This window comes from Coregonus lavaretus (assembly GCF_964263955.1).
Source record: "Coregonus lavaretus genome assembly, chromosome: 34".
NCBI lineage: Eukaryota > Metazoa > Chordata > Actinopteri > Salmoniformes > Salmonidae > Coregonus > Coregonus lavaretus.
The window spans coordinates 15,923,813-15,995,901 of NC_140021.1; the positions used below are offsets into that span (position 1 = coordinate 15,923,813).

General features: G+C 42.6%; 1 protein-coding gene across 1 annotated transcript; it reads right to left on the reverse strand.

Annotated features, from left to right (window-relative positions):
* Window positions 1-805: 805 nt before the first annotated feature.
* Window positions 806-59,677, reverse strand: dok6 (docking protein 6; the record flags this gene model as incomplete). Its single annotated transcript, XM_084151715.1, has 7 exons — window positions 59,616-59,677; window positions 52,848-52,962; window positions 43,962-44,081; window positions 33,312-33,501; window positions 31,837-31,975; window positions 31,068-31,176; window positions 806-957 (listed from the first exon to the last, which is right to left on the reverse strand). The coding sequence occupies exons 2-7, from the start codon at window positions 52,924-52,926 to the stop codon at window positions 806-808; spliced, it is 789 nt and encodes a 262-aa protein (XP_084007841.1). The 5' UTR covers window positions 52,927-52,962; window positions 59,616-59,677.
* Between the last annotated feature and the right edge of the window lie 12,412 nt (window positions 59,678-72,089).

The following is a 72,089-nucleotide window of genomic DNA, read 5'->3' on the forward strand; positions in this document are numbered from 1 at the left end:
CCAGACAGAAGCCAAACAAACTGCTTGTTCACAAGGGTTGGCGTTAAATAGGCCATAGTCTATACTGTAGGTCCTAGTCAGGTTGGACTTAGATATAGCCTATAGGTGCTAGTCAGATGTGTTCATATTTTAATTGTATGGATTTGTTCATGCGTTTGGAAGTTGGGATGATTTGTATAGATTTTTAAATATGTTGCCTACAGTGTCTATCTCAGACCTGTACTCGTGAACAAGCAAACCATTTTGAATGGAGGGATGTGGTGCTTGTTGCAGGTAAACTGAAATGCCCACAAATATTTCAGAACGTTCGAGTTTTCCCTAATGAGTGGGACCCAGCAGGTGTCAGAACATCAAGGGATGAAAAACACATTCCAATTTTTTGGACCTTCAGTCACAGGACATTAACAACTTACAAACATAACCCTTTTCAGCATTGCTTTGCAATCTGCATAAACTTTTGACATTTCAGAATGTATGATATGCAGTTTGAAAAAATGATATTTAACCAACGAGGGACTTTACAGTGAAATGACCCAAAGTACTCGCAAACACTATGACACGTACAGTACATCTCCCTTTTGAAAACTACAAGACAAATATTTTTGGTGCAATTGTTTTAGCCTATGTTGTCTCACAACGGGTACAAAAAAGTCTAGAATAATATATATATATATATGTACCGCTCTACAATTAACACTATCGTCATAATTTATTAACATACAATGACATATTATACATGTTCCTATACATATTACTACAGCCTTCTAAAGTGTTGGAATGTCCAGATTTGTCCTGTAAGTGCTTGTCATTGGAGCATCCCCTGGTTGCAGTTTGAGCCGTAGCCACTGGAGGGGGAAAGTGCCTCTTCCTGGTGCCGAGAGGACTGCTCTTCTTCTGTCTGTTCAGAGAGGAAGCTGGGGAAGGTCTGTGCTCGGGGGATCATCGTCAGGCTAGTACCTGGAAACAACAGGAGAAGACAGTGGTGAGGAACAGGATAGTCGCTCTGGCTACAGTCCATACTAGGTCATACAGTGCCTTCAGAAATTATTCATACCCCTTGACTTATTCCACATTTTGTTGTGTTACAGCCTTAATTCAAAATTGATTAAATATGTTTTTATGTCTCACCCATCTACACATAATACCCCATAATGACAAAGTGAAAACATATTTGTAGAAATTTTACCACATTTATTGAAAATGAAATACAGAAATGTCTTATTTACGCAATTATTCACACCCATGAGTCAATACATGTTAGAATCACCTTTGGCAGCGATTACAGCTGTCTTTCTGAGTAAGTCTCTAAGAGCTTTGCACACCTGGGTTGTACAATATTTGCACATTATTCTTTAAAAAATTATTCAAACTCTGTCAAGTTGGTTATTGATCATCGCTAGACAGCCATTTAAGTCTTGCCATAGATTTACAAGCCGATTTAAGTCAAAACTGTAATTAGGTCACTCAGGAACATTCAATGTCATCTTGGTAAGCAACTCCAGTGTATATTTGGCCTTGTGTTTTAGGTTATTGTCCTGCTGAAAGGTGAATTCATCTCCCAGTGTCTGGTGGAAATCAGACGGAACCAGGTTTTCCTCTAGGATGTTGCCTTTGCTTAGCTCTATTCTGTTAATTTTTTTATCCTGAAAAACTCCCCAGTCCTTAACTATTACAAGCATACCCATTACATGATGCAGCCACCACTATGCTTGAAAATATGGAGAGAAGTACTCAGTAATGTGTTGTATTGTATTTTCCCCAAACATAACACTTTCTATTCAGGGCAAAAAGTGAATTGCTTTGCCACATTTTTTACAGTATTACTTTAGTGCCTTGTGGCACAGCGGTCTAAGGCACTGCATCTCAGTGCTAGAGGCGTCACTACAGACCCTGGTTCGATCCCGGGCTGTATCACAACTGGCCGTGATCGGGAGTCCCATAGGGCGGCACACAAGTGGCCCAGCGTCGTTAGGGGAGGCCGGGGTAGGCCATCATTGTAAACAAGAATTTGTTCATAACTTACTTGCCTGGTTAAATAAAAAAACCAGGATGCATGTTTTGGAATATTTTTATACTGTAAAGGCTTCCTTCTTTTCACTCTGTCAATTAGGTTAGTATTGTGGAGTACCTACAATGTTGTTGTTCCATCCTCAATGTTCTCCTTTCACACTCATTAAACTCTGTAACTGTTTTAAAGTCACCATTGGCACTCATGGTGAAATCCCTGAGCGGTTTCTTTCCTTTCCAGCAACTGAGTTAGGAAAGACGCCTGTATCCTTGTAGTGACTGGGTGTATTGATACACCATCCAAAGTGTATCAATGATCAATGATCAACAAAAGCTCGTATAGACTTACTTCTACAAAGTATTGACTAAGGGGTGTGAATCCTTATGTAAATTAGATATTTCTGTATTTCATTTTCAATAAATTTGCTAAAATGTCTAAAAGCATGTTTTCACTTTGTCATTATGGGGTCTGTAGATCAGTGAGAAAAAAATATATTTAATCGATTTTGAATTCAGGCTATAACACAACAAAATGTGGAATAGGTCAAGGGGTATGAATACTTTCTGAAGGCACTTAATTACATTTCATTTCAGTCATTTAGCAGACACTCTTATCCAGAGTGACTTACAGTTAGTGAGTGCATACATTTTCATACTGGCCCCCCGTGGGAAACGAACCCACAACCCTGGCGTTGCAAGCGCCATGCTCTTCCAACTGAGCTACAGGGGACTAATTCTACGTAGTATGCTGTGGGTATTGGAAGAGTCTGTCTTGTTTCACCCAACTTGAAACATAGAAGGTGTTGGTCTCATATCGCTTTGACAATCTGAGAGCATCTGTTGACAACATATGTTCACAACAACAATTCACAGTGTTTGCTTTGTTGTACTGCACAGAGCTAAACATTTAGCTTATTTCTCTGCAAAAAAACACCTCTCTTCCTTAATCCAAATTATTTATCCAATTTGCTTCCGACATCCTGTTATCAGATATATTTGGAAATGGGTGTAAATGGATACTTTGGGGGGTGTTTTTCAGTGAGACTGGTCATTAATAATGGATAGGAGTCTAGGAGATGTGTGGGGGTAAGATGAGGACACAGTACAGTGCAGAGGACTGCTGATTGGGTGTTGCTGACCAGGAAGGAAGTGGACATCAATCAATATTTCATGAGGTCCAGAAGAACCCTTTAGACTATATGCTGCAATTAACTGTACCTCCACCACCTCTGGCCGTTTATTAACTATATCCATACATCAATACACTGGGGAGGGGGGTACAGCTGATTGTAGCATATAGTCTAGAGATTAATTGAAACTGAAATCATCAGTTATGTTCTATGGTGCAGGTGTGTCCATTTTAATTTCAAAAACAGTAATTCCTTTCTTTCTTCTGTGCCAGGTGTGAACCCCCTCCAGTGTGCCTCTGTGTCTGTAAGCTGTAGCTGGATCCTATCTGGAGGGTGTTGGTGTGTGGTTACTGGTCTGTGCCACTCTCTGTGTCACCCTGCCTCTTCAGTGTGGTACCAGGCTAGCCGTGCCACCACACTGTGTGTCTGTCTGTCTGTCTGTCTGTCTGTCTGTCTGTCTGTCTGTCTGTCTGTCTGTCTGTCTGTCTGTCTGTCAATGACTCCTCCACATAAACCATGCTCCAGTCACCTTGGCAAGCGCTGCCAAACTGCAGATAACATGGCGTGGGAGCAGGGGCAGAGACAGAGAGGGAGAGAGAGGAGGATTGTTTGATTACATGTGTAAGCAAATGTGTATGAGAATGGAGAGAGCGAAAGAAAGAGAGATTAGAAATGTGTCCGAGAGGGAGCGAGCAACGCGGAAGGAGAAAGAAATAGTGAGAGAGACCAGTGTGAGTGGGTGATGTGAAGCCAATCACAACAGTGTGTCTCAGACAGAACATGTGAAGTGAGTCACATGTACTGCACTGGCGAAAATCTATTCTCCTGAAAACAGAAGTAGAATTATCTGATTCAGAATGTCCCTAGTACAGATCCTCCACCGTTCACTCACTCCACCACTTTGGAAAATCACTGAGACCGTAACGAGGAAAAAAGGAAACATTTCTCTTTTTGTCTCCTTATTACATTTGTGAAACAGCCGGGGTGCAGCCAACCACAGCCCTCTCATTTATCAAGACTGCCAAGACAATATTTTTCACTACCCACCACAATGTAGAGACAGAGAGAAAGCCACAGAGAGAGAGAAACACAGAGAGAGAAAGAGACAGAGAGAGAGAGCCACAGAGAGCGAGACAGAGAGAGAGAGACACAGAGAGAGAGAGAGAACCACATATTCCTATCCAAATCTGGTGCAAAATACTCAATAGTGTAATTTTATCAATTGCACTATATGGAAGCAAGGTTTGGGGTCCAACCTGTAATTACAATTATAAGCATTGGGAGAAAAATACAATAGAAAATCTACATACAGAATTCTGCAGAATGATCCTAAATATCCAAAAGAAAGTACCAAATAATGCATGCAGAGCGGAACTCGGACAATTCCCTTTAATTGTAAATATAAAGAAAAGGACACTAAAATGTGGACACCATTTGAAATGAAGCCCCAAAACATCCTAACAATTCAAAGCACTGGAAACCCAAGAGCTAAACCCTGAAAAGAGTCTCCTATGTCATCTGTTGAAAACACTAAACAACCCTATTATCCAAACAAACAGGGAAATCAATCAAATTGTTAAAGAAATGAAAGCCTCCAATTTGACAAATTGAGAAAATGAAACAGAAACACAGAATAAACTAAATTGCTATTTGGCCCTCAAAAGAGAATACAAATTGGCAGAATATCTCTACTCTGTCAGAGATACAAAACAGAGACAGATCCTTACCAAATACAGGCTCAGCGACCACCAATTGGCTATAGAAAAAGGGAGATACAAAAAGACATGGCTACCCAAAGAGGAGCGTCTATGTGGTCACTGCACGACAGGGGAGGTAGAGACAGAGAGGCACCTTTTCCTCTACTGTGAGAAAATATCTCAATTAATTCCATTTACTAATGACATAAAGCTGGGAATTATTCTGGGTGAGGGAGAACACAAATATTACTGCCATATATGTATATGATTGCCATAGCCTGAGGGACATCCCATTACCATGAATTCCTTTAAGTATATACATTATATATAACTTACAGGTAATACATAGTGTAACCATCATCCATGTACATTTTGTTGTTTATTTATTATGTCTTACTTTTCAATTATTAAATGTATCGACCGAAGAATACACAATATAACAGCAGTAGTGTTGTACCTGAATACATGATTATATGTACTGTTATTATTATTACTACTGGAATGAACTGGATTTCATTATCCTCATTGCATTGTACTGTATTTACGGAAATGTTGTACCACTATACTGCTTTGGCAATATCTACAAATTGCATTTCATGCCAATAAAGCAATCTGAGAGAGAGAACCAAAGACAGAGAGAGAGCCACAGAGAGAGAGAGAGAGAGCCACAGAGAGAGAGCGAGAGCCACAGAGAGAGACAGAGAGCCACAGAGAGAGAGAGAACCAGAGAGAGAGACCGAGAGAGAGAGAGAGTCACAGAGAGAGAGCCATTGATAGAGCGAGAGCCACAGAGAGAGCGAGCCACAAAGAGAGCGAGAGAGAAAAACACAGAGGGAGAGAGACAGAGAGAGAGCCAAAGAGAGAGAGACACAGACAGAGAGAGAGAGAGAGAAAGAGAGAGAGCCAAAGATAGAGAGATAGAGAGATCCACAGAGAGAGACAGAGAGAGAGAGAGAGAGCCACAGAGAGATAGAGCCAACAGCAACCTTAGGAAAATCCTCTGAATTATCGTTACAAGCAACAAAATAGGAAAAACACCAAGGGGGATGAATACATTTGCAAGGCACTGTATACACCTGTTCTGAAAGGCCACAGAGTCTGCAACACCATTAAGCAAGGGGCACCACCAAGCAAGCGGCACCATGAAGACAAAGGAGCTCTCCAAACAGGTCAGGGACAAAGGGTTGGGTTATAAAAAAATATCAGAAACTTCGAACATCCCACGGAGCACCATTAAATCCATTATTAAAAAATTGAAAGAATATGGCACCACAACAAACCTGCCAAAAGAGGGCCGCCCACCAAAACTCACGGACCAGGCAAGGAGGGCATTAATCAGAGAGGCAACAAAGAGACCAAAGTTAACACTGAAGGAGCTGCAAAGCTCCACAGCGGAGATTGGAGTATCTGTCCATAGGACCACTTTAAGCCGTACACTCCACAGAGCTGGGCTTTACAGATGAGTGGCCAGAAAAAAGCCATTGCTTAAAGAAAAAAATAAGCAAACATGTTTGGTGTTCGCCAAAAGCCATGTGGGAGACTCCCCAAACATATGGAAGAAGGTACTCTGGTCAGATGAGACTACAATTGAGCTTTTTGGCCATCAAGGAAAACGCTATGTCTGGCGCAAACCCAACACCTCTAGAGAACACCATCACCACAGTGCAGCATCATGCTGTGGGGATGTTTTTCATCAGCAGGGACTGGGAAACTGGTCAGAATTGAAGAAATGATGGATGGCGATAAATACAGGGAAATTCTTGAGGGAAACCTGTTTCAGTCTTCCAGAGATTTGAGACTGGGACGGATGTTCACCTTCCAGCAGGAGAATGACCCTAAGCATACTGCTAAAGCAACACTCGAGAGGTTTAAGGGGAAACATTTAAATGTCTTGGAATGGCCTAGTCAAAGCCCAGACCTCAATCCAATTGAGAATCTGTGGTATGCTGTACACCAGCGGAACCCATCCAACTTGAAGGAGCTGGAGCAGATTTGCCTTGAAGAATGGGCAAAAATCCCAGTGGCTAGATGTGCCAAGCTTATAGAGACATACCCCAAGAGACTTGCAGCTGTAATTGCTGCAAAAGGTGTCTCTACAAAGTATTGACTTTGGGGGGGGGGGGGTGAATAGTTATGCACGCTTATTTCTTGTTTGAATATGCAAGTTTTTTTTTTGTGAAACAAAATGGTAGGCATGTTGTGTAAATCAAATGATACAAACCCCCCAAAATCCATTTTAATTCCAGGTTGTAAGGCAACAAAATAGAAAAATGCCATGGAGGGTGAATACTTTCGCAAGCCACTGTATATACTGAGATCATGTGACACTTAGATTGAACACAGGTGGACTTTATTTAACTAATTATGTGACTTCTGAAGGTAATTGGTTAAACCAGATCTTATTTAGGGGCTTCATAGCAAAGGGGGTGAATACATATGCACGCACCACTTTTACGTTATTTATTTTTTAGAATGTTTTGAAACAAGTTATTTTTCTCATTTCACTTCAACAATTTGGACTATTTTGTGTATGTCCATTACATGAAATCCAAATAAAAATCCATTTAAATTACAGGTTGTAATGCAACAAAATAGGAAAACCGCCAAGGGGGATGAACACTTTTGCAAGGCACTGTATATCAACAAATTGTCAAGGGCACTAGAACAGTCTGCAGCACCCAGCCTCACCCTACTAGAATATGAAGTAAAATGTCTCATGTTTGCTGATGATCTGTTGCTTATGTCTCCAACCAAGGAGGGCATACAGCAGCACCTAGATCTTCTGCACAGATTCTGTCAGACCTGGGCCCTGACAGTAAATCCCAGTATGATCAAAAATAATGGTGTTCCAAAAAATGTCAAGTTGCCAGGACCACAAATACGAATTTCATCTAGAAACTGTTGAAATCCAAATAAAAATCAATTTAAATTACAGGTTGTAATGCAACAAAATAGGAAAACCGCCAAGGGGGATGAACACTTTTGCAAGGCACTGTATATCAACAAATTGTCAAGGGCACTAGAACAGTCTGCAGCACCCAGCCTCACCCTACTAGAATATGAAGTAAAATGTCTACTGTTTGCTGATGATCTGGTGCTTATGTCTCCAACCAAGGAGGGCATACAGCAGCACCTAGATCTTCTGCACAGATTCTGTCAGACCTGGGCCCTGACAGTAAATCCCAGTATGATCAAAAATAATGGTGTTCCAAAAAATGTCAAGTTGCCAGGACCACAAATACGAATTTCATCTAGAAACTGTTGCCCTAGAGCACACAAAAAACTATATACAGTTGAAGTCGGAAGTTTACATACACTTTGGTCGGAGTCATTAAAACTCGTTTTTCAACCACTCCTCAAAATTGTTGTTAGCAAACTATAGTTTTGGCAAGTCGGTTAGGACATCTACTTTGTGCATGACACAAGTAATTTTTCCAACAATTGTTTACAGACAGATTATTTCACTTATAATTCACTGTATCACAATTCCAGTGGGTCAGAAGTTTACATACACTAAGTTGACTGTGCCTTTAAACAGCTTGGAAAATTCCAGAAAATTATGTCATGGCTTTAGAAGCTTCTGATAGGCTCATTGACATAATTTGAGTCAATTGGAGGTGTACCTGAGGATGTATTTCAAGACCTACCTTCAAACTCAGTACCTCTTTGCTTGACATCATGGGAAAATCAAAAGAAATCAGCCAAGACCTCAGAAAAAAAATGGTAGACCTCCACAAGTCTGGTTCATCCTTGGTAGCAATTTCCAAACGCCTGAAGGTACCACGTTCATCTGTACAAACAATAGTACGGAAGTATAAACACCATGGGACCATGCAGCCATCATACCGCTCAGGAAGGAGACGCGTTCAGTCTCCTAGAGATGAACGTACTTTGGTGCGAAAATTGCAAATCAATCCCAGAACAACAGCAAAGGTACAACAAGTACAAAAGTATCTATATCCACAGTAAAACGAGTCCTATATCGACATAACCTGAAAGGCCGCTCAGCAAGGAAGAAGCCACTGCTCCAAAACCGCCATAAAAAAGCCAGACTACAGTTTGCAACTGCACATGGGGACAAAGACTTTTTGGAGAAATGTCCTCTGGTCTGATGAAACAAAAATAGAACTGTTTGGCCATAATGACCATCGTTATGTTTGGAGGGAAAAGGGCGAGGTTTGCAAGCTGAAGAACACCATCCCAACCGTGAAGCACGGGGGTGGCAGTATCATGCTGTCAATTATGTGGATATATTGAAGCAACATCTCAACACATCAGTCAGAAAGTTAAAGCTTGGTCGCAAATGGGTCTTCCAAATGGACAATGACCCCAAGCATACTTCCAAAGTTGTGGCAAAATGGCTTAAGAACAACAAAGTCAAGGTATTGGAGTGGCAATCACAAAGCCCTGACCTCAATTCTATAGAAAATGTGTTGGCAGAACTGAAAAAGCGTGTGCGAGCAAGGAGGCCTACAAACCTGACTCAGTTACACCAGCTCTGTCAGGAGGAATGGGCCAAAATTCACCCAATTTATTGTGGGAAGCTTGTGGAAGGCTACCCGAAACGTTTAACCCGAGTTAAACAATTTAAAGGCAATGCTACCAAATACTAATTGAGTGTATGTAAACTTTTGACCCACTAGGATTGTGATGAAATAAATAAAAGCTGAAATAAATCATTCTCTCTACTATTATTCTGACATTTCACATTCTTAAAATAAAGTGGTGATCCTAACTGACCTAAGACAGGGAAATTTTACTAGGACTAAATGTCAGGAATTGTGAAAAACTGAGTTTAAATGTATTTGGCTAAGGTGTATGTAAACTTCCGACTTCAACTGTATACACTACCGGTCAATAGTTTTAGAACACCTACTCATTCAAGGGTTTTTCTTTATTTTTACTATTTTCTACATTGTAGAATAATAGTGAAGATATCAAAACTATGAAATAACGCATATGGAATCATGTAGTAACCAAAAAAGTGTTAAACAAATCAAAATATATTTTTTATTTGAGATTCTTAAATTAGCCACCCTTTGCCTTGATGACAGCTTTGCACACTCTTGGCATTCTCTCAACCAGCTTCACCTGGAATGCTTTGCCAACAGTCTTGAAGAGTTCCCACATGCTGAGCACTTGTTGGCTGCTTTTCCTTCACTCTGCGGTCCGACTCATCCCAAACCATCTCAATTTGGTTGAGGTCAGGGGATTGTGGAGGCCAGGTCATCTGATGCAGCACTCCATCCCTCTCCTTCTTGGTAAAATAGGCCTTACACAGCCTGGAGGTGTGTTGGGTCATTGCCCTGTTGAAAAACAAATGATAGTCCCACTAAGCCCAAACCAGATGGGATGGCATATCGCTGCAGAATGCTGTGGTAGCCATGCTGGTTAAAGTGTGCCTTGAATACTAAATAAATCACAGACAGTGTCACCAGCAAAGCACCATCACACCTCCTCCTCCATGCTTTACGGTGGGAGATACACATGCGGAGATCATCCGATCACCCAAACCGCATCTCACAAAGACACAGCGGTTGGAACCAAAAATCTCAAATTTAGACTCCAGACCAAAGGACAAATTTCCACCGGTCTAATGTCCATTGCTCGTGTTTCTTGGCCCAAACAAGTCTCTTATTATTATTGGTGTCCTTTAGTAGTGGTAGTGGTTTCTTTGCAGCAATTCGCCAATGAAGGGCTGATTCACACATGTTGAGATGTGTCTGTTACTTGAACTATGTGAAGCATTTATTTGGGCTGCAATTTCTGAGGCTGGTAACTCTAATGAACTTATCCTCTGCATCAGAGGTAACTCTGGGTCTTCCATTCCTGTGGTGGTCCTCATGAGAGCCAGTTTCATCATAGCGCTTGATGGTTTTTGCGACTGCACTTGAAGAAACTTTCAAATTCTTGAAATGTTCCATATTGACTGACCTTCATGTCTTAAAGTAATGATGGACTGTCATTTCTCTTTGCTTATTTGAGCTGTTCTTGCCATAATATGGACTTGGTCTTTTACCAAATAGGGCCATCTTCTGTATACCTTGTCACAACACAACTGATTGGCTCAAACGCATTATGGAGGAAATAAATTCCCAAATTAACTTTTAAGAAGGCACACCTGTTAATTGAAATGGATTCCAGGTGACTACCTCATGAAGCTGGTTGAGAAAATGGCAAGTGTGTGCAAAGCTGTCATCAAGGCAAAGGGTGGCTATTTGAAAAATATATAAATATAAAATATATTTTGATTTGTTTAACACTTTTTTGGTTACTACATGATTCCATATGTGTTATTTCATAGTTCTGATGTCTTCACTATTTTTCTACAATGTAGAAAATAGTAAAAATAAAGAAAAACCCTTGAATGAGTAGGTGTTCTAAAACTTTTGACCGGTAGCGTACCTTGGCCTAAACATCAGCACCACAGGTAACTTCCACAAAACTGTGAACGATCTGAGAGACAAAGCAAGAAGGGCCTTCTACGCCATCAAAAGGAACATACAATTTGACATCCCAATTAGGATCTGGCTAAAAATACTTGAATCAGTTATAGAACCCATTGCCCTTTACGGTTGTAAGGTCTGGGGTCCGCTCACAAACCAAGAATTCCCAAAATGGGACAAACACCAAAGTGAGACTCTGCATGCAGAATTCTGCAAGAACATCCTCAGTGTACAACGTAAAACACAAAATAATGCATGCAGAGCAGAATTGGGACGATACCCACTAATTATCAAAATCCAGAAAATAGCATTTAAATTATACAACCACCTAAAAGGAAGCGATTCCCAAACCTTTCATAACAAAGCCATCACCTACAGAGAGATGAACCTGGAGAAGAGTCCCCTAAGCAAGCTGGTCCTGGGGCTCCGTCCACAAACACACCCCACATAGTTCCAAGACAGCAACACAATTAGACCCAACCAAACCATGAGAAAACAAAAAGATAATTAATTGACACATTGGAAATTATTAACCAAAAAACAGAGCAAACTGGAATGCTGTTTGGCCTTAAACAGCGATTACACAGTGGCAGAATACCTGACCACTGTGACTGACCCAAAATTAAGGAAATCTTTGACTATGTACAGACTCAGTTAGCATAGCCTTGCTATTGAGAGAAGCCGCCGTAGGCAGACCTGGCTCTCAAGAGAAGACAGGCTATGTGCACACTGCCCACAAAATGAGGTGGAAACTGAGCTGCACTTCCTAACCTCCTGCCAAATGTATGACCATATTCGAGAGACATATTTCCCTCAGATTACACAGATCCAAAAATAATTTGAAAACAAATCCAATTTTGATAAACTCTCATATCTATTAGGTGAAATACCACAATGTGCAATCACAGCCGCAATATTTGTGTCCTGTTGCCACAAGAAAAGGGCAACCAGTGAAAAACAAACACCATTGTAAATACAACCCATATTTACATCATGTTTATTTATTTTCCCTTTTGTATTTGAACTTTTTGCACATCATTACAACATTGTATATAGAGTTGAAGTCGGAAGTTTACATACACTTTAGCAAAATACATTTAAACTCAGTTTTTCACAATTCCTGACATTTAATCCTAGTAAAAATTCCCTGTCTTAGGTCAATTAGGATCACCATTTTATTTTAAGAATGTGAAATGTCAGAATAATAGTAGAGAGAATTATTTATTTCAGCTTTTATTTATTTCATCACAATCCCAGTGGGTCAGAAGTTTACATACACTCAATTAGTATTTGGTAGCATTGCCTTTAAATTGTTTAACTTGTGTCAAACTTTTCGGGTAGACTTCCACAAGCTTCCCACAATAAATTGGGTGAATTTTGGCCCATTCCTCCTGACAGAGCTGGTGTAACTGAGTCAGGTTTGCAGGCCTCCTTGCTCGCACACGCTTTTTCAGTTCTGCCCACAAATGTTCTATAGGATTGAGGTCAGGGCTTTGTGATGACCACTCCAATACCTTGACTTTGTTGTCCTTAAGCCATTTTTCCACAACTTTGTAAGCATGCTTGGGGTCATTGTCCATTTGGAAGACCCATTTGCGACCAAGCTTTAACTTCCTGACTGATGTCTTGAGATGTTGCTTCAATATATCCACATAATTGACAGCATGATGCTGCCACCCCCGTGCTTCACAGTTGGGATGGTGTTCTTCAGCTTGCAAACCTCGCCCTTTTCCCTCCAAACATAACGATGGTCATTATGGCCAAACAGTTCTATTTTTGTTTCATCAGACCAGAGGACATTCCTCCAAAAAGTACGATCTTTGTCCCCATGTGCAATTGCAATCCGTATTCTGGCTTTTTTATGGCGGTTTTGGAGCAGTGGCTTCTTCCTTTCTGAGTGGCCTTTCAGGTTATGTCGATATAGGACTCGTTTTACTGTGGATATAGATACTTTTGTACCTGTTTCCTCCAGCATCTTCACAAGGTCCTTTGCTGTTGTTCTGGGTTTGATTTGCACATTCCGCACCAAAGTACGTTCATCTCTAGGAGACAGAACGCGTCTCCTTCCTGAGCAGTATGACAGCTGCGTGGTCCCATGGTGTTTATACTTCCATGCTATTGTTTGTACAGATGAACGTGGTACCTTCAGGCGTTTGGAAATTTCTCCCAAGGATGAACCAGACTTGTGGAGGTCTGCAATTTTTTTTCTGAGGTCTTGGCTGATTTCTTTTGATTTTCCCATGATGTCAAGCAAAGAGGCACTGAGTTTGAAGGTAGGCCTTGAAATACACTACTCAAAAAAATAAAGGGAACACTTAAACAACACAATGTAACTCGAAGTCAATCACACTGTCCACTTAGGAAGCAACACTGATTGACAATAAATTTCACATGCTGTTGTGCAAATGGAATAGACAACAGGTGGAAATTATAGGCAAATAGCAAGACACCCCCAATAAAGGACTGGTTTTGCAGGTGGTGACCACAGACCACTTCTCAGTTCCTATGCTTCCTGGCTGATGTTTTGGTCACTTTTGAATGCTGGCGGTGCTTTCACTCTAGTGATAGCATGAGACGGAGTCTACAACCCACACAAGTGGCTCAGGTAGTGCAGCTCATCCAGGATGGCACATCAATGCGAGCTGTGGCAAGAAGGTTTGCTGTGTCTGTCAGCGTAGTGTCCAGGTCATGGAGGCGCTACCAGGAGACAGGCCAGTACATCAGGAGACGTGGAGGAGGCCGTAGGAGGGCAACAACCCAGCAGGAGTACTGCTACCTCCGCCTTTGTGCAAGGAGGAGCAGGAGGAGCACTGCCAGAGCCCTGCAAAATGACCTCCAGCAGGCCACAAATGTGCATGTGTCTGCTCAAACGGTCAGAAACAGACTCCATGAGGGTGGTATGAGGGCCCGACGTCCACAGGTGGGGGTTGTGCTTACAGCCCAACACCGTGCAGGACGTTTGGCATTTGCCAGAGAACACCAAGATTGGCAAATTCGCCACTGGCGCCCTGCGCTCTTCACAGATGAAAGCAGGTTCACACACGTGACAGAGTCTGGAGACGCCGTGGAGAACGTTCTGCTGCCTGCAACATCCTCCAGCATGACCGGTTTGGCGGTGGGTCAGTCATGGTGTGGGGTGGCATTTCTTTGGGGGGCCGCACAGCCCTCCATGTGCTCGCCAGAGGTAGCCTGACTGCCATTAGGTACCGAGATGAGATCCTCAGACCCCTTGTGAGACCATATGCTGGTGCGGTTGGCCCTGGGTTCCTCCTAATGCAAGACAATGCTAGACCTCATGTGGCTGGAGTGTGTCAGCAGTTCCTGCAAGAGGAAGGCATTGAAGCTATGGACTGGCCCGCCCGTTCCCCAGACCTGAATCCAATTGAGCACATCTGGGACATCATGTCTCGCTCCATCCACCAACGCGAAGTTGCACCACAGACTGTCCAGGAGTTGGCGGATGCTTTAGTCCAGGTCTGGGAGGAGATCCCTCAGGAGACCATCCGCCACCTCATCAGGAGCATGCCCAGGCGTTGTAGGGAGGTCATACAGGCATGTGGAGGCCACACACACACACTACTGACCCTCATTTTGACTTGTTTTAAGGACATTACATCAAAGTTGGATCAGCCTGTAGTGTGGTTTTTTACTTTAATTTTGAGGGTGACTCCAAATCCAGACCTCCATGGGTTGATACATTTGATTTCCATTGATCATTTTTGTGTGATTTTGTTGTCAGCACATTCAACTATGTAAAGAAAAAAGTATTTAATAAGATTATTTCATTCATTCAGATCTAGGATGTGTTATTTTAGTGTTCCCTTAATTTTTTTGAGCAGTGTACATCCACAGGTCCACCTCCAATTGACTCAAATTATGTCAGTTAGCCTATCAGAAGCTTCTAAAGCCATGACATCATTTTATGGAATTTTCCAAGCTGTTTAAAAGCACAGTCAACTTAGTGTATGTAAACTTCTGACCCACTGGAATTGTGATACAGTGAATTATAAGTGAAATAATCTGTCTGTAAACAATTGTTGGAAAGTAGATGTCCCAACCGACTTCCAAAACTATAGTTTGTTAAGAAGAAATGTGTGGAGTGGTTGAAAAACAAGTTTTAATGACTCCAACCTAAGTGTATGTAAACTTCCGACTTCAACTGTAGCCATAATACAGTGAGGGAAAAAAGTATTTGATCCCCTGCTGATTTTGTACGTTTGCCCACTGACAAAGACATGATCAGTCTATAATTTTAATGGTAGGTTTATTTGAACAGTGAGAGACAGAATAACAACAAAAATATCCAGAAAAAAGCATGTCAAAAATGTTATAAATTGATTTGCATTTTAATAAGGGAAATAAGTATTTGACCCCTCTGCAAAACATGAATTAGTACTTGGTGGCAAAACCCTTCAAAGAGGTCAGACGTTTCTTGTAGTTGGCCACCAGGTTTGCACACATCTCAGGAGGGATTTTGTCCCACTCCTTTTTGCAGATCTTCTCCAAGTCATTAAGGTTTCGAGGCTGACGTTTGGCAACTCGAACCTTCAGCTCCCTCCACAGATTTTCTATGGGATTAAGGTCTGGAGACTGGCTAGGCCACTCCAGGACCTTAATGTGCTTCTTCTTGAGCCACTCCTTTTTTGCCTTGGCCGTGTGTTTTGGGTCATTGTCATGCTGGAATACCCATCCACGAACGATTTCCAATGCCCTGGCTGAGGGAAGGAGGTTCTCACCCAAGATTTGACAGTACATGGCCCCGTCCATCGTCCCTTTGATGCGGTGAAGTTGTCCTGTCCCCTTAGCAGAAAAACCCACGCAAAGCATAATGTTTCCACCTCCATGTTTGACAGTGGGGATGGTGTTCTTGGGGTCATAGGCAGCATTCCTCCTCCTCCAAACACGGCGAGTTGAGTTGATGCCAAAGAGCTCAATTTTGGTCTCATCTGACCACAACACTTTCACCCAGTTCTCCTCTGAATCATTCAGATGTTCATTGGCAAACTTCAGACGGCCCTGTATATGTGCTTTCTTGAGCAGGGGGACCTTGCGGGCGATGCAGGATTTCAGTCCTTCACGGCGTAGTGTGTTACTAATTGTTTTCTTGGTGACTATGGTCCCAGCTGCCTTGAGATCATTGACAAGATCCTCCCGTGTAGTTCTGGGCTGATTCCTCACCGTTCTCATGATCATTGCAACTCCACGAGGTGAAATCTTGCATGGAGCCCCAGGCCGAGGGAGATTGACAGTTCTTTTGTGTTTCTTCCATTTGCGAATAATCGCACCAACTGTTGTCACCTTCTCACCAAGCTAAGCTGCTTGGCGATGGTCTTGTAGCCCGTTCCAGACTTGTTTAGGTCTACAATCTTGTCCCTGACATCCTTGGAGAGCTCTTTGGTCTTGGCCATGGTGGAGAGTTTGGAATCTGATTGACTGATTGCTTCTGTGAACAGGTGTCTTTTATACAGGTAACAAACTGAGATTATGAGCATTCCCTTTAAGAGTGTGCTCCTAATCTCAGCTCGTTACCTGTATAAAAGACACCTGGGAGCCAGAAATCTTTCTGATTGAGAGGGGGTGAAATACTTATTTCCCTCATTTGACATGCGTTTTTCTGTTTTTGTTGTTGTTGTTATTCTGTCTCTCACTGTTCAAATAAACCTACCATTAAAATTATAGACTGATCATTTCTTTGTCAGTGGGAAATGTACAAAATCAGCTGGGGATCAAATACTTTTTTCCCTCACTGTATATGACAATTAAAATGTCTCTATTCCTTTGAAACTTTTGTGAGTGTAATGTTTACTGTTCATTTTCTATTGTTTATTTCACTTTTGTTTATTATCTATTTCACTTGCTTTGGCAATGTCAACATATGTTTCCCATGCCAATAATGCCCTTTGAATTGAATTTAATTTAATTGAGAGAGAGAGCCAGAGAGAATTTACAAACTGTATCAAATATTTCCTTTCCAGTACACTCAGCCCAAACCTCCCTGACATAAATTTGGCTGTGAATAAATTAAATGAGATCTATCATAAAGCAGCCACAAAAGCACATTTCTGCAAAAGAAAAAACAGTTCTAATTGGAAACTTCAAAAAGAGAAATGGTTTGATGCTGAATGTAATTTCATAAGAAAAACATTTAGATCTTTATCAAATAAAAAACATCACCAACCACAGGATAGAGACATTCGGCTACATTATTGTGACACATTGAAAGAATACAAACAAAACCTAAGGGAAGAAATGGAAGCAGTTTGAGAACACTATGAAAGAGATTGAAGACTCCATTGATGGAAACCAGTTCTGGGAGAAATGGAATGGTCTAAATGGAAAACAGAAAAATGACCTAGTCATTCAAAATACAAAGCCTTAAACCTGGAAAGGCATGTGGTTTTGACAGCATCAGGAATTAAATGCTTAAACAGTTCTCCTGAGCTGCAGGATGCCTTATTAAAACTATTAAACCTGACATTTGGAACCAGGGGCTCATAAACCCCATATATATTAAACCCTAATAGGGGAATATTTGTCACCAGTAACAAGGGGGAAACTGTTCTGCAGTTCAATGACCGAATACAGAACTTCCTCACACAACATAAAGCTCTGATTTGTTTTTGGTCTTTCTACACAAACACAGAACAACAGACCAGGTACACAAATTACACACACTTATAAACCAGCATGTTCATCAGAAAAGCAGAGGAAAGGTCTTTGCATGTTTTGTTGATTTTAAGAATGCTTTTGATTCCATATGGCATGATGGATTATATTCCAAAACCCTCCAAAGCGGTGTTGGGGGTAAAGTATACGAGATCATAAAATCTATTTACTCGAACAACACATGTACTATTGAACGGAACAGAGTGTTTTGCACAAGGGTGAAGGGTTAGACAAGGGTGCAGTTTAAGTCCAACTCTGTTCAACGTATACATCAACGAACTAGCAGTGTTGTTGGAACGATCTGCAGCGTATGGATATCAGTTTCCTTCTTTACGCAGATAACCTTGTCCTACTGTCACCAACAGAGCATGGTTTACAGGAACAACTTAACATTATTTGGGAATAAAGCATCAACTGGGAAATCAACATCAACTTTCAGAAAACCAAAGTCGTGATTTTCCAGAAAAAGGCCAGGAATCAGAGCAGCAGACACTCCTTCAAATTAGGAAATACCATGGTTGAACATGCACAATGGTACAACTACCTGGGACTAAACATCAATGCATCTGGTGGATTTGGTCTGGCAGTGAATGCACTAAAAGAACAAGCCTGCAAAGCATTTTACTTCATAAAAAGAAAATTCTCAAAAATAAATATTGTGCAAAATATTCAATAGTGTAATTTTACCAATTGCACTATATGGAAGCGAGGTTTGGGGTCCTACCTGTAATTACGATTATAAGCATTGGGAGAAAAACTCTATAGAAAATCTATATGCAGAATGATCCTAAATATCCAAAAGAAAGTACCAAATAATGCATACAGAGCGGAACTCTGAAGATTCCCTTTAATTGTAAATATAAAGATTTTGGCACCATTTGAAATGAAGCCCCAAAACATCCTTAGAATTCAAAACACTGGAAACCAAAGAGCGTTACCATGAAATGAGTCCCCTATGTCAGCTGCTAAAAACACTAAACAACCCTATTATTGAAACATTCAGAGAAATCAATCAAATTGTGAGAGAAATGAAAACCTCCTATTTGACAAATTGGGAAAATGAAACAGAAACACAGAATAAACTAAATTGCTATTTGGCCCTCAAAAGAGAATACAAATTGGCAGAATATCTCTACTGTCAGAGATACAAAACAGAGACAGATCCTGACCAAATACAGGCTCAGCCAACACCAATTGGCTATAGAAAAAGGGAGATACAAAAAGACATGGCTACCCAAAGAGGAGCGTCTATGTGGTCACTGCACGACAGGGGAGGTAGAGACAGAGATGCACTTTTCCCTCTACTGTGAGAAATACTCCCAAATAAGATTATATTTTTTCAAGAAAATATCTCAATAAATTCCCATCTTCTGTGCATTTACTAATGACATAAAGGTGGGAATTATTCTGGGTGAGGGAGAAACCGCAAATCTTACTGCCGGATATGTATATGGTTGCCATAGCCTGAGGGACATCCCATGAACATTAATTCGCTGAAGTATTTACATTGTATATAACTTACAAGTAATACATAGTGTAACCATCATCCATGTACATGTTGTTGTTCATTTATTAGACCTTTTTTGTTTTTTATAATTGTATTTTTATTTAATTAAATGTATCGACCGAAGTTTACACAATACAACAGCAGTAGTGTTGTACCTGTATACATGATTATACTCTATGTAGTATTATTATTATTATTACTACTAAAATGAACTGTATTTCATTATCCTCATTGCATTGTACTGTATTTACTGAAATGCTGTACATTTACATTTTACATTTTTGTCATTTAGCAGACGCTCTTATCCAGAGCGACTTACATTTACATTTACTTACAGTTAGTGAGTGCATACATATTTTTTTATATATTTTTATTTTTATTTTTTTCATACTGGCCCCCGTGGGGGTACCATTGTACTGCTTTGGCAATATCTACAAATTGTATTTCATGCCAATAAAGCAATTTGAATTTGAGAGAGAGAGCGAGCGTGCGAGAGAGAGAGACAGAGAAAGTGAGAGAGCACACATGCAAGAGAGAGTACACGCGAGAGAGATAAAGAGAGAGAGAGAGAGCGAGAGAGGGGGGGGGGGGGGGGGGGGGGGGGGCTGGGGACGAAATTACCATTGTATTGAATAAGACATTACAAATGTTCAGCACATTCATTACCTGCAGGCGATCCATTATTTAAGCTGTACCGGTTGCAGTAGAGATAGTAGTATCATCATACTCTCTCTCCTATCATAATCCCTTGTCCTTACTGACTTCCTCTCCTCCTTTCAGTAAAAGCCACTTTCATCACTCTGAAAGGATCAAATAAGAACACTGCTATTAGAATTGCTAATGGTGCTGCGGATAGGCGGATAACTGTTGAACACTGCGTTTCAGAGAGGGAGAGAGAATGAGAGTGTTTACGTGGGGGGGGGGCGGAGAAAGGGGGATAGACAGAAAGAGGCAGGGCAGAGAGAGAGGTAGAGGAAGGCACGGACACAGACAGAGAGAAGGAGAGAGAGAGAGAAATAACTAAAAAATTATCTCTAAAACCAGCCATTCTTGTGCATTTCCATTCCAATTTCAGTTGGGGTAATTGAACCGTTTCAGACAGGCGTTGGGACTTGTATTTTTGTCTTGCCTTTAAAACTTTAAAGTGCACTTATTATTTCGATGCATCATCAATCTCTCAGTGCAAAACACAGAGCACCATTGTCCTCTCTCAAAGGCAAAAACGGCCTTCTATTAAACATGGAGCGTTTGTAAGGATATAAAAAGCCAGTCATTTTGTCTTATGGTTATTAGTAAGACCTTTACAGTCGTCTAAGAGAGGAAATATGATTGATATCTTCTTTGACTAAGGGTCTGTTTTTTTTCTATATATTTACTGATTTAAAGTGTCAAGTACATAAGGGAAAACAGAAAGAGCAAATGAGTGGGTGGGAAACAAATACTTTCAATTGAAGATTAAACATTCTGCAATGGTCTGGTTTTGAGATATCATACAGGCTTTGCATACAGTGCCTTCAGAAAGTATTCACACCCCTTTACATTTCACAAATGTTGTTATGTTACAAAGTGGGATTAAAATTAATTTAATTGTCCTTTTTTGTCAACAATCCACAAACAATACTCTGTAATGTCAAAGTGGAAGAAAAATACTACGATTTGTAAAACATTTATGAAAAATTAAACACTAATATATATTCAATAGATAAGTATTCAACCCCCTGAGTCAATGCATGTTAGAATCACCTTTGGCAGTGATTAAGGCTGTCATTGTTTTGGGGTAAGTCTTTAAGAGCTGTGCATACCTGGATTGTACAATATTTGCCCATTATTCTTTAAATAAATTATTCAAGCTGTCAAGTTGGTTGTTGATCATTGCTAGACAGCCATTTTCAAGTCTTGCCATAGATTTTCAAGCCGATTTAAGTCAAAACTGTAACTAGGCCACTCAGGGAACATTCAATGTCGTCTTGGTAAGCAACTCCAGTGTATATTTGGCCTTGAGCTTTAGGTTATTGTCCTGCTGAAAGGTGAATTTGTCTCTCAGTGTCTGTTGGAAAGCAGACTGAACCAGGTTTTTCTCTAGGATTTTGCCTGTGCTTAGCTCTATTCCATTTATTTTTATTCCAAGAAACATCCTAGTCTTTGCCGATGACAAGCATACCCATAACATGATGCAGCCACCACCATGCTTGAAAATATGAAGACTGGTACTCAGTGATGTGTTGTGTTGGATTTGCCCCAAATATAACGCTCTGTATTCAGGACGAAAAGTCTATTTCTTTGCCACATTTTTTGCAGTATTACTTCAGTGCCTTATTGCAAACAGGATGCATGTTTTGGATTATTTGTATTCTGTACAGGCTTCCTTCTTTTCACTCTGTCATTTAGGTTAGTATTGTGGGGTAACTACAATGTTGTTGATCCAGCCTCAGTTTTCTCCTATCACAGCCATTAAACTCTGTAATTGTTTTAAAATCACCATTGGCCTCATGGTGAAATCTCTGAGCGGTTTCCTTCCTCTCAGGCAACTGGGAGGACGTCTGTATCTTTGTAGTGACTGGGTGTATTGATACACCATCCAAAGTGTAATTGATAACTTCACCATGCTCAAAGGGCTATTTAGTGTCTGTTTCCTCCCCCCCCCCATCCATCTACCAATAGGTGCCCTTCTTTGCGAGGCATTGGAAAACCTCGCTGGTCTTTGTAGTTGAATCTGTGCTTGAAATTCACTTCTCGACTGAGGGACCTTACAGATAATTGTGTGTGTGGCACAGAGATGGGGTAGTCATTCAAAAATCATGTTAACCATTGTTTTTTTTGGTACTCCTGTACTTATCTAGGCTTGCCATAACAAAGGGGTTGAATAGTTGTTGACTCAAGACATTTCAGCTTTACATTTTGAATGAATTTGTAAAAAATTCTCAAAAAAAAGTTCCACTTTGACATTAAGGGCTATTGTGTGTAAATCAATGACACAAAATCTCAATTTAATCCATTTTAAATTCAGGCTGTAACACAACAAAATGTGGAGTCAAGGGGCGTTAATATTTATTTATATTTTTAATGTTTAGGGGTTAGATCAACTTTAATATTGCAGATAGATTGTGGCTTCTATCAATGTAATTGTCTGCATCCTTTCCAATCCCCCAGATATTTTTTTGTAGTTGTAAATATATATATTATTTTAAATATATATATATTTTTAAGGGGTGTGAATACTTTCTGAAGGCACTGTATGTCACCAACACATGGAATATTGAGGGAAATGTACAATCTTAGACAAAAGGGTTCTTTGGCTGTCCCCATAGGAGAACCCTTTTGGGTTCAATCTAGAACTCTTTTGGGTTCCATGTAGTACCCTTTGTGGAAAGGGTTCTACATGGACCTCAAAAGGGTTCTACTTGGAACAAAAAAGGATTCTTCAAAGCCGAAGAACCCTTTTAGGTTCTAGATAGCAATTTTTTTTCTAAGAGTGTACCACCTTAAAATGTAAAATGCCAATTCATGTAGTGTTCTTCATTTATGTGAATATATTACTCCAGTCTCAACCTGCCGCTTTTGACATGAGTACTCAAAACTGGATCTCCCTGTCAAGGTTTATTAAAGGCCCATTGGATCAAAAACTACATTTTCCTATATTTTATATATTTCTTTACACTATGAGGTTGGAATAATACTATGAATATCTGAAAAGGATGTGTAAGAGCTGTTTGAAAAGACCGACAGAAATGTCAACCTGTTTTGGTGGGATGGTAACATACCCAGGCGGTACATTACTTAATAGACCAATAAGAAAGAGAGTTCCAAACCTCTCTGCCAATAACAGCTAGTTTTGCGTTTTACCCTCCCCAATCAAACCACTCCCAGATGTCCTAACAAAATTATTGCTCTTTTTATTTTATTTTATTTTTATTTTTTTTAGGGGGTAAATCAGCTTTAAAATTTGCAGATATATTGTAACTTCCATCAATGGAATTGTCTGCATCACTTCCAATTCCCCATATGTTTTTTTTTCTTCTCGCAAATATAGATATATACAGTGGGGAGAACAAGTATTTGATACACTGCCGATTTTGCAGGTTTTCCTACTTACAAAGCATGTAGAGGTCTGTAATTTGTTTCATAGGTACACTTCAACCGTGAGACATGATCTAAAACAAAAAACCAGAAAATCACATTGTATGATTTTTAAGTAATTAATTTGCATTTTATTGCATGACATAAGTATTTGATCACCTACCAACCAGTAAGAATTCCGGCTCTCACAGACCTGTTAGTTTTTCTTTAAGAAGCCCTCCTGTTCTCCACTCATTACCTGTATAAACTGCACCTGTTTGAACTCATTACCTGTATAAAAGACAGCTGTCCACACACTCAATCAAACAGACTCCAACCTCTCCACAATGGCCAAGACCAGAGAGCTGTGTAAGGACATCAGGGATAAAATTGTAGACCTGCACAAGGCTGGGATGGGCTACAGGAAAATAGGCAAGCAGCTTGGTGAGAAGGCAACAACTGTTGGCGCAATTATTAGAAAATGGAAGAAGTTCAAGATGACGGTCAATCACCCTCGGTCTGGGGCTCCATGCAAGATCTCACCTCGTGGGGCATCAATGATCATGAGGAAGGTGAGGGATCAGCCCAGAACTACACGGCAGGACCTGGTCAATGACCTGAAGAGAGCTGGGACCACAGTCTCAAAGAAAACCATTAGTAACACACTACGCCGTCATGGATTAAAATCCTGCAGCGCACGCAAGGTCCCCCTGCTCAAGCCAGCGCATGTCCAGGCCCGTCTGAAGTTTGCCAATGACCATCTGGATGATCCAGAGGAGGAATGGGAGAAGGTCATGTGGTCTGATGAGACAAAAATAAAGCTTTTTGGTCTAAACTCCACTCGCCGTGTTTGGAGGAAGAAGAAGGATGTGTACAACCCCAAGAACACCATCCCAACCGTGAAGCATGGAGGTGGAAACATCATTCTTTGGGGATGCTTTTCTGCAAAGGGGACAGGACGACTGCACCGTATTGAGGGGAGGATGGATGGGGCCATGTATCGCGAGATCTTGGCCAACAACCTCCTTCCCTCAGTAAGAGCATTGAAGATGGGTCGTGGCTGGGTCTTCCATCATGACAACGACCCGAAACACACAGCCAGGGCAACTAAGGAGTGGCTCCGTAAGAAGCATCTCAAGGTCCTGGAGTGGCCTAGCCAGTCTCCAGACCTGAACCCAATAGAACATCTTTGGAGGGAGCTGAAAGTCTGTATTGCCCAGCGACAGCCCCGAAACCTGAAGGATCTGGAGAAGGTCTGTATGGAGGAGTGGGCCAAAATCCCTCCTGCAGTGTGTGCAAACCTGGTCAAGACCTACAGGAAACGTATGATCTCTGTAATTGCAAACAAAGGTTTCTGTACCAAATATTAAGTTCTGCTTTTCTGATGTATCAAATACTTATGTCATGCAATAAAATGGAAATGTATTACTTAAAAATCATACAACGTGATTTTCTGGATTTTTGTTATAGATTCCGTCTCTCACAGTTGAAGTGTCCCTATGATAAAAATTACAGACCTCTACATGCTTTGTAAGTAGGAAAACCTGCAAAATCGGCAGTCTATCAAATACTTGTTCTCCCCACTGTGTGTATATATATATATATATATATATATATATATATATATATATATATATATATATATATACATACATATAAATACATATCATTTTTACTTACCTTTATTACTTTCCAAACACACCACCCCTTCCCTAATTGGAGTAAACTAGTGAACAACAATGCTTAGGCCTCTACTTCCAGCTTATACACACTATATCCATTTTATGGACACAGTTAATTTTACAATAATTATATTTTGTTTGAACTTCCACAACCTCGCCGATCATTTTCATGATGTCCATCCGGTTTGCTTCTATATGCCATATCTTTCTAACTGTGCTCTTTCACAAAAGCTCTCAACCTATAACCTATATACTTATTATGGACACAGTATGCTTTACATTAGTTATCTTGTTGTTATTAGTTATTGTTAGTTGTTATTAGTCCCATCCTTCAACTCCATTCAACACCACCCATCTATCTCTTAACACCATCCATATTGGATTTCTATTTGCCATATATTTTTCAACTGTACTGTGATGTTTTACGAAAGTTCTGAACCTTTCTATTCTCATTGTTTCTACAGATTGTACATTGAAAATAAACATTTTGGCTAAAAGTATTACTTTATTATTGATCGATTGACTATGACTTTTCAGATCACCCAGTAGTGCTATCTGCAGGGTTAGCTCCAGGCAAATATTGCAATCCTTTAGCTATTCCTGGACCTGTGTCCAAAAACAAGCTACAAATGGACAGTACCAAAACAAATGATCTAATGATTCTGTCTCTATGCAGCAAAATCTGCAGAGCTGGGAAGATTGTATCCCCCATATAAATAACATTCTATTGGCAGCAAGAATTTTGTATAATCATTTAAATGGAAAAATTCTAAGTTTTGAATCCGGCGTCATTTTGCATATCAGTTCATAAACACTATGCCTTGGAATCGGTACGTCAAAAATCTCTTCCTAACTATTTTGCAATCTATATGGGACGGCTGTCAATCATTTGGTCCTTAAATGAAACTGGTATACTTTTTCATTTATCACAATTGTCTTTAACCAATTATGTTCTTTAATGCAGGGCCGACAGACAAGTTCCTTACTTTTTCCCCTTTCCACTTTCCTCTTCCATTTTTGTGGTAATGCTGCAATTATTTGGTTGTAATTTTGGTTAGAGCAGACATTTCCATTTGTTTTTGTTAGCTGCATGTGCGACAGTCGTACCTATGATATAATTTACGAAGATTATACCTTTTTTAAACATTCTTTCAAAAAATCATGTTTTTTTTATCAATTAGTATATTTGAGTTTAACCACAATATTTGTTGCATTATTTGTTCTGTCGATTCTGGAGGATTAAATTGAAATTGCAACCAACTTTCTATGGCTTGTTTTAGAAATAGTGATATTTGGGAGATTATTTCCTTTTCAAATAACTGAAAGTGAGAGGTTGTAATCTGAATAAAGGGAAAAAGGCCATTCTTGAACATTGGGTGAGACAATTTTACTAATTTGCTAGAGAACCAGTTCGGATTTAAGTATAACTTTTGTATGACTGAAGCTTTTAGTGATAGGTCTAATGCTTTAACATTTAATCATTTCTGTCCTCCGAATTCATATTCATTATATAAATAGGTCTGTTTAATTTTGTCTGGCTTGCCGTTCCAAATAAAATTGAATATTCTTTTCTCATATAATTTAAAAAACTGTTCGCTAGGCGTATGCAAGACCATAAGCAAATAGGTAAACTGGGATAATACTAGTTATCGTGGTCCTCTGTAGCTCAGCTGGTAGAGCACGGCGCTTGTAACGCCAAGGTAGTGGGTTCGATCCCCGGGACCACCCATACACAAAAATAATGTATGCACGTATGACTGTAAGTCGCTTTGGATAAAAGCGTCTGCTAAATGGCATATTATTATTATATTTACTAAAGAGTTAATCAGGGTGATTTTCCCACAAATTGACAGGTATTTACCTTGGTATCCATGGTAACAAGATCTTATCAATTTTTGCTAACTTTCTATTAAAATGTATTGGAGTGAGATCATTTATTTCAAAGAGAAATTGCTCTTTGCTAAGAAGCTATTTTTGTTTCTTGTCGTCCAAATGGCTGCATTGGACCTTTAATGCAGTTTCTCTCTGTATCTCACCTTTATTGAAATGGTTCAAATAAGTGTATGGATTATAAGTGTATGGCTTATATTCATACAGTTTGCACTGCTATCTTGCCTGTACCCATTTAATTTGCAAGCAAACCAAAACTTTCCTAGAAGTCTCTAACATTTCAGCCCAAGTGTCAAAGTCTAAACAGAAACTTTCACACACACACAAAACGCAACTAATTTACTTCTGGTTCTCTGATTAACTGAATGAGAGATAAAAATAAATAAATAAACATATAGCAAAGCAGCAGAGCTGTATGGGACAAGAACCAGTGTTCCTTAATTATTCCAGAGGACTCGTGGGTATTTAACACAACCCGACCATGACTCAGCCAATTAAGCGTGCTGATTGCAGATTCATCACGGCACAGTGACACATAGGGGGCTAGTCTAACACTCTCACCTCCACTCACACCCAAAACAGCCCATATCCAGTATTAATATAGTCACTGCACTGTTATTATATAGTATTTTTTTAATCATAGGTTTTATTATAGATTAATCACAGGTACAGTGACACACAGGGGGCTAGTCTGGTCCACACGTTCTATCTAGCATCTCTCACCTCCACTTACACCCAAGTCAGCCCATACACAGTTAATATACAGTTTTAATATAGTTATAATAATGGTATTATATGGTTATCATAGGCTTGCTATATTATATGATAATTACGGGCCCAATGAAACACAGGGGGCTAGTCTGGTCCATATACGTCATCTTACATATCTCACCTCGTTATCGATAATAATGCGGTTATTTTGCTGTTTTATCACATTATTATACTATAGATTAATCATTGGCAAAGTGAGACCCAGGGAATCTGGTCCAAATGCTCCAATACTCCACTGATTTATGAATTGCAAAAAGTGTGTGCGTGTTTGCATGCACATGTATGTACAGTATGTGTGTATAGAGATGCATGTGTGTTTAGTGATCTCATGTTGTGTGCATAGAGTCATCCAGGAGAATGTTGAGGTCCTATGCTTGGGGTGGGGGATGCCCCATAGTTCAAGTTTCAACATTGAAAACAGGCTCAAGATGAGAGAGGTGTGGCAGAGGTGTGTAATTGGTGTTACCAGCAAAGTGAGGATAAAACATGGCTCAAGAAGGCAGAGAGACACCTTAGTCCAGAAACCACATCCCTGACAGCCATCAACCAAAAGAGCCAAGTCTGCCTTTAACAAGTCTTTAACCAGTGTCTCCTCAATTTCCCAGATCTGTTTATCTATTGAACTGTAAAGCAACCTTACATAGTGACTTGAAATGGTTATTACATATGTCTTAACTACACATTGTAAACCAGATAATGTGATATAAACAAATATTTTTTGAATCCATTATTGGGTGCTACAGGTTTGCCTATACAAAACATTGCCATAGATTTTTGAACTAACTTGGTTTTGGCGATACTATCTTCGTTCTCGAATTCGGCCAAACATGTACAGTATCTTCGAAAATGTCCTTGTCCAGTTGCAGGGGGTCATTTGAATTGAGAAAATCCCCCCTTATTAAAATAAATACTTGTTTTGCTTTATGAAGTAATCCAACAATGTGTACGCCGCCATCTTGTCTATTTCAAATCTTATTGATTGAGACAGGTGGGTCCACCCTAAAGTGCCGCATGTCATGATGACACTGTCTCGATCAATAAGAGAAGATTTGAAATAGAGAAGATGGATTACTTCATACTTCATTACTTCATGGACTGTTCACACAGTCCGTGCTATGAATGTCTGATATATCCCATGTGGCAGATGCTGTAGAACTAGAGGAGATGTCTGAAGACGAGCCATTTCAAACACTTGCCGGGAAGAATTGTGTAACTATGATCATGGCTGAACAAGGCCGTATGAACCGTACAAAAAAATGCAGAATGTAGTCTTAGGAAAGGAGAAGACGGCGGAGGACGTAATAGAAAGCGTTGCTGTTGGTGGCTTGGCACTGGCTTGAGAACAATATGCAGTCTCATAAGAGAACCCTGTTGTTGCAAAAGGAGCAGAGCCCTGGGTTGGGAGCATAAGTGCTGCGGCTTTCCAAATGGAGAAGAAACTTGCGGCAGGAATAAAATGCTTGGTAGAATTGTTTGCATGGGTAAGAGGAAAACCGCGGAGAGAAAATGTGCTTGAAAGTATTATCCCTAATGATTTCCATATTGATAAAATCAAATCAAATTGTATTTGTCACATTCTACGCAGACAACAGGTGTAGACTAACAGTGAAATGCTTACTTACGGGTCCTTTTCCAACAATGCAGAGTTAAAGATAAGATAAAACACTTAATAAAATATTGAAAAAGTGACATGAGTTGTGGTGAGTGATTTTGAAGGAGTCAGGCGCAGGAGGGTAAATCACAGAATAAAAGGGTTTATTCCGAAAACACAGTGGTACACAGCAATGCGTCAAACACTCCAATGCGTGAATCAGGCGCACTGGGAAACAACAAGGCACACAGGGAATATCCCGGTGATACAAAATACAAGGAGCTCCACCGAGCTAATCTAACCTCCACAATAAACAATCACACACAAAGACAAGGGGGCAGAGGGAACACTTATACAGGTACTGATGAGGGGATATTAACCATGTGTGTGTAATAAACAAGACAAAACAAATGGAATGATGAGATGAGGAGCGGCAGTGGCTAGAAGGCCGGTGACGACGAACGCCGAAGCCTGCCTGAACAAGGAGAGGAGGCAGCTTCGGAGGAAGTCGTGACACGAGTATTAAATACACAGAGAATAACGAATAGAAATAATGAGTAAAAGTAATTTGGCTATATATAGGGAGTAGGAAATAACATGGCTATTTATAGGGAGTAGAAAATAACATGGCTATATACAGGGAGTACCAGTACCGAGTCGATGTGCAGGGGTACAAGGTAATATGTACTGTACATATAGGTAGGGGTAAAGTAACTAGGCAACAGGATAGATAATAGACAGTAGCAGCAGTGGAGTGTGAAAGTGTGTGTGGCGTCAGTATGCATATGTGTGCATGTTATGTGTGTGTGGGCGTATGTAGTGTGCGTGTGTGTGTTTGGGTGTCAATGTAATTATGTGTGAGTGTGTGGGTAGAGTCCGGTGTGTGTGCATAGAATCAGTGCAAAATATTGTCAATGCAGGTAGTCCGGGTAGCCATTTGATTAGCTATTTAGTAGTCTTGTTTAGGTCTTATGGCTTGGGGGTAGAAGCTGTTCATGGTCCTGTTAGTTCCAGACTTGGTGCATTGGTACCGCTTGCCGTGCGGTACCAAGTGAGAACATTCTGTGGCTTGGGTGGCTGGAGTCTTTGACAATTCTTTGGGCCTTCTTCTGACACCGCCTGGTATAGAGGTCCTGGATGGCAGGGAGCTCGGCCCCAGTGATGTACTGGGCCGTACGCACTACCCTCTATAGAGCCTTGCGGTCGATTGCCAAGCAGTTGCCATACCCAGCAGGTATGCAGCCAGTCAAGATGCTCTCGATGGTGCAGATGAGCTACTGCATGATGATTATGTTGTATGGCTGACATGTCATATTGTGATCCTCCAATAAACCATGTCAATGCATTATTAGCCGTGTTTTAAAGCTTTGCCATTGTGGGAACAACCATTAACAACCATTAACCTGTTTGCTCATCTCATTGACATAAATTCACTGGTTGTCATAAGAGTTGCAGATGATGATACATGTATACTGTCCTGTTGAACTACAGGGGTATTGAATATTACTGATAATATTACCAGCAGGTAGCATTACTGGTAACATGTGTGCCTGCGTGCGTGTGTGTGAGCGTGTTCAGATAATATTTGCTTTTGGGCTGCCTAGCTGAGCTCTGCTGTGCGTACCTTGGTAGCTGTAGATGTCTCCCACGCTGTTCTGACGCATTATGTGATGCCAGTAGGCACTGCGAGGCAGAGAGATGGACTTGGTTAACGTTGTCTGGTTGGAGTGGGTCTGAAACAGAGACAACAACAACATCATCTTCAGTATGTTGGTTGCGTCCCAAATGACACCCGATTCTCTATATAGTGCACTACTTTTGACCACTACTTTTGATAGGGATTAGGGTGCAATTTGGGATGCAATTGTTATCTCTGGGCATAGTCACCTCTAGGGAATGCAAAGTAAGAAAAACAGCCACAGGCATTACAGGTAGCTACTGCATATTGTGGACAAATGACATGCAGTACAAATTCACATTTTATCAATATCATGATATGAAATTAATCTCAAAACCAAGCCAAACTGGTGTTTTAAACTATAGTGACTGCACTTTTCTCTTTCAATTATATCAAGTACATCTCTTTAGAACTTAAAAGTCATATTTGTGGTATGATGACCCATAACCAAAGTGTCCACTGTGTTCCACAACCTCTTCATGTAATTAATGTATTTCAGTATACACTGCAGTATTTGGAAGTGTTCCCATATGGAGGGTGTCCAGGAACATGGCCATATGGCCAGGGCTCATCAACCCCTAGCCAACCATACGTAAATACAGCATACTGACCATAGAGAGAGAAAATAAGGAAGGCGGGAAGGAAACATAGGCCATATCCACAGGGAATGTTTATGTGTGTGTGTGTGTGTACTATGTGTGTCTGTGTGTGTTACCTGTGAGCTCTTCTTCATCTCCACCAACATCCTCTCATGTTGCTGTGCGATGGACAGGGTGGCTGAGTGGACTCTCTGGTAGATCATCTCTCCCTCCCGCGTCTGGAACGTAAACAGACCCTCCCCCGTGTCACACATCCTAGAGAAGGGGGGGAGGAGGGAGGGATGGGAAGAGAGAAGAGAGAGAGAGGGGGGAGAGAGAGTTTTATTACAGATACATACACACAGGTTAGAACACGCAAAGAAACAGTGAGGTACAGATATGCCTACAGAAAGCAGATACACCTTGTCATCTCATAGCCTGAAGGGGGTGGCACATGTGGATATGCTGGCATGTTTAGAGGAGTTCAAACTTCCTTTGAAAAAGTTTTGACTATTCCCAATGTAACTCTGTGTGTGTGTGTTCGTGTGTGCATATGTGCGTGTGTGTGTGTTGTTTATCAGGACCCATGGGACCAGTTTTCCTCTCCTGCTGATAAACCGGTCCCAGATCCAGGAGAAATGTGAATGGGTTAGGGTCAGATCCAGGAGAGATGTGAATGGGTTAGGGTTAGGGTCAGATCCAGGAGAGATGTGAATGGGTTAGGGTTAGGATCAGATCCAGGAGAGATGTGAATGAGTTAGGGTTAGGGTCAGATCCAGGAGAGATGTGAATGGGTTAGGGTCAGATCCAGGAGAGATGTGAATGGGTTAGGGTCAGATCCAGGAGAGGTGAATGGGTTAGGGTTAGGGTCAGATCCAGGAGATATGTGAATGGGTTAGGGTCAGATCCAGGAGAGATGTGAATAGGTTAGGGTCAGATCCAGGAGAGATGTGAATGGGTTAGGGTCAGATCCAGGAGAGGTGAATGGGTTAGGGTTAGGGTCAGATCCAGGAGAGATGTGAATAGGTTAGGGTCAGATCCAGGAGAGATGTGAATGGGTTAGGGTTAGGGTCAGATCCAGGAGAGATATGAATGGGTTAGGGTTAGGGTCAGATCCAGGAGAGATGTGAATGGGTTAGGGTTAGGGTCAGATCCAGGAGAGATGTGAATGGGTTAGGGTTAGGGTCAGATCCAGCAGAGATGTGAATGGGTTAGGGTTAGGGTCAGATCCAGGAGAGATATGAATGGGTTAGGGTTAGGGTCAGATCCAGGAGAGATGTGAATGGGTTAGGGTTAGGGTCAGATCCAGGAGAGATGTGAATGGGTTAGGGTTAGGGTCAGATCCAGGAGAGATGTTAATGGGTTAGGGTCAGCTCCAGGAGAGATGTGAATGGGTTAGGGTTAGGGTCAGATCCAGGAGAGATGTGAATGGGTTAGGGTTAGGGTCAGATCCAGGAGAGATGTTAATGGGTTAGGGTCAGCTCCAGGAGAGATGTGAAAGGGACTCCTATGAAGCAGATAAGCAGGTGACCATGTGTCACTGTGAGTATACCTTTCTGTCTCATAGGTGAACCTGATGGATTCTCTCTCACACACACACACACAAACATACCTTCCTGACTCGAAAGTGAACCAAGTGGAGTCTCGTCCGTATCTCCTCAGTGAGTTGAGGGGCCACATGACCAGTTTGACGCGGGCGTTGTGGATGTCCCACAGGTAGATGTTCTCATGGGTGATCTGCATTGTACACTCCCCATAGATATCCAGGTTGGGAGTGGGCATCAGGTACACGTTGAACCGCTCTGGAACAAAACCAACACAGCCATTTTTTACAAATACTTACTTTGAGCAAATAGAGAATATTTTTGAATGGGCAGAATAACAAGGTAGCTGTGTTACAAAGGTGAGCATTAGACTTTTGGACAGAATCTATTGCAGTCCAGTCATTTCGACTGTTTTTAACCACTTTTCAAGCTTTTCATTCAAAGTGAAGGCTACAAATCAATGTTCTTGAAGGACACATAAAAACATGGTCCTGCAGTAATCATCAGAGGGTTATATCAGGTGGGTTTGGGGAGTATGGGCAGACAGACAGACAGACAGACAGACAGACAATATCAGTGGTCTCATCTGTTTGACAGAAACCATTACTGTATATGACAGAGCCCATACAGTAGGCTACACTCCATCCTAATTTAAAAAATGTACAAAACTGACTATATCAAAAAAACACCCCAGTATCAGCAGTTTTGGGACTTTGGCTTTTGTACACTAAAATGACTTTCTCCACTTGATCATTCAAAAGGCATTTGAGTCCATGCTGTTGTAGAGCCTACTTAAAATCCAGAATTAGCATTCAAACCAGCTTGCATAAGCATGAAATCCATCTACTGAAGGAATAAAAAAGACAGCTCCTTACAAAATCTTAACTTCATTCAAATTATGAAAAATGGATGAGGCAGACAGAAAAAGTTATAAGAAAGTAATATGAACATAGAAATTGAAATGTTCTTAGAGGCCGCCCTCTGCTCAGCGCAAATGGACTTTATGTCTTTAGTCTTTATCAGTTTGTTACGTAAAGACGTGGTCTTAGAAATATGACATTATTCTTATTAAGAACTATTATTTTCCTATTTCCTTGAGAGAGAGAGAGAATATCGAAAACAAACCCAATTTTGATAAACTCCCTTACACAGCAGCAAGATTTGTGACCTATTTATTTTCCCATTTGTACTTTAACAATTTGCACATTGTTACAACACTGTATATAGACATAATATGACATTTGAAATGTCTTTATTCTTTTGGAACTTCAGAGTGTAACGCTTACTGTTAATATTTATTGTTTATTTCACTTTTGTTTAATATCTACTTCACTTGCTTTGACAATGTTAACATAAGTTTCCCATGCCACTAAAGCCCTTAAATTGAAAAATTGAATTGAGAGAGATACCTTTATTTTATACTCTAGTATTAACACAAATAATGGCACACTGTGCCTTTTCAGAAATGAAACAACGAATGTGTCAATCCTAAATAAAAATGAAAACATACAAATAAATTAAATAAAAATAAAAAAGCATATACACACATTCAACTGATTTCTTTAAAAAAAAATAGATTCCCCTCCTCCACAAAACAAACCGCTCCTTCATAAGTGTCACGCCCTGGCTCTGGGGACTCTTAAAAGTTGAGCCAGGGTGTGTAGTGTCTATGTTGTATTTTCTATGTTCATGATCTAGATCATGTATATCTATGTTGGCCAGGGTGGTTCCCAATCAGAGGCAGCTGTAGCTTGTTGTCTCTGATTGGGAACCATACTTAGGCAGCCTGTTGGCACTAGTTATTTGTGGGATCTTGTTCCGTAAGGTTTGTTTTGGTGTTAACCTAGGACTTCACGTATCGTTTGGTTTGTTGTTTTGATCGTGTGTTGAGTACAAATAAAAGGTACGCTTACCACGCTGCGCCTTGGTCCGTCACTTCCTTGAACGATCGTGACAGAAGATCCCACCAAAATAGGACCAAGCAGCGTGTTCAGGAGCTAACGCCGGGAACTAGACATGAGGTAACGTTGGTAGATGTCCTCCTCGGTTGGGGGAGAATCACGGAGGAGGAGGCCGTCCGTTACCGGAGGGCGATGAATGAGGAGGCCCAGGTAGGAGAGGAGAAATGGCGTCAACCGTGCCGACGACGGACACGCGAGAGGCAACCCCAAGAAAATGTTTGGGGGGGGCACACGGCGTGGATGACTGGGCAGCAGGAGGCAGCTACAGGGCAAATCTGCAGAATAGGAGGCCACCAGGTTACGGGGGCTATTGGTCATGAGGGAGCAGGAGTTAATTGGTCAGAGGGAGGAGCTACTGGAGGCAATAAGGGAGAAGGAGAGTGTAGAGGCACGGCGAGAGGAACTGGTTAGGCAGCAGAGGGAGCGGAGGTTTATAAGGAAACCCAGTCCCGCTCCTCGCACCAAGCAAGTGGTGTGTGTCACCAGTCCGATCCGGCCCGTTCCTGATCCCCGCACTAAGCCAGTGGTGCGTGTTCCCAGTACGGCCCGACCCATTCCTGCTTCCCGCACAAGGCCAGTGGTGTGTGTTCCCAGTACGGTCCGGCCCGTTCCTGCTCCCCGCACTAAGTTAGTGGTGCGTGTTCCCAGTACGGCCCAACCCGTTCCTGCTCCCCGCACTAAGTTAGTGGTGCGTGTTCCCAGTACGGCCCGACCCGTTCCTGCTCCTCGCACTAAGCCAGTGGTGCGTGTTCCCAGTCCGGCCCGGCCCGTTCCTGCTCCCCGCACCAAGCCAGTGGTGCGTGTCGTCAGCCCGGTCCGGCCCGTTCCTGCTCCCCGCACCAAGCCAGTGGTGCGCGTCGTCAGCCCGGTCCGGCCCGTTCCTGCTCCCCGCACCAAGCCAGTGGTGCGCGTCGTCAGCCCGGTCCGGCCCGTTCCTGCTCCCCGCACCAAGCCAGTGGTGCGCGTCGCCAGCCCGGTCCGGCCCGTTCCTGCTCCCCGCACCAAGCCAGTGGTGCGCGTCGTCAGCCCGGTCCGGCCCGTTCCTGCTCCCCGCACCAAGCCAGTGGTGCGCGTCGCCAGCCCGGTCCGGCCCGTTCCTGCACCCCGCACCAAGCCAGTGGTGCGCGTCGTCAGCCCGGTCCGGCCCGTTCCTGCTCCCCGCACCAAGCCAGTGGTGCGCGTCGTCAGCCCGGTCCGGCCCGTTCCTACTCCCCGCACCAAGCCAGTGGTGCGCGTCGTCAGTCCGGCACAGTCCATGCCTGTTCCACCGGTGCCTGGTCCGGCACCGGTCAGCTGCTCCACACCGGAGCCAGAGCAATCCGCTCCACCGATGTCCAGTCCAGCTCCGGCCAGCGGGGCCAGACCAGACCAGGGGCATTACGGGGGGGTAGAGAGAGAGTGGTGGTCACGCCCGGAGCCGGATCCGCCTCCGAGGCGGAATGCCCACCCGGCCCCTACCCTCTTGTGTTTGGTTGGCGCGGTCGCAGTCCGCGCCTTTGGGGGGGGGGGGTACTGTCACGCCCTGGCTCTGGGGACTCTTAAAAGTTGAGCCAGGGTGTGTAGTGTCTATGTTTTATTTTCTATGTTCATGATCTAGATCATGTATATCTATGTTGGCCAGGGTGGTTCCCAATCAGAGGCAGCTGTAGCTTGTTGTCTCTGATTGGGAACCATACTTAGGCAGCCTGTTGGCACTAGTTATTTGTGGGATCTTGTTCCGTAATGTTTGTTTTGGTGTTAACCTAAGACTTCACGTATCGTTTGGTTTGTTGTTTTGATCGTGTGTTGAGTACAAATAAAATGTACGCTTACCACGCTGCGCCTTGGTCCGTCACTTCCTTGAACGATCGTGACAATAAGCCCACTTCTCCTCAAACAATGGGAGATCTTTTACAGCTGAGAAGAACTCAAAATCCACTTTTATTCTCGCTTTGACTAATCCTTTAAAAACACATCATACATCCTGCCCATATGTTTCCTAGCTTGTTCCAAAATAAAATGTAACAGTTTACATTTTCTTTTCTGTTGCTTACTATATTGAAACCCCAAAATAAAAACAGTGTTATTGAACATCCCTGCTACAGCTGTAAATAAAGAGAGGCTTTATCCTCTCACACTCCATAAAACAGTGAAAAATTGTTTTACTTATCCATCTCCAACATCTGAGTTAATAACAGATACAAAAGCATTAACTGCAATGATGCCATGCAAAACCCTCCATTGCATATCACCAGTGCCCTTTTTTAACGGTGGCTTGTACAGAACTCTCCATGCTAGCTTTACCTTGTCATCAATGCCCAATTTTACCCTCCAAGGAGTGTCTTTTCTATTTTTCAATGTATCTTTATTCAAAATCTTGAAACCCCCCCTACAAAAGTCTTTCCCATTCACCTCATCCAAACCCACCTCCTCCAACCCTCTCAAATCCAGTAATAACGCCTTTCTTTCTGACTCTGGGATATTGGGTGTAATCCCTAGTCTTGGAAATGGGATGTTTTCATCTTGTACCTTCTTCTTGTGACTATTAAGCATAACCCACTCTTCTGCTGACAGAGCCTTCCTGCAGCTTCCCAGCAGTTGTCCGACAATCCTTTCCGACCTCACCCCCAAATGTTCAGCCACCCGTCCTCCATCCATTAAGGTGGGCCCAGCCATAGTCATTAACTGTTTTAGGGTGATGATTTTGCCCTTCACCAGAATCTTGAAGAAATGTGGAACAGCTGCAGTTGTACAATCCAGTCTTGCCCCATACACCAGAGGTTCCTCCAGCAGCCAATGCACTGACTCCGCTGAAGTGCGTCTGGACACCTTCATTATGCTCCACACCCTAAGAAAGCCTCTGTAAAACGGAGGTACTCCCTCCCTAGAAATCTGGCTACTATCAACCAAAAATAAAGCCTTCTTTAAACCTTGTATTACTTCCTGCTGTAATACAAGACCTGCCACTCCTCTCCAAACCACATTTTCCGGTCCATAAAGGAACCTTTGAATAAACTGCAACCACAAAGCAGCAGCCCTACTAGCAAGATGTACAATACATTGTCCCCCCTCCTCTTTTGACAAATACAAAACACTTTGTGGAACCCAATGACATTTATCCCAAAATAAATCTATAATAATCACCTGTATTTTAGCCAGAAGGCCAGATGGTGGCTCTAAAACTGACAACAATGCCACAGTGCAGACGCAACCACATTGTTAACAATAATAGTGCGCCCCCTGTATGACATACGAGATAACAACCAACGCCATCTCCTCTTCCTCCCTTCCACCATTTCAACCACTCCATTCACATTTTTTTCCATAGTCCCCTCTTCTCCTAGGTACACAATCGTTCCTGCTTCCCGACTCACTCCCAGCATGCACTCCGACAAGAGAGAGAGAGAGAGAGAGAGAGAGAGAGAGAGAGAGAGAGAGAGAGAGAGAGAGAGAGAGAGAGAGAGAGAGAGAGAGAGAGAGAGAGAGAGAGAGAGAGAGAGAGAAAGAGAGAGAGAGAGAGAGAGAGAAAGAGTGTGTTTGTGTGAGAGCGAGAGAGAGAGAGAGAGAGAGAGAGAGAGAGAGAGAGAGAGAGCGAGAGATAGAGAGAGTGAGAGAGAGAGAGAGAGAGAGAAAGAGTGTGTTTGTGAGAGAGAGAGAGAGAGAGAGAGAGTGTGTATCTGAGAGAGAGAAAGAAAGAAAGAGAGAGAGAGAATGAGAGAGAGAGAGAGTGTGGGTTTGTGAGAGAGAGAAAGAAAGAGAGTGTTTGTGAGAGTGAGAGAAAGTGAGAGAGAGAGAGAGAGAAAGAGAGAGAGAAAGAGAGAGAGAGAAAGCGAGAGAGAGAGAGAGAGAGAGAGAGAAAGCGAGAGAGAGAGAAAGAGAGAGAGAGAGAAAGCGAGAGAGAGAGAGAGAGAGAGAGAGAGAGAGAGAGAGAGAGAGAGAGAGAGAGAAAGCGAGAGAGAGAGAGAGAGAGAGAGAGAGAGAGAGAGTAGAGTGAGCGTTGTGAAGGTCAGCGTCCAGTTGCTAAGGAGTAGTGGTGATAACCTTAGGTGTGTCTCAATTGTATTGAAATGTTTTCTCTCTTCGTCTCCTTCGCTTCATCTAAACTGACTCCAACTGGACAGGTAGTACTGTATCTTTATCTAAACTGACTCCAACTGGACAGGTGGTACTGTATCTTTATCTAAACTGACTCCAACTGGACAGGTGGTACTGTATCTTTATCTAAACTGACTCCAACTAGACATGTGGTACTGTATCTTTATCTAAACTGACTCCAACTGGACAGGTGGTACTGTAGCTTTATCTAAACGGATTACAACTGGACAGGTGGTACTGTAGCTTCATCTAAACTGACTCCAACTGGACAGGTGGTACTGTATCTTTATCTAAACTGACTCCAACTGGACAGGTGGTACTGTAGCTTTATCTAAACGGATTACAACTGGACAGGTGGTACTGTAGCTTCATCTAAACTGACTCCAACTGGACAGGTAGTACTGTAGCTTTATCTAAACTGACTCCAACTGGACAGGTGGTACTGTAACTTTATCTAAACTGACTCCAACTGGACAGGTGGTACTGTAGCTTCATCTAAATTGACTCCAACTGGACAGGTGGTACTGTAGCTTTATCTAAACTGATTATAACTGGACAGGTAGTCCTGTAGCTTTATCTAAACTGATTACAACTGGACAGGTGGTACTGCAGCTTCATCTAAACTGACTCCAACTGGACAGGTGGTACTGTAGCTTTATATAAACTGATTACAACTGGACAGGTGGTACTGTAGCTTTATCTAAACTGATTACAACTGGACAGGTGGTACTGTAGCTTCATCTAAACTGATTACAACTGGACAGGTGGTACTGCAGCTTCATCTAAACTGACTCCAACTGGACAGGTGGTACTGTAGCTTTATATAAACTGATTACAACTGGACAGGTGGTACTGTAGCTTTATCTAAACTGATTACAACTGGACAGGTGGTACTGTAGCTTCATCTAAACTGACTCCAACTGGACAGGTGGTACTGTAGCTTTATCTAAACTGATTACAACTGGACAGGTGGTACTGTAACTTTATCTAAACTGATTACAACTGGACAGGTGGTACCGTAGCTTTATCTAAACTGACTCCAACTGGACAGGTAGTACTGTAGCTTCATCTAAACTGACTCCAACTGGACAGGTTGTACTGTAGCTTCATCTAAACTGCCTCCAACTGGACAAGTGGTACTGTAGCTTTATCTAAACTGATTACAACTGGACAGGTGGTACTGTAGCTTTATCTAAACTGATTACAACTGGACACGTGGTACTGTAGCTTTATCTAAACTGATTACAACTGGACAGGTGGTACTGTAGCTTCATCTAAACTGACTCCAACTGGACAGGTGGTACTGTAGCTTCATCTAAACTGACTCCAACTGGACAGGTGGTACTGTAGCTTTATCTAAACTTACTCCAACTGGACAGGTGGTACTGTGGCTTTATCTAAACTGACTCCAACTGCACAGGTGGTACTGTAGCTTTATCTAAATTGATTACAACTGGACAGGTGGTACTGTAGCTTTATCTAAACTGGCTCCAACTGGACAGGTGGTACTGTAGCTTTATCTAAACTGACTCCAACTGGACATGTGGTACTGTAGCTTTATCTAAATTGATTACAACTGGACAGGTGGTACTGTAGCTTTATCTAAACTGACTCCAACTGGACAGGTGGCACTGTAGCTTTATCTAAATTGATTACAACTGGACAGGTGGTACTGTAGCTTTATCTAAACTGTCTCCAACTGGGCAGGTGGTCCTGTAGCTTCATCTAAACCTACTCCAACTGGACAGGTGGTACTGTAACAAATCTCCCTTATTACTCATCCATCATATTTATTTCACCTGTTTTCTCTATCAGTTCAGGTGAAGGAAAGCAGACAAGGAGAGGAAGCCACTTTAGACTATTGAGATGCACCCCACGCCATTGTCATAGTTTTACAAGCCAGCCAACCAGATCCAGTCCCTACTAGAGACATCCTCAGCCCCAATCACTTTAATCAGCTGGAGTCCCTACTAGAGACCTCCTCAGCCCCAATCACTTTAACCATCTGGAGTCCCTACTAGAGACCTCCTCAGCCCCAATCACTTTAACTAGCTGGAGTCCCTACTAGAGACCTCCTCAGCCCCAATCACTTTAACCAGCTGGAGTCCCTACTAGAGACCAGACCTCCTCAGCCCAAATCACTTTAACAAGCTGGAGTCCCTACTAGAGACCTCCTCAGCCCCAATCACTTTAACCAACTGGAGTCCCTACTAGAGACCTCCTCAGCCCCAATCACTTTAACCAACTGGAGTCCCTACTAGAGAGCTCCTCAGCCCCAATCACTTTAACCAGCTGGAGTCCCTACTAGAGACCTCCTCAGCCCCAATCACTTTAACCAACTGGAGTCCCTACTAGAGACCTCCTCAGCCCCAATCACTTTAACCAACTGGAGTCCCTACTAGAGAGCTCCTCAGCCCCAATCACTTTAACCAGCTGGAGTCCCTACTAGAGACCAGACCTCCTCAACCCCAATCACTTTAACCAGGTGGAGTCCCTACTAGAGACCTCCTCAGCCCCAATCACTTTAACTAGCTGGAGTCCCTACTAGAGAGCTCCTCAGCCCCAATCACTTTAACCAGGTGGAGTCCCTACTAGAGACCTCCTCAGCCCCAATCACTTTAACCAGGTGGAGTCCCTACTAGAGACCTCCTCAGCCCAAATCACTTTAACCAGCTGGAGTCCCTACTAGAGACCTCCTCAGCCCCAATCACTTTAACTAGCTGGAGTCCCTACTAGAGACCTCCTCAGCCCCAATCACTTTAACCAGCTGGAGTCCCTACTAGAGACCAGACCTCCTCAGCCCAAATCACTTTAACCAGCTGGAGTCCCTACTAGAGACCTCCTCAGCCCCAATCACTTTAACCAACTGGAGTCCCTACTAGAGAGCTCCTCAGCCCCAATCACTTTAACCAGCTGGAGTCCCTACTAGAGACCAGACCTCCTCAACCCCAATCACTTTAACCAGGTGGAGTCCCTACTAGAGACCTCCTCAGCCCCAATCACTTTAACCAACTGGAGTCCCTACTAGAGACCAGACCTCCTCAACCCCAATCACTTTAACTAGCTGGAGTCCCTACTAGAGAGCTCCTCAGCCCCAATCACTTTAACCAGCTGGAGTCCCTACTAGAGACCAGACCTCCTCAGCCCCAATCACTTTAACCAGCTGGAGTCCCTACTAGAGACCAGACCTCCTCAGCCCAAATCACTTTAACCAGGTGGAGTCCCTACTAGAGACCTCCTCAGCCCCAATCACTTTAACCAGCTGGAGTCCCTTCTAGAGACCTCCTCAGCCCCAATCACTTTAACCAGCTGGAGTCCCTACTAGAGAGCTCCTCAGACCCAATCACTTTAACCAGATCTCAGAGAGCTCTTCATAATCTACATTAATACTCACTAATTATGCCTAATGTTTCAAAAGAACAGCCATGAGTCTGGAGTGAGGACTGATGAAATGGCAATGTAATATGATGAGGCTATTTTTAGGAGCAGCGAGAAAATGAACTTTGATTTAATTATCAGCCCCTGTAGTTGGGAGATCACTAATTGAAGTCTAACTGCAGAGGGTGGAGCTTTCTCCCATTTTAGTATATGTGTTGCCGAGGCAAGCACAAGTGTTTAGCGTTCTATTTCTGTTGTTATTTCGCTTTCTTTCTTTCTTTCTTCACACGCTGCACCACTTCGATGTTATGAATACAAATCAATATTTCCCTGTCATCTTACATCGAAGCTGAGGGAGAGAAAATAAATGTTATTATTGTTCATTGAACTAGATGGGCTGCTCAGACTCTTCACATTCAAAGACGGATTCATATAGATTTTTTCAAACGAGGGCAGAGCACAAAGTTATGCATAAATGCAATTGTAGGCATCCTGTAAGAGGTTGTTAGGGGAGTAAAATTAAACCTTGGGCCAGATTCTTTTCAATTTCACTCCCTCTTTACCATTCTGAACAGTTTTTTTATTCTTTCATTTCCAAAGCCAGTCTATAAAATTCACACACACACACACACACACACACACACACACACACACACACACACACACACACACAGACACACACACACACACACACACACACACACACACACACACAACACACATTCACACACACACACACACACACACACAGCAGTCATTTCCATAGCTAGTCTACAAATGAATAGAAAATCACCCATTTAATAACAGCTATACCTTTCCTATTTTTTTCTTCCTATTTCTCTCTTTCTATTTCCTGGATGGGGGGAATGTGCGGGGAAGTACAGTGATTTCACATGGCCTCAGCCCCAGCAGATATAATCTCATCCATCTTTGTGACAAGCTTCATTATGAGGGGAGCCAGTGATGCACAGCACCTCTCATTAGGCCAAGAACACAGTCACACACACACACACACACACACAGATAAAGACGCACATTAAGACACACACAGACCTCTGTTGCACTAACACTTCTGGGCTGGTAATGAAACCGACTACAAGTGCTGGGCTGGTTGGATAGGAAATATCGACCCAAAATGGTCTCTGTTGACAGGGACTAATTGGGGACTCACCGTTTCCCTCTCACAAACCTCTGAGAATTCAGTTGCACTCACACATATAGGCCTGTAATGTAACTGCTAACCAGTTTGGGGCAGGATTGACCCAAAATGGCCTCCATTAGCTGCGGTTCTAATTGGGGACTCACCGCTCTGCTCCCGCTGCACCCCCGCTGCTAACAGGTCTGGTTCTCCCAGGCTTATGTCGTTCAGTCGGCTTCCTAGACACTCCACACACAGCAGCTTGCACCACTCCTCTGCATCCAGCTCTAAACACAGAGTTAAAACAAGAGTTAAACACACTCACACAGAAATACACACTCCACACAACGCAGCTTACAACACTCCTCCACATCCAGCTCACACAAAGTTAGAAAAGTACACACACAAAAACACAGATGAATCATACAGCATGCACTGTGGACCAAAAAAAGCCCCCAGACGTGAGCACCAGGTAACGGTAACCTGGAGAAAATCAATCTGATTGATTCTCAGCTGATGAAAAGAGGCAAGCAGTTCATGAACACAAAACACTAGATGAATGCTGAATTTCCTCTCTCTCCTCTCCTATCCCATCTTTCTTCCCGTTTCCCCTTTCTCCCCTCTGACCACTCTCAACACTCCCCTCCCTCACCCTCTCTCTCTTCCCTCTCTCCCCTCTCTCCTATACTTTACTCCTACAGCACTTGACCACCAGATCTCTGATATACCCAGCCATCACGTCTTGTAAAGCACATCCAGTACAGATCTGGGATCAGGCCATACAGCATTTTTTCATGGATAGATTTGATCAACAAGCAGAACACAGGGGGATGTTCTTAACACCAGAAAATCAATAGCTTATTATCCCAATAGGGTGATATAATTAATTGACGGGAAGCCTGGGTGTAACAAACAATTAACAGGATTGATCTCTAAGGAAATTGTGTGAATGCAACCGAAAATAATTATCTCGGAGCAACAGTGACAATCTTTTAATCAAACCCATACACGTCGATAATATCTCTACTCTCTTCATCAGTTACACACACCTTATCTCGCTCTGAGGCATCCATGCACACACAAACAGGAACAGGAACATGAACACACACAAATACGCTGCCGTGTGCACGAGTCTCGAAAAGCTAAACTCTGGCACTCTTGGTAGTGGTGAGAGAAGAGGAGGGGTGTTATAAGATTGAATTGTTTAATTAACCACTAAGTGGAGGCTGATGGTTTCATGATTCAAATTCTCACTCCCTCACACAGCAAACAGATAGACAGTTGTTGGTGAATACCAATGTCTTCCTCTAAAGATGGAAAAAGCTCTGTTTACAATGGAAAGTAAGTCTCCAGATTGTAGAGTGTGGATGAGAGTTACTGAGCTATGAAATGAGAGTCAGACTGAGTTGTTTATCTGTGTGTTGTCTACTTCTCCCTGGTCTCTTCCCAAAGGAGCTCCAGGACATGGCACTGTGTGTGTGTGTGTGTGTGTTTGTACACTCTTAAAAATAAAGGTGCAAGTTGGAACCAAATAAGGTTATTGAGAGTGATGCCATAGGGGAACCATTTTAGGGTCTCTGAAGAACCATAAATGGATGGTTCTTTGAAGAACCATATAAAAATCCCAAACCAGAAATGTTTCAGCCTTCCAGGACCGGAATTGAAGGGCTTGTTGTAGGGTTTTAAGCCTTATTTGCATATTTCCCAGGGTGCCTTTCGAGTTAATTTTAGAGTTACTTGTACCACCCATGACTGTGTTTGCTAGTGACAGAGACATGATTGTTGCATTCATTCATTTTCAGTTCCGTGGCCTTCACCAATATGGCCTAGTTTTACCCTAATGCAGTGGCCTGAAGGTCACATTATGCTGGCTTGCAAAGTGATGTGCAATTCCTATTGGAATCCAGCCAGATTGGGGATATCCAACATTTTGAATTTTTATTCACCTGCAACCTGCATTTAGAATGGTTGGGAAGACTACGATATAAGACTACCTTAAACATCTATGCTGGAACAAACATTTCATTAATGGGTGCAATTAATCCAAGTAACAGATTGGAATAGTTTAGAAAAATGTCTGTTATTTATATTTGAGTAGCATAAGATTAATTAATAAATAAATGTTCATGCAAAAACATAGATATTGAAACAAACAATTCTAAAAATCCACCTGCAATAGAGCATGCTGGAATATATGATAATGATGGCCGTGGTTTGGTTCAACTCTGGTTATTGACACCAACACTGAGGTTCTTTTACACCACTGAGTGTTAATTTAACTCTTTATACTGTTAATTTAACTCTTGAATCAACACTAGTTAAACACTGGCCAATTTGCTGTGTGCTATTAAAGGGACACATCTGCAGGCTTCTATAGACATTTCAAGAACCTTTTAGAATTCTGAAGAACTGTAGATGCCACGTCAAAAACCCCACACTTAACTCAAAGTTTCTTTATCCGACAAGAGTTCTCCAAGGAACCTTAAGAGCTCCCTTGCTGAGCCTGTGTCCTCTGAGTGTGTCTGAAGTCTAAACTCACACACTGCCGAGTGGAAAATCACATAACGAAACACTTTATCCGAGAGGCAGCCTGGACAACACATAGGGAGAGAGAGGGAGAGGGAGAAAATGAGAGGGAGGGGAGAGGGAAAGAGAGAGAGAGAGAGAGAGAGAGAGAGAGAGAGAGAGAGAGAGAGAGAGAGAGAGAGAGAGAGAGAGAGAGAGAGAGAGAGAGAGAGAGAGAGAGAGAGAGAGAGAGAGAGAGAGAGAGAGAGAGAGAGATAGAGAGAGAGAGACAGAGAGAGAGAGAGAGAGAGAGAGAGAGAGAGAGAGAGAGAGAGAGAGAGAGAGAGAGAGAGAGAGAGAGAGAGAAGGAAAGAGTGGAAGAGATTAGAGAGCTAGACATCAGTAAAAAAAAAACTAGCAGTGAGAAGGAGCAAGAGGGATCGAGAGAGAAGAGAGGCTGACACTGGCACAGTACCACAGAGAGAGCACAGGAAGTGAAGGACCCTGGGAGGGCAGCCTCCTGCATGGGGTGGACATGGGAGAGAGATAGAGAAAGTGTGTGCGTGCGTTAGGGCTGGCCGACATGGCCAAAATATCATATCATGATATTTTTGTCATTTATGAAGGTATTTGACAATATTTTATCTTTTTTTTTATAATAAAAGCTGCAAATATGCTTCATGAGTAGTGACCTTAGGGTGGTAACAAATACCTTCTAAGTGGTTTTAATGGGGCTTTCTCTCTTCTGATTGTTTTATACTGTTCAATCAAAATAATTTTCTGCATACATTTCTGCATTTCAGTCACTCATTAGTTATCATTACCACATCAAACATTTGTTTTGTCTTTGTATGTCTCTATTTTGTGAAAAAGTTAAGTTTTTCTTTATCAGACTAGTTATTCTTCTCTATAACTAGGTTTCCATCCAATAGAGACAGACTTTTATGCAATTATTCTAAAATCTTTATAAAAACAATATGCACATTTTCCCACCAGAGATGTGCTTCCATCAAATTGACTTGTTTCTGATAAAAGGCTGTGCGTGATGACATAGCTGCACATAAAAATATATTTTGTGGTTAAAATTCCCATGTACCGAATAAAAAATACAAGTTCAATGGGTTTCCATCGCATTTTCAACTCTACTGATGGTTTTCTCACAAAAAATGTTGCAAGTGTCCCCACTCTGGTATTGGCACGTGCGCTCTAGCCAACAGCTGGCAGATACAGTGCGGGTATAGCCTACATCAGTGGTTCCCAACCTTTATCGGTTACTGTACCACCAACTGAATTCTGCTCTGTCCGGAGTACCCTTTAAGTACCTCCTCATGTGCAAGTCCCTCGATATTTATTGGAAAGGAGCATCAAGCTCATCACCTTGCACTTTCACCACCATGTGAAGTTCATCATAACTTCTTTAATTTGTAGCCTAATAAACTGCATGGTTTCCAGAGTCGTAGTGGGAGGACCACACAACATCGTGTGACTCCAAGTTTACTCCCATATGATTGGTTATTATATCAATATTTACGCATAAGCGTTTCCACTGACATTATACATTTTACAGACACAAAAAGATCCCACCTTGTATAGCGTATTTAGTTTTGTCGGCATTTGGAAAGTTTAATGACACATTTTTGGTTTCCATCAGGTCTGTCATCACATTTTTTATCCAACATTTACTTTACTCGCATAGAAACATTGGATGGAAACTTTGTTAGTGACCATGTATTTTCAATGGATTCAATGGCAGTTCTTACTTTCGCCACATGGGACGTTGTGCCGATTTCTAAGGTGCTTTTTGGCACCCGCACTGCCTCACAGGCAACATTGATGGCAAAAAGTGCGTAGCCAAAGCTCTTGCTAGCAAATTATCAGTTCTCAACTGTTAGCAGTCTCTTACTGGCAGCAAGAACAGATGATTTACATCATTTTTCAAGTTTCATCACTCAGTTATTATATTTATATTACATTTAATAAACCAAACATTGATATACTGTTATGTAAGGTAAAGTAAAAATCCAAACTGGTCCGTATGTACTAAATTGCGGTTTACCGCCCAGCCCTAGTGTGTATGTGTGTGATTGAGAGTAGGAAGTGAAGGACCATGTGTTGGACACGGGGGACACAGCACTCCATATGGCAAGGGACTCTGGGAAGGGGGAGGGGTCAGCAGTGTAACTGTGAGCAGTGTGTGTGTTTGTGTGAGGGCTCTTGTGCATGTGTGCGTGCATGTGTGTGTGTGTGTGTGTGTGTGAGAGAGAGAGAGAGAGAGAGAGAGAGAGAGAGAGAGAGAGAGAGAGAGAGAGAGAGAGACAGATGTATGACCATATTAGAGACACATATTTCCCTCAGATTACAGAGATCCACAAAGAATTTGAAAACAAACCCCATTTTGATAACTCCCTTACCTACTGGGTGAAAAACCACAGTGTGCCATCACAGCAGCAAGATGTGTGACCTGTTGCCACAAGAAAAGGGCAACCAGTGAAGAACAAACACCATTGTAAATTCAACCCATATTTATGTTTATTTATTTTCCCATTTGTACTTTAACTATTTGCACATTGTTATAACACTGTATATTTATATATAATATGACATTTGAAATGTCTTATATTATTATTATTTATTTTTTGGGGGGGGTAGATCAGCTTAATATTGCAGATAGATTGTAACTTCCATCAATGTAATTGTCTGCATCACTTCCAATCCTCCATGTTTTTTATATATATACTCCCCTTTATTACTTTTCAACCCTGCCATCCTTTCCCTACTTGGGGTAAATTAGTGAACAACAATGCCCAGGCCTCTACTTCCAGCCTATACTTACTATCTACACCTTATGGACACAGTCAATTTTACAATCATTCTATTTTATTTGTTTTTGCTCCTGAACTTCTTCTACTCTCAACCTCTCCGATCATTTTCATGATGTCCATCCGGTTTGCTTCTATAAGTCATATCTTTCTAACTGTGCTCTTTCCCAAAAGCTCCCAACATACAACCTATATACTTATTATGGACACAGTATGCTTACATTATTAGTTATCTTGTTATTATTTGTTGTTATTAGTCCCATCCTTCAACTCCATTCAATACCTCCCATCTATCTCTTAACACCATCCATATAGGATTATTTGCCATATGTATTTCAACCGTACTGTGATGTTTTACAAAAGTTCTGAACCTTTCTATTCTCATTGCTTCTACAGATTGTGAATTAAAAATAAACATTTTGGCTAAAAGTATTATTATATTATTGATCGATTGACTATGACTTTTCAGATCACCCAGTAATGCTATCTGCAAGGTTAGCTCCAGGTAAATATTGCAATCCTTTAGCCATTCCTGGACCTGTGTCCAAAAACAAGCTACAAATGGACAGAACCATAACAAATGATCTAATGATTCTGTCTCTTCACAGCAAAATCTGCAGAGCTGGGAAGATTGTATCCCCCATATAAATAACATTCTATTGGTAGCAAAGAATTTTATATAATAATTTAAATTGAAGGATTCTAATTTTTGAATCCGGTGTCGTTTTGCGTGTCAGTTCATAAACACTATGCCATGGGATTGGTACGTCAAAAATCTCTTCCCAACTATTTTGCAATCTATATGGGACGGCTGTCAATCCTTTGGTCCTTAAGTGAAGCTGATATACTTTTTTATTTATCACAGTTTTCCTTAACCAATTATGTTCTTTAATGCAAGGCCGACAGACAAGTTCCTTACTTTCTCCCCCTTCCACTTTCCTCTTCCACTTTTGCGGTAAGGCTGTAATTATTTGGTTGTAATTTTGGGTAGAGCAGACATTTCCATATGTTTTTGTTAGCTGCATGTGCGACATAACTCCACCAGTCCTACCAATGATATCATTTACGAACATTATACCTTTTTTTAAACATTCTGTCAAAAAATAAAGGTTTTTTGTCAATTAGTATATTTGAATTTAACCACAATATTTGTTGCATTATTTGTTCTGTCATTTCTGGAGAATTAAATTGAAATTGCAACCAACTTTCTATGGCTTGTTTTAGAAATAGTGATATTTGGGAGATTATTTCCTTTTCAAATAACTGAAAATGAGTGGTTGTAATCTGAATAAAGGGAAAAAAGGCCTTTCTTGAACATTGGGTGAGACAATCTTACTAATTTGCTTGAGAACCAGTTCGGATTTAAGTATAACTTTTGTATGACTGAAGCTTTTAGTGATAGGTCTAATGCTTTAATATTTAATCATTTCTGTCCTCCGAATTCATATTCATTATATAAATAGGCCCTTTTAATTTTGTCTGGCTTGCCGTTCCAAATAAAATTGAATATAGGCAAGACCATAAGCAAATAGGTAAACTGGGATAATACTAAAGAGTTAATCAGGGTGATTTTTCCACAAATTGACAGGTATTTACCTTTCCATGGTAGCAAGATCTTGTCTATTTTTGCTAACTTTCTATTAAAATGTATTGAAGTGAGATCATTTATTTCCTTTGGGATATGTATTCAGAGTATTTCCACATCACCATCAGACCATTTTATTGGTAAACTACATTTTTAATTCTATGCGCTATACATTTTGCTAGAATTTTTGCATCACAACACTGAAGTGTAAGGGGCCTCCAATTTTTTAAATGGACTGGATCTTTATATTTTCCACTTGTATCCTGTTTCAGTAATAATGAGATCAGACCTTCTTCTTGAGTGTCAGATAATCCTCTATTTACATAGGAGTGGTTAAAACATGCTAATAACGGTCCTCTTAGTATATCAAAAAAGGTTTGGTATACCTCGACTGGTATGCCATCCAAACCTGGAGTTTTTCCGGACTTAAAGTCTTTAATTGCATCCAGAAGTTCCTCCTCTGTAATTTCACCTTCACATTAGTCTTTCTGTATGGCTGTTAATTTTACATTATCAATAGAAAAAAATCCATACAATTAGCTTCAGTTAGAGGAGATGGAGGCGACTGAAAAGAAAACATATGCTTAAAGTACTTTGTTTCCTCCTTCAAAATATAATTTGGTGAATCATGGGTGACTCCGTCAATTGTAACCAGTTTCATTAAGTTATTTTTGGTAGCATTCCTATGTTGAAGATTAAAAAATAATTTGGTGCATTTTCCCCCATATTCCATCCAGTTTGCTTTATTTTTATAATATATTACACTTGATATTTCTTGAATAAGTTTCTCCATTTCATTTGAAATGTCTTTATTCTTTTGGAACTTCTGAGTTTAATGTTTACTGTTAATATTTATTGTTTATTTCACTTTTGTTTACTATCTACTTCACGTGCTTTGGCAATGTTAAGATATGTTTCCCATGCCAATAAAGCCCTTAAATTGAATTGAATTGAATTGAGAGAGAGAGAGAGAGAGAATGGGGAGAGAGTGGAGATAGAGTTCACTGCACCCCATAAGCCACATAATCTCTCCCCTGAGATCCACTGCTACAGCTCACATCAGCACATCAGCACCTTAACACACACACACACACACACACACACACACACACACACACACACACACACACACACACACACACACACACACACACACACACACACACACACACACACACACACACACACACACACTCACACACTCACACATACTAAAATCCTCTGCAACCTGTCTACAGCAGATCACTGTCCTTGTTTGTTTGTGTATGTCTCTTCCACCCAGTGCGCAATTAACTACTGTTTACTTCTCTGTTTGTGACATTACAGGATTGGAGAGGAAAGGAGAGGAAAGGAGAGGAAAGGAGAGGAAAGGAGAGGAAAGGAGAGGATGGAGAGGTGCTAATGATATCTCTGCAGGACCACTGCTCACTCTATTTCTCTCTCATCCCCACTGTCTCTCTCTCTCCCTCTCTCTCTCCCTATCACTATCCATATCACTATCATTCACTCTTCCCAATCATTCTCTCTCACTCTTTCCCTCCCCATCCCTTTATCACTATGAATCCAATATCCATCCTCCTTTATCTCTCTGTGTTTCTCTTTAGTTCTCTATAAAGACTCTTAACACTATTAACTCAGCCAGTTCCTGCAGCAGAATTCATTACAACCTATCAGATCACAGCATTCTGCTCTACTAGGATCCAGAGGGATGCAACCATATATATATAATACCCAAGTACCCCTCCCCACAAACCCACACACACACACACACACACCTTTCTTAGTTAATACAGTACAGAATCACATGCCTGGTGCTTGGAACACCTTCAGTACTCAATTGTCTTTCTCTCTCACTCTCTATCCTTCCCCTGTAGCTCAGCTGGTAGAGCACGGCGCTTGTAACGCCAGGGTAGTGGGTTCGATCCCCGGGACCACCCATACACAAAAATGTATGCACGCATGAATGTAAGTCGCTTTGGATAAAAGCGTCTGCTAAATGGCATGTTATATTATATTATTATTATCTGTTCTTTTCTCTCTTCTATTGCTTTCTCCCTCTCTCTCCCCCATACTCATCATCCCCCCTCCCTCCCTCCTTCCCTCCCTCCTTCCCTCCCTCCATTCCCCAGCGTTGCATTGCTTACCTGACTCACAGGCAAATGTCTTGGAAGTCTCGTCGTAGAAGATGATTGCCATTGCGTGTTTCTTGGTCTCCGGCGGCATCCGTGTAATGTTCTTGATATTGTGAAGCTCCGTGATCTAAGAGAAACAGAACAACAAAACATTAGCCAAATCAACAAGACGACAGCCGAGAGGACAAGGGAACACATCGTCTAGTTATGTTAGCTTCCAAATAAAACATAACGAGATCCAGAAATTAAAGCCAAGTTTTAGAGATAAATTGGTTGTTCGACTTGCTCCCTTAACTGATAGTTTATCATCTTAAATGACTGTTGGTGATGTTCTATACACGCATAATTGCAAAACAAAATGTAATTTTATCATATTTATTTACACAATATTCATATCTCATAAGCTCTGTGAGACCTGTTGAAAGGAGCTATATGAATGCAACTCATTACCACTTCTATTGTTTAATTTATTGTGAAGAAGACCATTTATATTGTGTAATGGATTAACAAGCTTGTCATATACATTATGGACAACTCAGTCTCCTAAATGAGAGTTTAGACATCCGTTGGTCTGGCTCTAACTAAAAAAACAACAAGAGCCATCGGTGAAACTGCTTCACTTTGCAAACGACCACTAAAGATCCAATCAATACTCAGGAGGAGAATCAAAAGCTCCTAAATCATGTTAACTCTGGGAGTTAACAGTCATTTAATTGAATATCTTGTGCATTTATAGGGCTGTTTTATTCAACAATCCGCTCTCTGTTCGCTGCTGGACAGATAAGAGCCATTACATTATTGTAGAGTACTCGCTCAGAGCCAACCGTGGGCACAATGCCAGCCTGGTGGGAATGTATTAGGTGGGCTCACTGCCCATATACTGTAGTAAAATGTGTGTGTGTGTGTGTGTGTGTGTGCGTGCCAGCGTTCGTGTGTTGCCCATATAGTAAAAACCTGACTGTTAGAGCTCAGTGCCACGAGCCATACTAACATACCACATGAAGATTGAAGATTTCTATGTTTGATATGATTATTGCTAGTGAAATAAATTCCATGTTCCATGAACAGCATTGTCTGTTCAAGACTGTTGTGAAACTGCATCACAAGGCATTGTGATGATGAGGTTGTACAAAACTGTATTGAATACCATTACCCTCAGTATTCAATATCCAGAAAATAGCATCGCTACCATCTGTTTGCATTGCTGATGTGAGGAAGTGAATATGAAGTGAATATGGTTCCTATCTTCCCCCAGAAACACAATTATAACACAGAACTGGCAGCCAAGACCACATCAGCACTGGAGCTAGCTGGGCTCTGTGTGGTTAGCCAGCCTCTCCTCTCCTCTCCTCTCCTCTCCTCTCCTCTCCTCTCCTCTCCTCTCCTCTCCTCTCCTCTCCTCTCCTCTCCTCTCCTCTCCTCTCCTCTCCTCTCCTCTCCTCTCCTCTTCGATCATCTTCTCTTCTTTCCTCTCAGAACACAGCCACAAAGCTGTTGTCAAGAATATAGCCTAAAGGCATAAACTCTCTAAAAGTTACTTCCCTACGGTTTACTGCTTATTTATTTAAACTTTATGAACCAAACCATTGGTGGCATTTTATGGCTGCAAATGCCTTTGTCAAGAGCTCTTGACATAGAGAGGCAGCCAAAATAGTAAACAAGGGAGACAGGGAGTGGGTCCTGCTGAAAATATTTAGATAATTATTCAGTTGTATACTCCGAATCAATATTCATATAATAATAATGAATTCCCCTCGACCACGCATACAAATTGGGGGGAAAAAAACATTATTTCCCATTGACACCCAGTGTAAAAGAGCCAACTTTGTCGTTAATTTTTGGTTATACAGAAATAACAAAACATGGCGAAAAACTGCTGTGTTGTTCAACCTACAGTTCGCAATACTCCTACGTAGGGAAATAGAGCCTGCGAGAAGAGACCTGTAGCTACAGTCTATTCGGCGTGGGAGAGTGGGAAATGTGGGGACCCGGTGTCCAAGTCGGCTATGTGTGTGGAAAACATTTCATCACATATAAGACATTTAACTTGTTTAGTATAGTCTGTTTGTGTCGTTGTGAAGCCCTACAATATAAAAATGTTATATGTAGTGAGAACGCTCTGGAGCAAGCAATGTTGAAAAGTTATCTTTAGACATGTTATACTTTTCTTAAATGTAGTTTTGTAATTTACTAAAACAAGCAGACAACAAGAAAATTGCTTTGAAAAAGGTCACGTTTTTGCTGTGAGCCAATAGGGTAACTTAGGTAACCACAGGTTGTTTTCCAGACAGGCGGGCGGGGCTGCGACGTTCTATCTAATACCGACTGGGAGTATAGACCACGCAGCACCCTTCAAAACACAAAAGCAAATCCACTGTTGTTGTTTTCTCTGCAGAATTGTTCTGGAACACCTCAGATGGAACCTTTCCTAATATGTGTGGAGATTCTAGGGAAGCATTTTCAGGTGCACTGGGGAGCACTATGGGGAAACATTATCAGGTGCACTGGTGCATGTGTTCTGTCATCATTCAATCTGCTGTTGGTAGCAGACCTCTATAGGAGAGGTTAACACTACACAGGCGTTTCAATTTGATGGTATGATGTAGTAGAAAAAGTTACATAGCTACAGTGGGGAAAAAAAGTATTTAGTCAGCCACCAATTATGCAAGTTCTCCCACTTAAAAAGATGAGAGAGGCCTGTAATTTTCATCATAGGTACACGTCAACTATGACAGACAAAATGAGAAAAAAAAATCCAGAAAATCACATTGTAGGATTTTAAATGAATTTATTTGCAAATTATGGTGGAAAATAAGTATTTGGTCAATAACACAAGTTTCTCAATACTTTGTTATATACCCTTTGTTGGCAATGACACAGGTCAAACGTTTTCTGTAAGTCTTCACAAGGTTTTCACACACTGTTGCTGGTATTTTGGCCCATTCCTCTATGCATATCTCCTCTAGAGCAGTGATGTTTTGGGGCTGTCACTGGGAAACACAGACTTTCAACTCCCTCCAAAGATTTTCTATGGGGTTGAGATCTGGAGACTGGCTAGGCCACTCCAGGACCTTGAAATGCTTCTTACAAAGCCACTCCTTCGTTGCCTGGCGGTGTGTTTGGGATCATTGTCATGCTGAAAGACCCAGCCACGTTTCATCTTCAATGCCCTTGCTGATGGAAGGAGGTTTTCACTCAAAATCTCACGATACATGGCCCCATTCATTATTTCCTTTACACGGATCAGTCGTCCTGGTCCCTTTGCAGAAAAACAGCCCCAAAGCATGATGTTTCCACCCCCATGCTTCACAGTAGGTATGGTGTTCTTTGGATGCAACTCAGCATTCTTTGTCCTCCAAACACAACGAGTTGAGTTTTTACCAAAAAGTTATATTTTGGTTTCATCTGACCATATGACATTCTCCCAATCCTCTTCTGGATCATCCAAATGCACTCTAACTTCAGACGGGCCTGGACATGTACTGGCTTAAGCAGGGGGACACGTCTGGCACTGCAGGATTTGAGTCCCTGCCGGCGTAGTGTGTTACTGCTGGTAGGCTTTGTTACTTTGGTCCCAGCTCTCTGCAGGTCATTCACTAGGTCCCCCTGTGTGGTTCTGGGATTTTTGCTCACCGTTCTTGTGATCATTTTGACCCCACGGGGTGAGATCTTGCGTGGAGCCCCAGATCTAGGGAGATTATCAGTGGTCTTGTATGTCGTCCATTTCCTAATAATTGCTCCCACAGTTGATTTCTTCAAACCAAGCTGCTTACCTATTGCAGATTCAGTCTTCCCAGCCTGGTGCAGGTCTACAATTTTGTTTCTGGTGTCCTTTGACAGCTCTTTGGTCTTGGCCATAGTGGAGTTTGGAGTGTGACTGTTTGAGGTTGTGGACAGGTGTCTTTTATACTGATAACAAGTTCAAACAGGTGCCATTAATACAGGTAACGAGTGGAGGACAGAGGAGCCTCTTAAAGAAGAAGTTACAGGTCTGTGAGAGCCAGAAATCTTGCTTGTTGGTAGGTGACCAAATACTTATTTTCCACCATAATTTGCAAATAAATTCATTAAAAATCCTACAATGTGATTTTCTGGAAAATATTTTCTCAATTTGTCTGTCATAGTTGACGTGTACCTATGATGAAAATTATAGGCCTCTCTCATCTTTTTAAGTAGGAGAACTTGCACAATTGGTGGCTGACTAAATACTTTCTTTCCCCACTGTATCTCACATCAGCATAGGCCTCCAGTCAGTCCACCCCTTAATGAGGTGGCGAAGTGTCTGATAACTAATGATAGTGTATTAGACAGCGTGTTATAAAGCATTAAAGGGTCCCTCTCATAATACAGCCACACATTCAAGAGCCCAGCCACATTAAACACTGGTGTCCCTCCCAGTCCCTATCTGAGGCTATATCTCCTCTCCTCCCATCACTACAGCAGAGCCACTTAACTCACTTAACATCATCCTCGCCACTGATAATGAGGCCTAATTGGGGTATTTTCAAAGGGCTTAAGAAGCGGGGAGAGATATATTATATTCCAGATTATCCTCCTCAAAGGAAGAGAAAGGCCCTGGAGGAACGAGATAAAGCGGACAAATGTGCCTTAATGGATTCTTAACAGCAATTTGTACCCCATGTGAAACACTTTTATGAAAGACAAATAAAATGATTTTTTGGGGTCGGTTTGTGTGTAATAAGATTTTTCTGATTTATGTGTAATAAAAGAAGTGCTTGGCGATATTGTCTGAGGGAAAATGGTGGTTGGGGCTTGTTATAGGGTAAACATTAAGGTTGTGGCTAAATTGTGATGGGAGGCGATACTGTTAAAAGGGTCAATAGACTCAGACAAATGAATTTCTGTCTGGCCTGGTGCTGCGTCTAAAACGTATCTGTCTACTGAGTGTACCCTTCATATCCAGACAACATATTATTTGGACATCCAATGAGGTGAATATATATATATATATATATATACATATATATATATATATATATATATATATATATATATATATATATATATATATATATATATATATATATATATATATATATATACAGTGGCTTGCGAAAGTATTCACCCCCCTTCCTATTTTGTTGCCTTACAACCTGGAATTAAAATTGATTTTTTGGTGGTTTGTATCATTTGATTTACACAACATGCCTACCACTTTGAAGATGCAAAATATTTTTTCTTGTGAAACAAACAAGAATAACTATTCACCCCCCCAAAGTCAATACTTTGTAGAGCCACCTTTTGCAGCAATTATAGCTGCAAGTCTCTTGGGGTATGTCTCTATAAGCTTGGCACATCTAGCCACTGGGATTTTTGCCCATTCTTCAAGGCAAAACTGCTCCAGCTCCTTCAAGTTGGATGGGTTCCGCTGGTGTACAGCAAACTTTAAGTCATACCACAGATTCTAAATTGGATTGAGGTCTGGGCTTTGACTAGGCCATTCCAAGACATTTAAATGTTTCCCCTTAAACCACTTGAATGTTGCTTTAGCAGTATGCTTAGGGTCATTGTCCTGCTGGAAGATGAACCTCCGTCCCAGTCTCAAATCTCTGGAAGACTGAAACATGTTTCCCTCAAGAATTTCCCCGTATTTAGCGCCATCCATCATTCCTTCAATTCTGACCAGTTTCCCAGTCCTTGCCGATGAAAAACATCCCCACAGCATGATGCTGCCACCACCATGCTTCACTGTGGGGATGGTGTTCTCGGGGTGATGAGAGGTGTTGTGTTTGCGCCAGACATAGCGTTTTCCTTAATGGACAAAAAGCTCAATTTTAGTCTCACTTGACCAGAGTACCTTCTTCCATATGGTTGGGGAGTCACCCACATGCCTTTTGGCAAACACCAAATGTGTTTGCTAATTTTTTTCTTTAAGCAATGGCTTTTTTTCTGGCCACTCTTCCGTAAAGCCCAGCTCTGTGGAGTGTACGGCTTAATGTGTTCCTATGGACAGATACTCCAACCTTCAGGGTTATCTTTCGTCTCTTTGTTGCCTCTCTGATTAATGCCCTCCTTGCCTGGTCCATGAGTTTTGGTGGGCGGTCCTCTCTTGGCAGATTTGTTGTGGTGCTATATTCTTTCAATTTTTTAAATAATGGATTTAATGGTGCTCCGTGGGATGTTCAAAGTTGTGGATATTTTTTTATAACCCAACCCTGATCTGTACTTCTCCACCACTTTGTCCCTGACCTGTTTGGAGGGCTCCTTGGTCTATATGGTGCCGCTTGCTTGGTGGTGCCCCTTGCTTAGTGGTGTTGCAGACTCTAGGGCCTTTCAGAACAGGTGTATATATACTGAGATCATGTGACAGATCATGTGACACTTAGATTGCACACAGGTGGACTTTATTTAACTAATTATGTGACTTCTGAAGGTAATTGGTTGCACTAGATCTTATTTAGGGGCTTCATAGCAAAGGGGGTGAATATATTTGCATGCACCACTTTTCCGTTATTTATTTTTTTTCATTTTTTTTCATTTCACTTCACCAATTTGGACTATTTTGTGTATGTCCATTACATGAAATCCAAATAAAAATCCATTTAAATTACAGGTTGTAATGCAACAAAATAGGAAAAAACGCCAAGTGGGATGAATACTTTTGCAAGGTACTGTATATATATATATATATATATATATATATATATATATATATATATATATATATATATATACAGTATAACTGAAAGGAAGAGAGGATTGGTGGATATTTCACAGTAAAAGACAGTGACAGTATATAAAGTGATGTTTAGTGTTTACCTTGTGAAAGCTTCTGAAGTATGCTGCCTTCTCATCTTGGTATTTCTCTAAACGTCTGGGGCCTTTACTGGACGCCTTCTTAAACACCAGCCAGCACCTCCTGAAGATCTGTGGAGAACACATGGAGAACAGAATCATGAGAACACCATCAGAAGAACCCCAAACTATGGAGATGTTCCCCTGAAGAATCTGATCAGAAACCCAAACCAGAATGCTGTTCCCCTGAAGAACCTGATCAGAAACCCAAACCAGAGAGATGTTCCCCTGAAGAACCTGATCAGAAACCCAAACCAGGGAGATGTTCCCCTGAAGAACCTGCTCAGAAACCCAAACCAGGGAGATGTTCCCCTGAAGAACCTGACCAGAAACCCAAACCAGAGAGATGTTCCCCTGAAGGACCTGATCAGAAACCCAAACCAGAGAGATGTTCCCCTGAAGGACCTGATCAGAAGCCCAAACCAGAGAGATGTTCCCCTGAAGAACCTGATCAGAAACCCAAACAAGGGAGATGTTCCCCTGAAGGACCTGATCAGAAGCCCAAACCAGAGAGATGTTCCCCTGAAGAACCTGATCAGGAACCCAAACAAGGGAGATGTTCCCCTGAAGAACCTCATCAGAAACCCAAACCAGGGGGATGTTCCCCTGAAGAACCTGATCAGAAACCCAAACCAGAGAGATGTTCCCCTGAAGAACTTGATCAGAAACCCAAACCAGGGAGATGTTCCCCTGAAGAACTTAATCAGAAACCCAAACCAGGGGGATGTTCCCCTGAAGAACCTAATCAGAAACCCAAACCAGAGAGATGTTCCCCTGAAGAACCTGATCAGAAACCCAAACCAGAGAGATGTTCCCCTGAAGAACTTGATCAGAAACCCAAACCAGGGAGATGTTCCCCTGAAGAACCTAATCAGAAACCCAAACCAGGGGGATGTTCCCCTGAAGAACCTAATCAGAAACCCAAACCAGGGGGATGTTCCCCTGAAGAACCTAATCAGAAACCCAAACCAGAGAGATGTTCCCCTGAAGAACCTAATCAGAAACCCAAACCAGAGAGATGTTCCCCTGAAGAACCTGATCAGAAACCCAAACCAGAGAGATGTTCCCCTGAAGAACCTAATCAGAAACCCAAACCAGAGAGATGTTCCCCTGAAGAACCTGATCAGAAACCCAAACCAGAGAGATGTTCCCCTGAAGAACCTAATCAGAAACCCAAACCAGGGAGATGTTCCCATGAAGAACCTAATCAGAAACCCAAACCAGAGAGATGTTCCCCTGAAGAACCTGATCAGAAACCCAAACCAGGGAGATGTAAAGTAATAAACAATACTAAAAACCAACAGACAATGCAACCTTTGAAGTCTGAAAATAGACATAACTGATTACACAGCCAAACAAAAGAAAATGCTGACATTATCAAAGGCATTTTTTATCATAACACAATGAAAGGTATTCATTTAGAAAATTGGGCTGAGTGTATAAAAAAAAATATATATATATATATATATAATAATAATTTGATACATTAATAAGCATCTTCACTAATTCATTTTTCCATCTCCTTTCCAAGTGTTCCAGTCTCATCATTTATCTGTGTGGATATTAATCCAGACTCAATGAGATGCTCACCGGTGCATCACCACATTAATAACTCAAAGAGCAAATGCCTTCCTCTCAGTCAATTGAAACTGGGCTGTTTGTGCATTCATCTATTTAGCAATCCAGACCTATTTGTTTGGATGCAGTGCTACTGCACAGTCACAGACACACGTACACACACACACACGCACGCGCCCACAGCCACACACACATACTGTGTGCCAAAGGGCCACAATAAGGTCAAGATCGAAAGGGGACATACGCACTCAAAAACGCTCCCTCTCTCACCGTCACACAGGAGAGAGAGAGAGAGAGAGAGAGAGAGCGAGAGAGAGAGCGAGAGAGAAACAACACACATCCTTCAGTTTATTTCTGCACTTATAACTTGGTAATGACACGGCAAAGCAATGTTAAAACGTTGACAGCTGATATGTCTCGGGTGTTTAGTGAGAGAGGATAAAGCAGTGTAATAGTAGCTAGGTTCCTTTGTGTTGGCTTTCTCAGAGGTAGCCTACTGATGTAGCTTACTGAGTATTGATTGGCTGACCAAAGTCTGGTACATCCCCCCCTGCAGGGACTTAGAACTCTCTAGATCACACACACACACACACACACACACACACACAGACACACACACACAAAGAGCCACAACAAGGTCAAGATTGACAAAGGGACACAAACACTAAAAACTCTCCCTCTCTTTAAATAAAATAACTCCACAATCATCTCTCCACTTCACTCTCGTCTGTCTGTCTGTCTGTCTGTCTGTCTGTCTGTCTGTCTGTCTGTCTGTCTGTCTGTCTGTCTGTCTGTCTGTCTGTCTGTCTGTCTGTCTGTCTGTCTGTCTGTCTGTCTGTCTCTCTCTCTCTCTCTCTCTCTCTCTCTCTCTCTCTCTCTCTCTCTCTCTCTCTCTCTCTCTCTCTCTCTCTCTCTCTCTCTCTCTCTCTCTCTCTCTCTCTCTCTCTCTCTCTCTCTCTCTCTCTCTCTCTCTCTCTCTCTCTCAATTCAATTCAATTTAAGGGCTTTATTGGCATGGGAAACGTGCGTTAACATTGCCAAAGCAAGTGAAGTAGATAGTAAAAAAAAGTGAAATAAACAATAAATATTAACAGTAAACATTACACTCAGAAGTTTCAAAAGAATAAATACATTTCAAATGTCATATTATGTATATATACAGTGTTGTAACAATGTGCAAATAGTTAAAGTACAAATGGGAAAATAAATAAACATAAATATGGGTTGTATTTACAATGGTGTTTGTTCTTCACTGGTTGCCCTTTTCTTGTGGCAACAGGTCACAAATCTTGCAGCTGTGATGGCACACTGTGGTTTTTCACCCAGTAGATAAGGGAGTTGATCAAAATTGGGTTTGTTTTCGAATTCTTTGTGGATCGCTGTAATCTGAGGGAAATATGTGTCTCTAATATGGTCATACATTTGGCAGGAGGTTAGGAAGTGCAGCTCAGTTTCCACCTCATTTTGTGGGCAGTGTGCACATAGCCTGTCTTCTCTTGAGAGCCAGGTCTGCCTACGGCGGCCTTTCTCAATAGCAAGGCTATGCTCACTGAGTCTGTACATAGTCAAAGCTTTCCTTAAGTTTGGGTCAGTCACAGTGGTCAGGTATTCTGCCACTGTGTACTCTCTGTTTAGGGCCAAATAGCATTCTAGTTTGCTCTGTTTTTTTGTTTGTTCTTTCCAATGTGTCAAGTAATTCTCTTTTTGTTTTCTCATGATTTGGTTGGGTCTAGTTGTGTTGTTGTTGTTGTTGTCCTGTGGCTCTGTGGGGTCTGTTTGTGTTTGTGAACAGAGCCCCAGGACAAGCTTACTTAGGGGACTCTTCTCCAAGTTCATCTCTCTGTAGGTGATGGCTTTGTTATGGAAGGTTTGGGAATCGCTTCCTTTTAAGTGGTTAATGTAGCATGGGTCTCTCTCTCTCTCTCTCTCTCTCTCTCTCTCTCTCTCTCTCGTGCGCTGTATTTCTTTCTCTCTTCGCAAATGTCTCTCTTTCTTTCCCTCTCTCTTCCATTGCGCTCTCTCTTTCATGAAGGATTAATTGAATCAAACCAGAATAATCCACATCTGAACACCTTATTCTACAGTCTTTTCTTATTCTAGTAGTACATCCATAACCTATATCATCCATAACCTATATCATCCATAACAGAGCAGACACTGACAGTGAAAGATCTTTAGTCATTGTAACTTTTTACATCATTATACTACTACTGTGTGATTTACTCCGACTCTGAGATGTCAGTTCAAGATGTCACACATCCCCTCTGTGGTCTTTTAATACTTTATATCTCACTGACAGCTTGGCTCATGGACCTCTTGGCTCGCATCCACTTTATTATCCTAATATAATAATTTTATGGCATCCAGAAAGACCAGGGAAGGTGTCCTCTACCCTTAACGGTCTGTGTAAATGCATAAAGCGCCTCTCCGTCTTGAACAGAGTGATTTAAACCAAATACAAATTTACAGCCCATTACTGATAAATGCAATAGCTTGAGATTGTTGTGATATTGTGCATTTAAATAGAGCATGCGGTTACCAGTAGCAACTTTGGGATGACTGGAACACTGTTGTGAAAACTGTGGTGCACTTAAAGTATGCACTTATCTGAACTGCATTTATAAGGAGTCAACTATAACTTATTAGGCCTAATACCGTATCTAGGGGCTTCATGTTGAAGAAGAGGATCTTTCTATTTCCTGTCTGAGATAGCTAGCTGATATTAATCTGTGTGATGTATAATTATCTCTCTCTGCATCGTCATCGTGGGGGGACTGTGTATCCAGGATTCATTTGTTTACTCTATAAAAGGAACACAGCGCCCGAACTTGGCACTCCAGGTAATTGACTGGAGTGAATTCATGCCTTGGTCCTTATCTGTTTTGTTCCTACTGATGGGCCTCTGGGCCATTAGTGAGGCTCATGACTATTATACAGAGGAAACAAGAGAGAGAAAGAGGGAGAGGGAGAGAGAGAGAGAGAAAGAGAGAGAGGGACGGAGGGAGGGAGAGAGCAAGAGAGAGACATTGGGGGAGAGAAAGAGAGGGTCGGATAGAGAGAGAGAGGTACAACACGTAATGCTTTAATGTAGCATGGGTCACTTAAGGTAATGATGGGCTGTACCTATAAAGTGCTTTCTTCCTTCTGCATGTATTAATCAGGACAGAAGAGGCCATAGTCAACAACCAATCTATTTTCTGAATAGTTTACCTAAGGACAAAACAACACCACATTACATTAAAACCCAAGAGGTAAGAATGAGCTGTCTGGTCATTGATCATAACCTACATCTCAATGATGTGGCTAGTCATATAGAAACTGACTCAACTGTTGTCTCAAAATCCCTTCTGGGGCGATGAAACAAAACCATTCATTGCCTACCGCACACAAAGTAATTCACTCGGAGAATGCCGAGATTAAGTCATTACAACACTGCAAAAGCAAGCTCAGAGAGATAGCTACAGTGTTTATAAGAACAAAAGGTATTAAGGGAAAGGCTTAATTTCGCCTGTTCCACAGTTGTCAAATGCTTTGTCAAGGAGGGCCTATTCTTGGCAGTGTTTCTGGGTCTTATTTAGGAGGACTCTTACACTGATTTTAATTACATGGAGGTGAATGAAACTCTGAAGCTTCAAGAATGTGTGACTAATTAGAATGCCGGAACATTATTCTATGCGAAGGTGAGTGTGTGCGTGTGTTTGTGTGAAAAAAGGATGTTGTGAGAGTACAATCAGCATCTTTTCTTTGAGGTGTGATCTGAGTACCAGAGGATGAAAGCACTGGTGTCACAAGCTGATGTGGATGCGGTGTTGGAGTCAGGCGCAGGACACAGAAGCTTAGTCGAAACAACTTTAATTGTCACAAAGACAATAACAAAAATAACGGGCCTCAAACACAGGAGGCGAGCGATTACACCAACAGTGCGTAAAAACACTAACTACTAGAGCACAATAAAGATACACCAACGGACAGGCGGACAACAACACACAACTGCAAACAAAACCAAAGGAAACTTAAAGGTGACATAATCAATACATAAGACGAAACAGGTGCACCAACAAGACAAAACCAAACAAACATAGAGAACATCAAGCGGTAGCAGCTAGTACTCCGGGGACGACGAACGCCAAAGCCTGCCCGAACAAGGAGGAGGAGCAGTCTCGGCGGAATTCGTGACAGTACCCCCCCCCTTGACGCGCGGCTCCAGCCGTGCGCCGACCCCGGCCTCGGGGACGGCCAGGAGGACGTGGAGCAGGGCGCGTAGGATGACTACGGTGGAACTCAGTCAGGAGGGATGGATCTAAAATGTCCCTCCTAGGCACCCAGCACCGTTCCTCCGGACCGTACCCCTCCCACTCCACGAGATATTGTAGACCCCCCATCCGACGTCTCGAATCCACGATGGACCGGACTGAGTACGCCGGAGCCCCCTCGATGTCCAGTGGGGGCGGAGGGGTCTCTCTTATCTCACTGTCCTGGAGTGGACCAGCTACCACCGGCCTGAGGAGAGACACATGGAACGAGGGGTTAATGTGATAGTCATTAGGCAGTTGCAACATGTAACACACCTCGTTCAATCTCCTCAGGACTTTAAATGGCCCCACAAACCGCCGGCCAAGCTTCCGGCAGGGCAGGCGAAGGGGCAGGTTTCGAGTCGAGAGCCAGACTCGATCTCCAGGTGCGTATACTGGACCCTCACTGCGGTGGAGATCGGCGCTCGCCTTCTGCCTGCGGATGGCCCGCTGCAGATGTACGTGTGCAGCGTTCCACGTCTCCTCCGAGCGCCGAAACCACTCATCCACCGCAGGAGCCTCGATCTGGCTCTGATGCCATGGTGCCAGAACCGGCTGATACCCTAACACGCACTGGAAAGGGGTCAGGTTAGTAGAGGAGTGGCGAAGAGAGTTCTGAGCCATCTCTGCCCAGGGGATATACCCCGACCACTCCTCCTGCCGGCCCTGGCAATATGATCTCAGAAACCTACCCACATCCTGGTTCACTCTCTCCACCTGCCCATTACTCTCAGGGTGGAAACCCGAGGTAAGGCTAACCGAGACCCCCAAGCGTTCCATGAACGCCCTCCAGACTCTAGAGGTGAATTGGGGACCCCGATCAGACACTATATCCTCGGGAACCCCGTAGTGCCGGAAGACGTGGGTGAACAAAGCCTCAGCGGTCTGTAGGGCAGTAGGGAGACCCGGCATTGGGATGAGACGACAGGCCTTAGAGAACCGATCCACAACGACCAGAATAGTGGTATTCCCCTGAGAGGGGGGAAGGTCCGTGACAAAGTCCACCGAGAGGTGAGACCACGGCCGTTGTGGAACGGGCAGGGGTTGTAACTTCCCCCTGGGCAGGTGTCTAGGCGCCTTACACTGAGCGCACACCGAGCAGGAGGAGACATAAACCCTCACGTCCCTAGCCAATGTTGGCCACCAGTACTTAACACTAAGGCAGTGCACTGTCCGGCCAATACCTGGATGTCCAGAGGAGGGTGACGTATGAGCCCAATAAATGAGACGATCACGGACCTCGAGCGGCACGTACGTCCGACCCACTGGACACTCTGGGGGAGTAAGGTCAGTGCGTAACGCCCGCTCAATTTCCGCATCGACCTCCCATACCACCGGTGCCACCAGACAAGACTCCGGCAGTATGGGAGTGGGCTCAACGGACCTCTCCTCTGTGTCATACCGCCGGGACAGAGCGTCTGCCTTACCGTTCTGGGACCCTGGGATGTAAGTGATCTTAAAAACGAACCGGGTCAGAAACATGTTCCACCTAGCCTGACGAGTGTTCAATCTTCTAGCTGCCAGGATGTACTCCAGGTTACGATGGTCAGTCAGAATGAGAAAAGGGTGTTGAGCCCCCTCAAGCCAATGCCTCCACACCTTTAGGGCTTGAACCACAGCTAACAGCTCCCTGTCCCCTACGTCATAATTACGTTCCGCCGTGCTGAGCTTTTTAGAATAAAAAGCGCAGGGACGGAGCTTAGGAGGCGTGCCGGAGCGTTGCGACAGTACTGCCCCAATACCGGCCTCTGACGCGTCCACCTCTACCTGGAACGCTAAACCGGGGTCCGGGTGCGCCAGCACCGGAGCCGAAGTGAACAGGTCCTTCAGTTTACTAAACGCCCTGTCCGCTTCAGCCGACCACTGCAAACGCACCGGACCCCCCTTCAGCAGGGAAGTAATGGGAGCTGCTACCTGTCCAAAACCCCGGATAAACCTCCGGTAGTAATTGGCAAAACCCAAAAACTGCTGCACCTCTTTAACAGTGGTTGGGGTTTGCCAGTTACGCACGGCTGACACACGGTCAATCTCCATCTTCACCCCTGACGCGGACAACCGATGACCCAAGAAGGAGATGGACTCCTGGAAAAACAGACATTTCTCTACCTTGACATACAAGTCATGCTCCAACAGCCTACCCAACACTCGGCGCACCAGGGCTACATGCTCGGCTCGTGTAGAAGAGTACACTAGGATGTCGTCAATGTAAACTACCACACCCTGCCCATGCAGATCCCGGAAGATCTCGTCCACAAATGATTGGAAGACTGAAGGAGCATTCATTAACCCGAATGGCATGACAAGATACTCATAATGACCTGAGGTGGTACTAAATGCCGTCTTCCATTAATCTCCCTCCCTAATGCGCACCAAGTTATAGGCGCTCCTGAGATCCAGTTTTGTGAAGAAACGCGCTCCGTGCAATGATTCAGTCATACTCGCAATCAGAGGAAGAGGGTAACTGTATTTAACAGTGATCTGATTGAGACTACGGTAATCAATACATGGGCGCAACCCTCCATCCTTCTTCTTCACAAAAAAGAAACTCGAGGACGCAGGGGAAGTGGAGGACCGTATGTATCCTTGTCTCAGGGACTCAGCTATGTATGTCTCCATAGCCGCCGTCTCCTCTTGAGACAGAGGATACACATGGCTCCGCGGGAGTGCCGCACCTGTCTGGAGGTTTATCGCACAATCTCCCTGTCTATGAGGTGGCAATCGCGTCGCCCTCGTCTTGCTGAACACGAGTGCCAAATCCTCATACTCAGGGGGAATGTGCATTGCGGGCACTTGGTTCGGACTCTCCACCGTGGTCGCCCCAACGGAAACACCTAAACATCGCCCAACACACTGGTCAGACCATTCCTTGAGAGCCCTCTGTTGCCACGAAATGGTGGGGTCATGGGTGATTAACCAAGGAAGCCCCAGCACCACGGGATACGCAGGAGAGTCAATCAGGTACAACTGAATGATCTCCTCATGACCCCCCTGCGTCTTCATCTTTAGTGGCGCTGTGACCTCCCTAATCAACCCAGATCCCAACGGGCGGCTATCTAGGGCATGGACAGGGAAGGGTGCATCAACGGGCAGGAGGGGAATCCCTAACTTAGTACAACATTTCCGATCAATAAAATTCCCAGCTGCGCCTGAATCGACTAGCGCCTTATGCTGGGAATGAGATGCAACCTGAGGAAATACCACAGGTATACACAAGTGAACAACAGAGAGCGCGGGTGAGTGGGGCGCCTACTCACCTGAAATGACTCTCCAGTGCGCAACCTGTTGCCCCGATTCCCTGGAGACCCTCCCCAGCACCTAGCCGCAGTGTGTCCTCCACGGCCACAGTTGGTGCAGGGGAAGGCCCCCCTCGGGTTCTCTCTCCTTCTCTCTCTAGCGCCAGCACCCCTGAGCTCCATAGGGCTCGGCTCGGAGGTGCTGGGGGATGGAATGGACGGCCCCAACTCGGGACGTCCGCGGGTGGCCAGCAGGGTATCCAGACGGATGGACATGTCCACCAGCTGGTCGAAGGACAGATTGGTGTCCCTGCAGGCCAGCTCTCGACGAATGTCCTCACGCAGGCTACACCGATAGTGGTCGATGAGGGCCCTCTCATTCCACCCCGCATCCGCCGCTAGAGTCCGGAAATACAGGGCAAACTCCTGTGCGCTCCTCTTCCCCTGTCGGAGGTGGAACAGACGCTCCCCCGCCGCTTTACCCTCAGGAGGGTGATCGAATACAGCCCTGAAGCGGCGGGAGAACTCCGCGTAGCTGATGGTGGCGGCGTCTATTCCCCTCCATTCGGCGTTGTCCCACTCCAACGCCTTGCCGGAGAGACAGGAGATGAGGGCGGAAACGCTCTCGTATCCCGAGGGCGCCGGGTGTATGGTGGCCAGGTAGAGTTCCACCTGAAGGAGGAACCCCTGACACCCGGCTGCGGTGCCATCATACGCCCTCGGGAGCGAGAGCCGAATCCCACTGGATTCCGGAACTGGTCTGGTGGGGCTGGCCGATGGTGGTGGTAATGTAGGAGGAGGTGTGGGCACGCCTCCCCTTTCCCATCGGCACAGGGTGTTCATCACCTCCTGCATGGCGGAGCCGAGTTGCTGGATCCTGGCGTCCTGGCAGCTGACCCGATCCTCCAGCGACTCGGTCGCCGCCGCTGCTCCTGCTGACTCCATAGTAAGGTGTGTTGTTCTGTCACAAGCTGATGTGGATGCGGTGTTGGAGTCAGGCGCAGGACACAGAAGCTTAGTCGAAACAACTTTAATTGTCACAAAGACAATAACAAAAATAACGGGCCTCAAACACAGGAGGCGAGCGATTACGCCAACAGTGCGTAAAAACACTAACTACTAGAGCACAATAAAGATACACCAACGGACAGGCGGACAACAACACACAACTGCAAACAAAACCAAAGGAAACTTAAAGGTGACATAATCAATACATAAGACGAAAAAGGTGCACCAACAAGACAAAACCAAACAAACATAGAGAACATCAAGCGGTAGCAGCTAGTACTCCGGGGACGACGAACGCCAAAGCCTGCCCGAACAAGGAGGAGGAGCAGTCTCGGCGGAATTCGTGACAACTGGTTTCTACTACACTAGCCCATTACATTTGTGTGAAGAATTACCCCAGATAAACTTTGCTGTAGCTACTGTATGTTGCTGTCTTTTGACTGTAACAAATAACCGTTTTCCATTTGTCTACAAGAGCTTTTAAAGAAGAGTATTCTATTTTTCATGCTCCTTTAGTCCCTTATCGTATAATAAAGCAACAACACTCAGAGGATTTTGATACAAGCAGTCCACAAGGTACCCATTGATAACTATATTGATTTCAGTGTGGAAATAAAACAATTGTACAAAACACCAACAATTATGTCTCACAAAGACATATTATGGCCAATCACAGTGTAGCTTGTTCATCAGCTTTGACCTGCCTCTCAGCAGAGGTCCAGAGGCTGAATATGGACTGGAGCATATCTCTCGGCTCTCTGAGGCAGAGACATGCTGATTGCACTCTGAAATCTCAATGGCTGATTAATCACTGGAAGTCCTGACCTGTCTTTATGAGTGTTCCGAACAACCCAGACCTTCCAAATCATAACACTCCTCTTCACAGATGTTTCAAATCAGAATACTATTCAATGCTCAGCACACAAACAGGTAAAATATGATGTAAATATTTAGCCATGGCAACCTATTTTACATACAGTATGACCACAAGCCAATTATATCCTATGTGGGTAGTAGGACTGAGTGTTTCTTCAAGATACAGGACTCATACAAAATGCTAGAGGCAGAGGCCACAGGCATTTTGGATCGAAAGTAAACTTGGTCATGAAAATGTACTTTGTAATAATTTTGGGTTTTCTAAAGTTGAGAACAAAGTAATTTAAAATATATTTTTATACCATCTCTTCAGTACTTTGCTGGTTTTAGTTCTGTGCCATAGCTTGTTTTGTGCAGTGAAATTTTCCTGAGTATGATCTTAGCTGATCAAAAGACAACAGAACACAGCTGGAGATGAGTGTGTGTGTGTGTGTGTGTGTGTGTGTGTGTGTGTGTGTGTGTGTGTGTGTGTGTGTGTGCGCGCCTGCGTGTGTGCATGTGTTTGTGAGTGCGTGCATCCCCGCCTGCCTGCATGTGTGACCTTTCCTGCTCCAACGGGAGGAGACATGACAGCCAGCTGTGTGGGATTGAGGCAGAGATTCTCTCCTCACCTTTATATGTCTGGATACACACCTGAGGAAGCAGCTGGCACAGCCCTGGGCTCACTCATTAGCTGTGTGTGTGTGTGTGTGTGTGTGTGCGTGTGTGTGTGTGTGTGTGTGTGTGTGTGTGTGTGTGTGTGTGTGTGAGTGAGTGCGTTTAACGGAGACGGTCCAATTTGTAGCCAACCTGTTATTTTCAAGACAGAATGCTTTAGCGCCCACAAGACTACTTCATCAGAGCAAATAATATTCTAATTCTTCTTAAACTACGTCAAATTCATAAAAGTGCTCCTTTAAACCCCAGAAATAAGTCACCACAGTCATTTCCTGTAAGTGGCCTCTGATGCTAAGTCCCTCCATTAACTTCTCTCAGAACATTGTGAAAGTTCTGCCGTTATTGAAGATGTGTCTGGCCTCTCAATAAAACATTAGCAAACTCCCCCGTAGGCACATTACTCACCTGCTGAACAGGCTGAGAAACCATCTAAAGACATGAAAATGATTTCCAATGACAGCTAGCTCCAGGTATTTGACTTCTCTCATTTCTGGTAAAAAATAGCAAAGCCTCTCTGCAAGTTCTGTTCAGGAACAAACAGAGTTTAATATTGAAACATAATCAAAACCTCAGAGAGAAGTGTGCTCACAGTAACATTCACTATTTCTCAGGTGCTGGGTAAGAGAGGACAAATGTAATGTTGAGAGGAGACCAGAACTCTGGTTTATGTTTCCAGAAAGGGAAGTTTGATTTGAAAAGGAAGCAGCGATAGGATGAATGACAACTTTCTGACCATTGCCTGGAGGTAACATTTTATTCTACAGGCCTAGGCTATTTCAGCTGATATTTACCAG